The sequence below is a fragment of the Danio rerio genome, chromosome 23 (genome assembly GCF_049306965.1).
Source record: "Danio rerio strain Tuebingen ecotype United States chromosome 23, GRCz12tu, whole genome shotgun sequence".
In the NCBI taxonomy this organism is placed as follows: Eukaryota; Metazoa; Chordata; class Actinopteri; order Cypriniformes; family Danionidae; genus Danio; species Danio rerio.
The window spans coordinates 32,644,137-32,716,225 of NC_133198.1; the positions used below are offsets into that span (position 1 = coordinate 32,644,137).

Here is a 72,089-nt window from a genome sequence, read left to right on the forward strand (position 1 = left end):
TTGAAGAAAAGAAGTTGTGCAGCAGATGGTCAGACTAATGCGCTCTTTGTGATCGAGCACAAATGAATGCAGGAGTCTCAGGTTGAGTGAGAGGAGATGCACCCAGGATTAATCAGTATTCTGGCTTCTCGTTTAAACTAGAGAGCAGTTTGAGGACAGTAGAGTGAAAAAAACAGTGCTTCTACACCCACATATGACTCATTAATATCAGCCAAATCCGTAAAGTATATGGCTAAAAAACAATGAAGAGGCGTGCAGGAAGAGGATAGAGCGATGTTTAACTCATCAAAGGACGTTTCATATGTGATTTACAGCTGTAAGCGGATATTGCTTGAATATCATCAGTGGTTATTAAAGTGTTAGCATACGAGCTGAGGTCTGGGCTTGTCAGCCTTTTTAGATCGTATGAAAGCTTCTTTGAATTAAGTGGGGCAATTATTGCCAGAAGGAGCTATTTCAGATTACTTGTCGAGTCCTGCTCTCCTGCAAAATTATTAAATAACCTCGACCAAAGGGCAGATATTCACCTCTAGTAACATACTGACTTTCAACCGTAACCTAGAGCTTAAGTCTTCCTCATAAAACTTTTCAAAAGGTATTTAGACAGACTTATGTTTAGTTAGGAATTTCGTTGGATTTAGAGGTAATGGAGAAATTTGCCTTTTGATGAAGTTACGGAAGGACATTTGCAGGTTATTAACAATGGCTGAGGATATTTTGTTTAACCTCGGTAGGCTATAGTGTTTTAAATTTCGCAATTTGTTATTTTACAACACAAGTTCTTAAATTCTGCTGTTTTACCACATAATATTAGGCTACAGAAAGTTAAACAATTTCTTGTTCATAAATGAAGAAAAGCGTCAATAGCAAAGACTGTAAAAGATAACGACAAAGTATCCGTGACGTCACCTATAGGTTTCTGAAGAATCAAAAACAAGCTACCGATAGGCATGGCCAATCATCGCCATTTTGTTTGTGCATCATCACACTGCCCTGGGATCACCAAACAAGGGCAAAGTTTGAATTCTGACCACCTGTGCTAGGTTGTGTACTATTGTGACCACGGGGAGTAACACTAACAACTGAGGCAAGATCCAATATGCAGGTTTAATCGTAGTCAGGCAAGCAATGGTGTAAACAGGTATATAGAGACACTCCAGAATCGTAGTCATATAACAGATGGGAGGTCGTAAGGCAGGCGGCAGACTAAGACAAAACAAGGCTAACAAGATAAGGAGAATGCGTTGTAGTGTTACTAGTGACAGATAACAAAACTCGGCCAACTGAAAGGGTGAATGTGTGGCTTATGTAGTGAATGCAATCAGTCTCTGATAGTCCTCAGGTGTAGCAAGTGTAATCAGTCTAGATGAGTGAGCATGGGTGTCTGGGCGAAGTGTTTGGACTTAAAAAAAAAACTGTTGTAATACATTAAGCTACTAAACATTGTTCTTATGACATTTTTCTACAGGAGTAAAATGCAAATTACTTTCAAATATTTCAAATATAGTCTGTGTTAGTAAATACAAGGGTATTGATGAAATCCAGACATAACACTGTATGAAGTTTTAGATGACCGTTCAAGAGCCTATACAGCTAATCAACCTGTCAGATTCTAGAGTGCATCACAAGTCTAAAGAAAAATATAAATGATAAATTATCTTAAATAAAACAAATACATTTAATACAACTAAGTGCACACAGAATGCTATATTATCTAATAATAGTAAGAAATAATTCCAAAAAGCAACTGACTGTGTAAAGCCACTTAAAACAAAACAAAAGTACGATGTATATGCTGAGTTCAGCTGGTAATCAGCCGGAATCCGCTGAGGTGATGAGACAGCAAGCAGTGTGACCTAGCTGTCACTCAAGTGGCCACCCCCTTAATTATGCAAACTTAATATAAACAAAACTGGATGAGTTATGAAAAAATGTTGTATTCAAGTAAATTTCTCAGATATTTGTTCTTCTACAACTTCATTACGTGATATGGCACAACAATAACTGACATTTACCTGACATTGCAGAAGTCATGCAGTTCCTTGTTATTCAGAAGCACTCAAAAATGATTACTGCTGCTTGTTCAAACTACCTGTTTAAAATGAGCAGAAACAACACAATCCATGTAATTTATTTGGTCAATTTATTTGTTTTATGTTCAGTCTACTTAAATTTGTAAAGCATTAAGTTAGTTTAAGTGTTTTGTGTTGGAACAACATGAAGGAATTGTGTTGGTCCAACTGCTTGTTTAAGTGATTTGAAGTTAAGAGGGGATTGAATTAAAAGAAGGAAATGTTGGCAATAAAAGTAATCCTAGGTGTTTAAAATTATTAGTAAGACTTGTTAGAGTTAAATCTTCATTTTAGTATGAAGATTTAGAAGATTTTCTTGTAAGGCTTTTGAGTTTTAAGATTCTCACCTTGCAGAAGCACCCATGCTCAGTAAACAATAACTGTTCTCAAATTAGTTCTGAGATCAATCAACTGTATATGAAGATTTTAGATGCAAAAATCTCTAAACGCCAATTAATATTTTCATCCAAAATTAGCATTTTTCTCCAACTCCTGTGTGTGGACTTACTTTTATAGTGGTATTCTTTTCATTGCCTTTAAAATTAAATATCTGAACATAAACATAGGAGCCTGAGAAAAATGCTCCTTTTAGGAGGACATTTTAGATGGCATTTAGAGGTTTTTGCATCTGAACTCTTCATATTAAACTCTTAAAATATGCTCAAATTTACGATAACTTCAAATAAAACTAAGAGATTTCAAAATGTATGACACATAATAGACATAATATTATCAGATCTTTGAGTTTAAGTAAAAAAAAAAATACAAATTTACACATTTATTTGATGAAATCATGTTGGACCAACTCAATTGTATTTAATTGTGTAAATGTTTTTTATTGGTGATAAAACAAATATTTGGATGGAAATCCAATTAAATGAAGTTCATCAAATGAGTTTTATTTATTTATTTATTTTGAGTGAGTGAGTGACAAAATTGAGATATCAAGATAAGCAAATCATTTAGACTTTTGGATTCGTTCTTTTTTAAACTGTTTGAATCAGCTCACAAAACACATGGATGATTCAATCATTTGTAAATTCAACTTACCCAGTTGGTTAAATGACCCAGTCGGAAGGTGAAGTTCAGAAGGAACAAAACTTAGAAATGTAAAATACCAGTTTATAGGAGCACCGAGGTACAGCAGTTTATGAGAACAACAACACATTTTTACTAAACTCTGAACTATGATTAATCCAATATTTAAATAACAATACTGCGATTGTTACCAAAAATTAAATGCAGAATTGTAATTACTGGGTAAACATGTAAACAATGTCAAGTTATACTTTTAATTATTGGTGCTGTATTTTATAACATACAATATAATTTAATAAAATTAAAATAAGACCTCAATAAGGATGGGTTATAATGATAATAATACAAAACAAAAGCTGCAGTCCATACCACAATGAGATTTTTACAACATCTGAGCCACTTTGGAAATGACTCTTTCAGCTTATGTTTATTTTGTCAGCACAAATGGTTAGTCTTAATGAGGAAAAATGAATCTGTGTAGGTTAAACCGAAAAAAGAGAGTTTGGTTTGGTAATCTTTAAAAACAACCTAACCATTTGCTCCCTCTCTAAAATGTCAGTCCTTTTCTGATGTCAGTTTGTCAGCTTGGGCGGAATATGCTTAAGCATTCAAACCAGAGTGAAAGAGTTGTCTATGAGCCTTAATTTAGTACTAAAAAACAGTGAACTGTAGATTCGTGCTTTCCCTAATGTTTTCATATTGCATTATGGGACCTTGTCTCCCCTTGGTCAACTTTTGTGGTTTTAAATTAAACTCTGCAGCCATTTTGTTCAACCTTTCAACATCAGACAAGTTGTTTGGAGCAGAGATTCACATAATGAAATTGAAAATAAATAGAAAACCCTGTGCATGTTTTTTTTATATACTGTGTACAGCAACATTTCATTAAAGTGCCTGTCTACACTTTAAGTACATGATTTGTCATCCAGCAGTACTTGTGTCTCATTTTGTAATTTTTACCAAAAAAAAAAAAAAAAAGAAGCTCCTTTTAAGTATTCAAAGACAGTACTCTATTGTGTTGCTGTAACACACTCCGGCTTCATTGTGCACTTACATCTCCCCAGCCAAAAGACTGGGCACACATACAGAATGCCTTCAAAACATAAGCCCACTTCCAAAACAGACATCATAAATGTTTAAGTTATATTTTGAGGGGGAAGAAGCTTCATATTTAACACATCGTAATAAAACATACAGTTTCAGGCAGGGACAGGACTGAGGGCTAAAGCACTTTGCGTGTAATTGATCAGGGATTGCAGCACATTCATCTAGTCAGGTGACAGAGCTGTATATCAGTGTCAAGCTCTGAAAACAGTGATCCAGTTGAGGATGATGCATATACCCATTTCAATTGCACAGCAGCTGGCATTTCATTCCCACCGCCAGCCTCCTCTAAATCACAGGATTTTGACCATCTGTGGAAGATGGCGGGAGAAACACTGAACAGATGTTGGTTATTATATGGGGAATTCATGTAATCAGAATGGAGAAACAGATCAGAGTCTGCTGTTAGTCGCAGACATGTATACTGTACTCTCACCTACGGCTGTTCAGCACAATACTAACTATGAAGTTACAAAACTAGTTTCATTTTTTTATGTTTTTAAAATTTACCATATCTTCAAATAAATTTATGAAGCTTATTTAATTGAAACCTATTAGAAATTTCACAACTAAGGACTACAATAAAGAGTATTACTTTCATTTTATTCACACCAAAATGAAAACAATAATTTTGTAATGAAGTGTAAATGAAAATGATGCTTTAACTGTTTAATATTATTCATTTACCAGTTTAACTCCATAGCACTTTGCTAGCTGGCCTTCGTTAAACTCACCCCCTAAATCTCACTTTCATCCCGGACGAGCCCCCATGGAAACCCACAGGTCCTACTGCAGCCAACTGGCTCTGAGCTGGGATTAAATCGGTGATTCTTTGCATGGGAGTTGGCTGCTCCAACAAGGAGGCTAAAGATCACCTTTTGAGGTCATAGGAGTGAGGTTTGCCTTCATAACACTTTGCTAGCTGGCCTCCGTTACATAAATAATATATTTAAAATTTTATATCATTTGAAAGGTATTGCACTTGGGAGTAAAATCTTGACAGAAAATACTACTATTTTAATTACTATTTAATAAACTAATATATAAAATAGGGGAGAGCGGGGACGGAAGTAACGTCCTAAAAAACTAACAAATCGATTTTCTTGAACATTTGCTTTCAAGGTTATAACAGCACATTTAGGCCCCGTTTACACTAATGCGTTTTAGTTTGAAAACGCATAAGTTTTGCTACGGTTACGCCATCCGTCCACACTGCGCCGGAGTTCTCGAGCGCCGAAAACGGAGCGTTTCGAAAACGCTGGAGAGGCCGTTTTCATTCTGAAACGCAGCTGCTCCGTCTCAGTGTGGATGATGGAAAACGGAGACATTTGAAAACGGAGGCGGGGCTGCAGACATTCGCCTCTCTGATTGGGGCTTTTCCTGAATATTAAGTAGCCTAACACACAGTTCAGTCCTGCATCTTCTCCGTGTAAGTTAAAACTTCGCAAGTTTGATCATGGCTGCAGTCTCTTCTTCTCAGTTTGATATGGAAAACAGACTATACCGAGGACACGGGGAAATCTTCAAAGGGAACAGTGTACTTTATAACTTCATTCACATCACCCTGGCTACGTTGTTTTACTTTCTCAACAATAAAATGTAAACATGATATAAGGAACTGCCTATTTTCATTTTAATATTAACAACTAAACAGACAGCAAAAATGTTGAGGCGCCGTGCTGCAAATATGAGCGTCATCTTCACTGTGTGCATATTTATAACAAAACGGAGCCTACAACAACTGCCTCCTTTCAATTTCAGTGAAAATACGAAACACACCCTCTCTTTGCTGAATATCAGTTTTAATCGATAATGGCCATTATAAAAGTATAACATACAATAAGTTTATACATTATAGGAAATAAAGGCAAGCGATCAGTCAATATACAGAATGTACGTGCTTACATTAATCATTAACTTATCTTTGCGCTTAGCCAAAACACGTTACCTGAGAACAAGTAATAGATTCCAATGTCCAATGAATATGTCGTTAAATAAAGACAACAAGATGAAAGAAATATTCCGTTTAATAAATATAGTGAGGTTAGATCCAGCGGGAGATGCTTGATGAGAAGTCCGACTAGCAGAGCTCTCATCTGGGTAGATTGGCTACAGCGCTTGCCTGAGAGTGTGTGTGTGGTCACGTGATGTGCGTTTTCAGCGTTTTGGTGTGGACGGAGAGCAGTTCAGAAACGCTGGGTGAAACGCGAGTGTGGACGCGGATCGTTTTCATTCTAAAACGCCGTTTTAAAAATAAAACGCACTAGTGTAAACGGGGCCTTAGTATGCAACCCTTGATGAAGCTGCCAATTATCATGTGATTTCTGTTACCTCTAAATTTCAGCTTTTAAGTGCAGAAAGTAAATTATTGCAGCGGTTCTTAATCTTTATTTTATTACAAGTTATGTTTCTCTTTTCATGAATCACAGTAATGATCAATGCACAGTTCATTTAGTGCAATAACGCATCCTTAATTCTGTAGTGTCTGAGTTTTTCAGTTTAAAAATAAAACAGAATAATGGTAAAAGTCCCTCTGTGGATGAAAGTAACACTGTTATTTATGTCCCACAGTTAATAGCCATGCCTTATTTTTCGCATCCACATTAGAGTTTGCAGTATTTGGATTTAGATGTTTTATAAAATTACTGCATATTGCCAATAATAATACAAAAATAATAAAAAATTGTAGAAAATATTAACACTTTGCATTGTTGGACTGCTTTTAAAACAATTGATGCAACTGAATTTTAAAATAAATAAATGCAGTTTAATATTTTTTGACAAAAATAAAAGACAAAATATGTTTGCTGTGAACATTAACAAGGTCATTATCAAATATATTTGAAATAAAGAAGATTAGGCAAGTAAATCTAGCAAATATTGTTGTGTTTCTTTTGTCCTTACTAACAGGGTCAAAAGTAGCCATGTGCAACTTTTGTTTAAACTGAAGTTACATTGGAGTTGTTCTACATTATCACAAAATAACACCCAACTCACTCTTGTGAGTTAATACTCAAAGCAAAAACATATTTCTGCTAAAAACATTCTTTTAAAATTAAGTTTTTTGAAAAATGGTACTTTTGTCTCTGCTCTCCCATACTTAAGTTTATCAAGTTAACACTAATTTAGTTTGGGGCGGGAGGGTGGCTCACCTCACAACAAGAAAGTCATTAGCTTGAGACCATTTTTACTATAAAACAGGGCTTCCCCCATTAACTCAAATGATTTTGAGTTACACATTTGTTTTTACAGCAACTAAACTGGTTTGTAAATATATATTTATATTAAACAACAAAAATGAATATAACTAATAGGTACAGTCAGAATTATGGGCACTTGTTTGATGATTTCAAATATAGCAAATGATAAAATTGGTAAAACCAATATATAATCATAATAATAATAATAATTATAAAAAATAATAACAACAATACCCATAAATCAGCAGGTCAACTTTGAAAAAAATAAACATTTTTCTAAAACCCAAACATGGCCAAACAACAAGACTCACCAAATTGCATATTTTACAGCACATGTATTTACATTTTAAGCATTTTTACTCATGTATAATCTACGATGTCCTAGATTTTGTTTTTCTTGTGCTGGTATCTTATCAGATTCCAGAGTCTTCCATGAAAAGGAGCAAAATATTCCCCCTATTATGAGCTTAAATCTTATCTCACTTACAGAGAGCTCAAAACACAGCACACTCCTATTATTAAGATTCCACAATAAAAGCCACTCGAAACACAAACGTCCAATACAAAGAGGCAGTTTTCAACTCCTTTAATGGTTCAGTTGGTATAGATTTTGGACGCATTTAAGTCAAGGGACGACGTTGACGGCTGTACGTCATAAAACAACTATTCAATTGAATTTTAAAACAATAAAAAAAAGCAATTCACATTAAATAGTTTAACAGCTCAAGCGAGTAGGGACGACATGCAGTGAAGTCGATGAATTAAACAAGAGCGACATTCGTATGAATGCGAAGCTGAAAGGCCACAAACTCAACTTGAAATGAGTGCATGTAAGACACGATTGTATGCGAAATAAAAACAATGCATAGACAAAAAGATTTACAGTTAACGTTCCTGTAAGTGGTGAGATAATCCGACGGTCACATGGACAAGAAACCTTGACGGCTGACGCCATTCAGTCAAATACTTATTGCTGATATTAGCCAGAACTATAAAAGCCGTTTTCATAAAAGGACAGATTTAAAAGTGTAGACTGACGTTTAATGCAGCAAGGCTCTTGTGACCATAACTTGAACATATACCGTAGACCACAATGCAGGCATGCGTCATTTCAAAACACTAAGATACAATAATTATGTTACGCAAGTCAACAAAACATGAATACGCATTAAATACTGAACATGAAATCGTGATACTAAAAAGGTCAGAGGCCAAAACACAAATTCAACTGTTGATAGTTAAAATAAAAACGTTTGGTTTTCGATGATTAAGTTAATCGCAGGACATTTAGAATCCAAGGGTTATATTCATATTTAACTTTAGTTAGAATAGCTAAAAATGAGTTTGGCTAGCACCACTGAATCAGATATACAGTGACAAACACTCGTATCGGAGTATGGCACATCTTGCAAAAATGTCGAAAGACGTCTGTATTAAAACATGCTGTTACGAATCAGAAGTTCAAAAGGGGGTTGTGTTGGTCTACATTGTAAGACGTTGAAAAAAATAAATAAGGACCTAAGACATTCATTAGATACCTTTAGAAATATTTTACATAAAAACACAGTTGGCACAACTCGTTCACTTTTCTACTTGTTTTTCATCTCATGTTCTGTACAAAAGGATGCCATGAAATTTCACATTAATCCAAACAACCAAAAAAAAAGAGAGAGAGAGAGATCATGAAATATTGGTATACGTCATTCTGAGTGTGTGTGCTTGTGTAAGGGCCTTATCTTCTTGGAAAACGTCGATATCCTCCACGACAACATTTTGATGAAATTACAAAGCAAGTGACTACTACAACAAAAAGAAAACCCTGAAAATCATAACAAACAAAAGAAAAGACTACCTGCAGGATCCTGTGGACGATAAAAACAAGAAGCTACATACATAAAAAAGAAAACGGTTTGTAATTATAACACAACCAATAAGGCGATTTATATTCTTTCGTAGTTTGACCAGACAAATGAAGCTCTTGGTCCATTAAGTCTCTCATTGGGAACAAATATAAAACGCCACAAGATGAACGAGGAAAATTTGAAACTTAAAACACCTAATTCAAATAATTACCCTCCAGGCCTCTTTCTGATTGGTTTGCTGTACGTCACCAGGTAGTGCGGCCGCTGGGCCAGATAGTGTAACAGTTAGTGTGAGGATGAAGAGGGGAATGGGGAAGAGAAGGGAAGTGGAGCAGCTGGCGTGTAGCAGAGCTCCGCCCCTCTCCTGTCTCAGGCTCCGCCCTCTCCATCAGTCAACAGTGTTGTGTTGCGTTGAGCTGTAGTGACTCGGCCTGGCGAGAGGTCACTGTCTCCTGTCCTCCGTCTCTGATCTTGAGAAGGCCATCACCACGTCCTCAGCTCCTGGAAAAGGAAAGAACAACGGATTCTGAGAATGGATGAAAACAGTGACCACTTATTAATTTATAAATTATATATTTGTTTTTAACATGATGTACAAAGTGTGGAATCTGAAATTTGTAATCATCTATTATGGTTTGTAGGGTTGTCACGATACTATTAATTAATCTTATGATGCTATACCAGCTGAAGTATCACAACACCAAGTAGTGTATAATACCGTAATTCATAACTCAAATACTAAAGAAAATTTTCAGAAAGAATATATTTTGTTATAATTGGCCTACTTGAATTTAACTCCCTTGAGGCCTAAAAGTATTATTTTTACCTCACTTCACCAAAAATGCATTCATTTTCTTTGTTTATTTTTTAGATAACTGACTAACAAAAATACATTAAAATAAAAATACAAACTATACCGAATGAAATTTGTCATAAAAAGAGCATTTTTCCAACAAAATTAGGCCATATGAAGTGGTCAAAAATTATTTCAATGTTTCCTGTTGCTATTTTGGGTTATTTATCAGTTTTTTTTTCAGTCTTAATAGGGTAACAATCCAAAGTAGGTTAAAATTTCACTTTGTGAGTCGTTTTTTTTTTTAAGAGATTGTCACTTTTGTTGTAGCTACTAAATCATATTGACAGGAACAGCAATGATTGATTCAGATGTGCGTTCAAACTGAAGTGTTAGAAAGCGTGCAATAGGCTACCAAAAAAGATGTGAATTCTACACGTTTGCAACCTTAAAGGGCTACACAGACTAATCAAATAAAAAGGTCTATTGTTGCACAAGCGTGTGAGCATTTTAGTGACTTTTCCATATGTAACATTATCTCTTGTAGATAAACCATTAATGACGATACTATCGTTTACAAACAACAATGGCACCGCCAGTATTTCAGAGCCATAGTATCACCATACTACCATAGAACCCGTAAACCGTGCAACCCTAATGGCTTGTTTTTTGCATTAATAATTTCAGTTATGGTTATATTATCATTTATAAATCTTAGTTATTCATTTGGTCATCCATTTATTCAATTCATTTTTTTTCATTTATGTTTACCATTTATTATTTTAACCATTTATTGATTCCATTTTTTTATTTTATATGTTTCTTATTACTTGTTCTGCTGTTTGGAAGTGATGTTAGTGAGGCAAACAGGAGGTGCTCAACCTGTGGTCCGTTTAAGTCCCAATGCCCAGTAAAGTGAAGGGGACACCATACTGTCAGTGAGTGCCGTCTTTCTGATGAGATGTTAAACCGAGGTCCTGGCTCTCTGTGGTCATTAAAAATCCTGTTGCACTTCTAATAAAGAGTAGGGGTATAACCCCAGTTTCCTGGCCAAATTATCTCCATAAGCCTTTAACGATCATGGCCTCCCAATTGTCCGCATCCACCAAATTGGCTCTATCACTGCCTCCACTCAAACTATAGCTGGGGTCACACAAGTGGATCCTGCACACTGGTGGTTGTGTGGAGAGATACCCTCTCATGATTGTGAAGAGCTTTGGGTGTATGGCCATACATGACAAATGCACTATATAAATATTACTTACTTGAGTGCTTTTTCCATTGTTTAGTCTTATTTTGATGGTGTTTCATGAAATGTTCCTCTCCACTGATATGAGTTATGAGGGTATGTCTCTAATTCAAGGTCTTGTGGCCTGATGTATAATAACATTAGTTATGTTTGTGCTGTTCAGGCGAAGTATGAGCGTGCACTGAAACACATGCAACTAAGATTACTCAATAATCCCAGCTCTTTTATTATCATCACTTCGTCTTCTGCTTCTGCTCTTCTCTGGCTTCCTTCCACAGTCAACTGCTATATTGACAGCAGACTGCTAATTCAGTTGAATACTGGTTAACAGGTTTGGGTATTGAAATCTCTGCTGACTTCTTGTCCAAATACCTAGAGAAACTGACATTTACCGACAAGATCTGATGTGAGGGGCAGGATCTTATTTATCTGGCGTGTAGACAATGATCTAACAAAAGTCTCAAGTGTCCCCAGATTGCATCTGTGAAGGTTTCACTCAAAACCTTTTGACAAGAAAAATAATTTGCATGCATTTTAAGGTCTGATGACCCCTAATAGCACCCCTTTAAAATTATTACATTTTATAGATAAAAATGAAGTAAGCAATGCGCTGAGAAGATTATTAATGTTAACACAAAGTAACACATAATTGGAAAATAAATTTAGCCACTCTCCAGGCTACCACAGCTTTAATAGATAGGGAAAATGTAATCTTCACAACAGAACAAATAATGTGGGCTTTGCAATGGCGGTGAGCATGATTATAAAGGCCAAGCATACAGGCAGTGGTGTTGTTTAATTAAAATTAGACAATGCCTTACAAACTCTTCAGTGTTATCTAGGTCTATGCTCCAAATAGAAGAATGTGCATTTGTAAAACATGCAGAAAACATCTTTTGTGTTTTGTATTAAGCACCTCTAACGACTGCATTAAGCACCTCTATTATGATATTTGAAATCTTTCCTAATTTAGTTTTAGACCACTCCTACAATTGGTTTACAGTACTTCAAATTTAATATACAGTTGTCCCTTGTTGTTCACTTTTTCAAGGCCTCAAAGTTGAATTTTGACAAGCATTTTTTTCTACAGAGCATTCTGCATCCTGATTAGTGCATTGTGTTCTGCGCCCTGACTGGAACACTGTCAATCAATCTCCCCCATGCCGTGTCCCCTGTACAGTACAAAATGCGTTCAGCTTGCCAAATTTAAATAAATCTTTGATCGCTAGCTTCTTGACTCTGAAGTGCTGTACTGCGTGTTTGCAAGCTTTCTCCCTACAATGTGTATGAAAAGTTTGCACTATTAAAGACACCTGCAGTAGCACCCAAATGGCAGAGGAAGATCCCAACAATCCTACAAAAAGTTTAACTTTTAGACAGACTAAAGGAAGGAAGTTACGCGGCTGTAGGGCGCAATTATTATGGAATAAATAAATGAAGATCAAATGGTTTTGATTTTTGGTTTCATTCTATAATACTGCACTTATTTTTATAAGAAGGTTTGAACTTTGAGAGTGTTTAAACAAGAAAAAAGGGTGAAAATGTTAATGCCTGTTTGAGAAAAGTGTAAAGTGTGTAGTGAGGGGTTTAACAGCTTTAAAACATCTATAATAATTGTACAAAATAAAGCTGACTACTTCACGGATTTCACCTATTTTAGGTTATTTTTAGAACATAACTCGTGCAAATAACGAGGGATCACTGTACGCTACAACATCAGCTCTTTTCTCATGTTATCTGAGCCTAAAACACTCCTTTAAGAGAGTCTGCCATTGTCCGATTGGTCAGATGGCCCAGTCTTTGTGATTGGTCTACCACTTATAGCATTGTCCCCTATAGTTCACTGACAGGTTTTGTACAGTGAATATGCTCGCATATTACAAGCGAGAGATTAGCATTACTTGATTTTAAAATAATTGAAGGAAACGCAATCTACTATTTATGATTATTTGTTGAACATCAAGGTTGAACAATTAAAATTAAAACACACTTTGCTTAAAACAACATTATTATTTTTTCTATAAAGTGAAAATGAATAACTTGCAAAATAAATCATTTTTAGCGTTTTCATATTAAAAGTAGAAAATAAGCAGCATTTCGTCTAAATAAAATAACTCTTGCATATCCTTTAAATAATATTTTTAACAGTGCATTTCTTGCATCTTCTATAAACAGATGTTTTCATTTTAATAATAATTTTGATGTAATGGAAAATATTCCATCTTAAGGAATCTCTGGCACAGATTCGTCAATCATCAATTTAGTGTAGAGTAACACAAAAGTAACAAACAGAGAGGGGTTACGTGACTCCACACATGGTAGGGAAAGTAACTGGGAGGGGGGGAAAATAATAATAAAAATCGACCAGGAAAAATTAGATCAATTATTGGTTCTGAATGTTGATTCCGATTAATCGCCCTGCCCTATGATGAACCCATTAAGAAACCTGAACTTTTACTTCAGAGGCCTCCTCAGAACTAAAGGCTTTCAAACAGTATCAATGGTGTTGGTCTTACTCTATAAATTTGCATCAGTTCAGAATAGTTTCTTTTATTGGCAAACAATAACTCCATTCATCATGAGCTTTATCCTTTAAAACTCAACAGACCTTTTGCATTCGCAAACAGCTACACTACATTCCCTAGAAGAAAATTAAAAATGCTCTAAACTAATTTTGCCAAATGAAACACCAAAAAAGTTGCCCATAACCCAATAAGACTGCCACTTTTTCATATCTTCACAATAGCGCGCAATATGCACGCCTTTATTGATGTTTTATTTCAATATTATTCAAATACTGGGTTTTGCGAATATTGCTTAGATCACCTTTAAGTCTGTAGAAACAGTGCATATCCCCAGTGTGCTCTGCAGCTCAGTGTACTGAATCATCTTGGAATCACAAGATGATTCTGCTATACTGAATTTATTCAGTATAGCAGAAAGTTATTATTTTAAAAAATGATTAAGGTAGATATAATCTTTGATAAAGATGAGTATTGTTTAAGCAAACCTGACCCCCACTGACCTTAAATCAATTTCACACATTCATACTGCAGCTACCCTGATCTCAGACCTGAAGAACTGCAGAGATTGATATTTATAGTCTATTTTAAACTAGATCACACTCATAGAAAATACAGAACAAGACACCTAAAAACATTGACATCAGAGGAAAACCAGCATCTGCTTTTGTAGCATGTGGCATGAGACACACGACACCCGCAGTATCAACCACTGCTTGGGATTCTCTGCACCAGACTGATAAGAAAAGCGACTGAAAGCCTCTATAAACTAAATCTACTACTGTCTGCATCTGAAATACAGACTCAGGAGCAAAAACACCCGCGTGAGCCAAAACAAACACTGTGAGAGATGTCCTCTAAAGACATGAAAATGTCACCGGCGGATTGCGGGAAGTCTGTTTAAAGAGGGAATGAGCGTATTTGTGATTTCAGTCAGGTTCAGGGTTGATTCTCAGTGAAGGCGCTAATCAATTCCAATCCTGCATTAACGATCCCGCCAGGGGATGAAAAACAAAACCCTGGAAACCAGGTAAACAGGATTTGTAGGTCCAGCTGTCTCTCAATGAACATGGATTAATAACAATATCGCATTTGTAAGCGGTATATAAAGAGCAAAATCAACAGCTCTGGTCAGGTTGTTTTAGGTAAGGTGGATGTCTGAAGGTCAAATAGGTTTTGCAGCAAAGGAAGAACTGAAGTGTCCCAATATTAAATTTTGGGTAATTTAGAGAATGTCATTATTTACTTTAAACTGGTTTAAAGAAAGTACTGTTTGACTGTCCTACATGAGGCTTAATAGTCAGAAAGCAGAACGTCGGCATGTTAATTTCCTTTGACTTTCATGTGCTCTAGTCTTTAAAATCAAACACAGCACTTCCTTGGCAAAATAATGACTAGTTTCGCTCTCCAGGAGCTACGGATTCTCTGTCTAACCGTCAAAACATTGAAGAGATGCATTTAACATCAAAGACTCCCTTTGCACATCACTTAAGGATGGTGTATTTTGGTTTTCCCCTTCTGACTTTCATGTACACTAAAAAACACTGCCGATTTTCAATTGATTTAAAAAAAAAATTAAGCTAAGTTTTTACATTATAAAGTTCGATGACTAGTAAAAAAAACTTTTTACATTAATATACTGTTATGTTTGCACCAATCTTTTGGTCACTGGAGAAAGGGAAGAAAATTTACATTTGATTTTTCTCTGGTTTCTTTATTGTTCTCTTGTTGTAGAAGGGTGCTGAACTGCAAAATGCACTGTGCACCTTCTATTTTTTAGCATTTGTTTTCTCGGCTTGAGGAAATGATGGTGCTCTGTAGAATTGAGCAAGAAGGGATGATTAAAGACTGATTAAAACACAACAGATCCATTAGCATACAGAGACAGCGAATTTCAACCAGACAGAGAGTTCACACCTCACTGAAAGCACTGACAGTTCACACCCTGTTCACGAGCTGTACGCAGCCTGATTCTACTAAAAACAAGTCTAATTACAGTCTTTCTCCTGCTTTAGTTTAGATTAGAATACAATAAATAGATGTGAACACAAAAAAGCCAAGTTTTGATAACAAACCAGTGCTTATTTTTATTCCAGATAAATATCTCTGTTTAATAGTAAAAGTAGATAATTGGTAAATATTCTGTTTTTTAGACCACAATCGTAATGCAAAAAGACAAAAATAAGACTGATGTAGAGGATTGCGGATACTAAACAATCACCATCATGTCTTTGATACTGTATCATCTTAGGGTTGCGTAATCGTTGCGTAATGGCCTGATCAATTTAGAGACGACACAAAACACAAGTCTTCATCCACTGACAGGCTGCTCTCAAACTGAGCGGATGGAGAGTCTGTGGATGGAGAAGTTCCCTCTGCTTCTGTTCTGATGGAGCAGCTCGCTGTGGCACAAGAGCACCAGCCAACATGGGCCGACGTCAGAGCCCTCATGCCCCGTTGCCTAGCAACAGCCCAGAATCTGATTGCATCACAATGGGGCGGGCAACAACCACCTATGAACAAACAGCAGCTGCTCGCCTTTCTGTACTGATTCTCTCCAGCATTGCCCTGTTCAACCTCTAGACATGGTCCTGGAGGAATACGCTCACCATGAAACATATCACACACACCTGTGGGCTATGATACTGCAGTGAAATCTGTAGGTTTAGGAAGATTTCTGTTTTAGTTTTTTGAACAGTACCCATTAAAATAAAAAGTCTGAATTATTCTTTGTTAAAAATTATTTTTTTAACAATATATCAATTATAAATTACTTTTAACCATTATTGTGCATTAGGATTGCGAAACACCTATACAATTTTCACAATATGAATTTGAATATAACCTAAACTCCTAACTATAACTTAAACTATAGCTATCGTATTTGATATATGGATATAATATGAACTTATAGGGCGACGCGGTGCCACACTAGGTAGTGCTGCGTAAAAAAAAGGGCATTCGCTGCGTAAAAACATGCTGGATAAGTTGGTGATTTATATAAGATTTATTAATACACCTAAACACAAGCCAAAAATACCCATTAACATTCATTTAGATCAAGAAGAAAACTGCTTTCATGTTAAAACGATACATAGATAGGCATATTGAATATAAACAACAATCCAAAATGTATTATGAGAGAACTATTTAACTGTGTCCATAATTATTTCCGATTTAATTCACTTAACTTTTGTCAAATACATTTCTTGTATGACAAACTCTTTCACGTAGATAAACTTAAAAAAAAAAAAAAAAGACAATTGCAACATTTATGCCATTTTAACTCACCAAAGTGTTGCAAACACACAAAAATAAAATTTACTTTTTGCAAAAACAAAAACATTTATAAAATAAATGAATGCCTGTGTCCATGTAAAATAGAGCGATACTTTAAACTATAAGGAAAAACTAAAATTAAATTAATTTTAACAATTACTCAAGAAAAAAAAGCGCAAATTACAAAATTACAAGAAAAATGTATACAAAACCTGCTTCTACACTGGCATTAAAATACTGACAAAAACTTGAAAGTCCATGAAAGTCTCTTAAGGTATAATTTTATTCTGAGGTTATTCCCAAAATCCCCCATTTTATAGGCTATAGTAACTCTGCCACCTATAAGAGCGGTAATAAAACAGTAACGGCTGACTTCAGAAGCACAGATAATGAAGTAGAGATAACAGATACAGTGTTATTTCAGGAAGTGATGTGTTTAAATATGGGCAGCAGTGAAGGATCATAAGCAGTGAGAGTGTGGGATTACCACACCACCACACATACACCTCCAACGCCTTTGTGTGCATCACTTTCACATGTACAACACCAAAATATGACTCACAACTCCAGATATTTCTATAAAGTTTCAGTTCAATTTCAGTGGAGATGCAGAGATCTAAATGAGGGCATATCTAGCTATCAGACTAATCAGCTTTAGTAACCAAAACATATATGGGTCAAAGACGAACAGGGATTATCAGGCAGTGCCATACAGCTTTACTGTATTCCACTCTACATTAAAATGTGAATCTTTTTTTTATTTGTTTTTTAAATTCTGAGCAGATATATTAACCATTATTTTATACATCCATATGTCATTCAGAGTAACAATAGTAATACTCCCAAAAAATCTTGTCAGGCATAAATCACCTTATGACATGTCGAAAGTTTTTAATAATACATGGATACATATAGCAGACAAAATAAGTATTGAACACGTCATGTTTTATCCTGGGAATAATATTTAAAGGAGCTGCTGACATGGAATTAAACCAGAAATGGGTAAAAACCCAAACAATACAAACATAAAAAAATAAAATGAAATAAAAATAAAAATCGGAAAAATTTGTTAAGTGTAATAACAACACAAGGAGAAAGTACTGAACAACTGAAACACATTTAATATTTTATATAAAATACTTTAATGATGGCAGCCTAAAGATGCCTCTCATGAATGAAGTCACATGAATTGCTCAGGTGTGATTTATTTTCACAGACTTCAACAGAATCTTGATGGTTCTGTGGGTCTCGTCCATCAAGTCTGATCTTTAATTTTAATTTAGTTTCAAGTTAGGTGGCTTTGCAATAATACAGCTTCATTTTCTTTCTCTGAAATCATTTGAGAGTTTTCTTGGCTGTGTTTTTGATTATTGTCTCGCTGAAATGTCCAGATGTTTGAAGCTGCTTATATTTACAATGAGAAAGGGCAGCTGGTTGCTGACGAACTAGAGAGATTTCAGCGGCTGCTGAGCTTTTATTGCATTTCTACACCTTACTTTCTTCATGTGTTCAATAATTTTTCCCTGCGTCATTTCATTTTATTAACATAACTTCAAACTAATTCAATTTGTTTTCTTTACATATGCGGATTTCTTTGGTTGCTATCAACATCCAGTGAAAATTTCAAATCAACAGCACCTTTAGAAGTATGTTTTTGAGAAAAACAATGTGTTCAATACTTGTTTTCCCCACTGTATATATAATAATATTTAAAGAATACAAAGTAGTCTAAAATCAGCCAATGATTTTTTAATCTTTACATTTTGCCAATATCATTCAGATCACTGTAGTTTTTTTCCAATTAATTAATAAAGTTTTTATTTATCCAAATATTTCGTTTTTCTTTTACACAATGAATTCAGTCCAATTTTTACGTTTTTGATTAAATGTTATCTGAAATATTGAAATTGACACTTAATATGCTTTCAAATACACACACACAGACACACACACACACACAGACACACACACTTGAAGTCAGAATTATTAGCCCTCAGAATTATATATATATATATATATATATATATATATATATATATATATATATATATATATATATATATATATATATATTACTTTTGTAAAAATAAAATCAATATTAACTTTAAAATCTTGTCTTTGATAACTTTTTAAATGTAATACTTTTTAAAATAAATACACAATTAACTTTTTACTATATATATGTTTAGTCATTTATTTACTAAATGACTAAACACGTAATGAACATTATCTTTACATTTTGTTAGTATCCCTCAAACCACTGTTGTTTTGCAAATTAATCATTAAAGTTTAAATTATTAAAATACTTGGTTTTTCTTTTACTTTGAATGAATTCACCACTATTTTACACAGAGTTTTTCAAACGTTTTCTGTAACATTAAAGTAGACACTTAATATGCTTTGTTTAAAATATGCTTAATATGGAATGTATGTACTTGTACTTGTAAAACAAATTCTGTGAATTTTAAAATCCTGTCCATGAAATCTTTTTTATAAATGCTTTAATATTTTGAAAATAAACATACAATCTACTTTTTTTCCATATAGGAAATGCCTGAACTATTAGTTACAATCTTTACCAGTGAAAACATGTATAAAAAACCCATTTAATAATATATTATTAGGATTGCCATCATTTTAAACAGTTAACCAATTACATAGTATTGTTCAATTAATTATTATATTAAAATACAACGATCACAAATTTATACACACAATAATGCATTAGTATTTTTAAAAGACTAATGGTAACTTTACAATAAGTTTGTATTAGTTAATGTTAGTTAATGCATTTACTAACATGATCAAACAATGAACAATACATTTATTACAGCATTTATTCATGTTTAATAAAATTTGTTATTGGAAATGGAGTTGTTCATGTTAACTTAGCGCATTAACTAATGTTAACAAGCATGAATTTAGTTTTTAATAATGCATTAGTAAATGATAAACTATAATCAATAACTGTTGTTCATTATTAGTTTATGTTGGTAAATAGATTAACTAACAAGAATTAATACAACCTTGTTGTAAATTGTGACCAGACTAATAATATATAGTTTGTTGGTTCTTTTATGGCTATTTTCATGGTGAGAACATGTACATGTATACTACAGTTTTGCAAATTAAGCATTGTAACAGAAGGTTTTTACCCATTTTATTTGGCTGAAAACTCTAAAACTACACTTGTTTTCACAGTGTAAAAATCTCTTCCAAAGAATTGATTAATAATATTAAACATTTTATGATTACAGTAAATGGCAGACACTTAAGTGTTACCTTCACCCTTCTTCATGCTAGTGAAATATCTTTTAAAGCAGGCTCTCTGGCTCATTAATTTGCTTAACGGGGGAAATAGACATTCAGACCATTACTACTGCAATTAGAAACGGGTCACAATCTGCTACAGCACAAGAGGATAAAGATGTGAACAGCAGGATGGCTACAGCACTGTTTAATAATATCTACTGCATTATTATGCTGTTACTGGACCACCTATAAACAGCCTGTTTCCAGCTGGCAAACAAAACGACTGCAGTTACAATCAATGCAAAAAAGGGACAGATTTAGGCTAGGCTTAAAATACCAGAGCCTGAGAGGAAATTAATCATCGTAAAACTTTATATGTGCTTTAATTTTGTCCACACAGCAAAAGTAATTCCTTCAAGCTATTGTAAAGTCAATGTATTAAAACATGGCTTGCATTAACTATGTTTTAAATATGAAGTGGTTTTACATCAGTCTGGGATTATACTGTCTGAGGATTATTATACCAGCAGACACAAGACAAAAGAGTGTTGACTCGGCTGTTTCGGTGTAAAAGATAATGCTCAAGCAACTAATGCAGAGCTCTGAATTTTCTTTAAAAGGTCAGGCACTTACACAACAGAGAGAAAAACACACATGTAAAAGAGCAGCATCCTCATTCAAATGCGGTGTCACACAGACAATGAGTGTGATGTCCTTCTCTCAGCATTCGTCTGTAATTAACAATTGGGCTTGGCTGAAGGTCTCCTAATGAGGCCTGTTCCTTTCCGCATTCACAGCACCAGGAGGCCCCTGTCCACCCAATCTCATTACCATGGAAACTGAGTACTGTACTCTGTACTACTGTGCTCTGTTGTTCAGTTCTCAAGGCCTCCAGAAAAAAGCAAGCAGGTTCTCTCACAGCTGCACTGGCAAATTCTTTTTTTTTATTATGAATAATTATTCAAATATAGTCTCACATTCTCGTCATTTGCTAAAACTAAAATATTCAAATCGGCGACGCAGTGGTACAGTAGGTACTTTGAGAGTGAATAAGTGTGCATGGATGTTTCCCAGAGATAGGTTGCAGCTGGAAGGACGTCTGTTGCTTAAAACATGTGCATGATAAGTTGGCGATTTATTCCGCTGTGGCGCCACCAGATTAATTTAAGGGACTAAACCGAAAAAAATATGAATGAATGAAAATATTCAAATCTATAATTTTTCTATTTTTATCTTTTCACCTGACATGCATTTTGTATCACATCACTACTAATTATTGTTTGAATAATATGACATGGGGCTCTATTTTAAACAATCTAATCACGAAGTGTGAAGCGCAGGGTGCAAAAGCATAAGGGGTGTGTCCGAATCCACTTTTGCTGTTTTAAGAATGCTTATTCTTTTAATAAGTTATGGGTGTGTTTTGAGCATAACATGCTTTAAACCAATCAGAGTCTCATCTCACATTTTCTTTAGGAGTCAGTTGTGTCATGCCATGGTGCATTTGTTAATTACATGGTGGACTTTGTAAGTGAAAAAACGAATGACTTCACTAGCAAGTAAACAATTAAACAGACTATCTGCAGCACGAGAATAAAGAATGATCCTCCTGCATTCAGTTACTTTACTTTTACTCTTTAATTTACTCTTTAATATGTGGGAACCCGTGGAAACTCATTATATGCATATAATAAATAATACAACTACTAAAAAAACATTGTTCAAATGCAAATTTTTATGAATGAACTGAAAAAGCCCCCTGTGGTGAAGAAGGCATGTGGGTTGTTATATTTACGTAGATATTAAAATGTTTTGTAACATTTTAATTCTTTATTTTTTCATATGTGAAGTTTTTTCCTCACCACTGTCGCCACTGGCTTGCATAGTTCGGGATCTGTAGAGCCGTGCATCGATGGATTTGCTCTTCAGTGTTTGGACTCTCAGTAGTTATTATTAAACCACACTGAACTGAGCTAAACTGAACTGAACTTAAACTCTGAAAACTGAACTGACACTTTCAATTTACTATGATCTGTCATGTGAAGCTGCTTTGACACAATCTACATTGTAAAAGCGCTATACAGATAAAGGTGAATTGAATTGAATATGTAAAGATATCGATGTGTTGCTAAACATCCTGTGTGTAATAAGCAAAGTGTAAGATTTTTTTTTTACCTGCATAGGTGCGCATAACTAACGGGCTCTGAGCTGGAATTTTGACCAGCTTTCAAATGGATTTGCTTTTTGAACAATGTGGTGCAAAAAGTAAAAATTAGAGTTGCGCTGATCGGAAAATAGCACCAAAGATGTCTTGCGCCTTATTGCGCCGGAGGTATGATGGGCCCATTATGATTAAACGATTTTTTTGTAATATACCCTTTTTGTTTAAATAAAATAAATACTTGATATTTGAAAAGGAGTAAAAATAATCAAATACACACACTATTTATTTAATACAGTACATGTTCCATTTATGAACTGATATAAAGTGGAGTAAATTGCAATAAAAAAAATGTAATGCACAGATTTGCCTATTTATATTAAGAATAAAAGTTTGTTTCATCTTAGCAGCGGCTCTTTCTTAAGTCCCGTTAATGAGTGTGCTTGGCACGGGATGTTGCTTTGAGCTGCCTGAACTCTGAAAGTTCTCCTACGCCCACTGTTCTCCCCCAGACACCACCATCCAGCTCCATCCACTAAGCTTCAAGGCCTTACATTTGATTAAAATTGCATTACAAAATTTAGAATATGCGTCTATGGTAATTAGCCAATTAGACGATCCCAAATGCAAATTTGTTTAATACATAGACCAGTAAACAGGGAAAGTGGCAGGTTTGGAGCATCTGACAGAGTAAACATGCCACATTTGTGGAAGAAAACGAAGTGGTGGCTGTTATGGTGAGCCAAATTACCCACCCACACGTGTTTGATTAAGGTTGCCCTATAAAAATAAAAGTGAAAACAAAGTAAGAGGAATGTTTGACTGTTTGCTTTATTTTAATTGGTCATGATAAGAATATTACACTTTTTTTTTTTTACACAACATTTGTATCACATTCGTAGTTGTGGCCAAATTTATTTAGATTTTATTCCTCTAGATAATTCTCTATGCATTTTACTACAGTAAAGTAATATATAGTTTTTCCATTATATTGCAGCATATAATATTTTGGGGTTATTCATGGTCTTTTTTAAGTTATTTGTTGCTTTTTGCACTGTGAGGAAAATGACATCTCACTTCTGTCCAGTGAGTTTTATAAATTACTTCACTGATCATTTTTGAAAATGAAGTTTTCTCTTAATATAACATACAGTGCCATACAAAAATACAAAATGCATACAAATTCTGCATAGTTTATAAAATTGTTATGAAATATTGAAAAATTAATTAGGAAAACAGTAACAATTGCATAAATTACTACATAATTGACTGAATACATAAACAAATTTGAGTTCCTCAAAAACAAGGTGTTGAGACAACAAAGAAATTTTGTAAGGTTATTAAGATTTACACATTTAATAGGATTTAACAAAGCAACCAAGTTGTCCATTTAAAATTGTATTGTTGCAGCTTGCAGCTCATTTTAAATAAGTAGTTTGAACAAACAGCAAATGTCATTTTTTGAGTGCAAGTGAAATGCCATGTAACATTTTTTAAAGTAGAACGTTTATTTATTAAAACATCAAAAATTGCATTTTATACGCTTTCGATGAAAATCACTTTTCATAATTTCATAAACTCAAAGTTAAAATTACCAAAACAATTTTATATTGAAAGTATATAAAATGCAAATGTCTACTTTAGTGTTTAAGATAACCTTTGATAAAATTTCTTATAAAAATTCCTGTTGACAAAAAATAATTTAATTTATATTGATTTTACCTTCAACTACAGATGTCATCAAATCTGTCCAGCTTGAGCGAAATAATGGCCACATTTACAACAGCATAATAATGCCTTGTCAAATAAAGAGAAAAACTCTGATTTGTTCTTTTAGATAGTTTTCTCAATGAAATGCATGCATCATATAATATTTAGTAATATTAAGTTGTCATTTCTTTTCAACACAAACTGTGAAAAGGATATCTCACCTCTCACAACATGAAGAAATTGAGTTTAAGTGGATTTAACATAAAAAATGAAGTTGTCCCAAAAATATCAAGAATTGGTTTGTTGTAGCTCATTTTAAATAAGTAGTTTGAACAAGCAGCAAACATCATTTTTTGAGTGCATGTAAAAAAAAATAACATTTTAAAAAGTAGATTTTTTATTTTCAAAATATTTAAACATTATAAATTGCACTTTTTATGCTTTCGATGTAAAAAGAGCTTTAAGGATTTTAACTTTGGATAACTTGTGGATACAAAAATCTATTCACAAAATTAAAATTACCAAAGCAATTTTACATTGAAAGCTTTTAAATGCAAGTGTCTTTAGTGCTTACTTTTGACAAAAAAGTTAATTATAAAAAAATTCCGGTTCACAATTTTTTAATATATACACATTGTATATTTCACCTTCAACTTCAGACATCATCAAATCTGTCCAGCTTGAGCTAAATAATGATCTCAAAACTGCCCACATTCATAGCAGAATAATCATGCCTTCTTAAATAAAAGAAAAAGACATTTATTTCCTCTAGATAGTTTGCTCAATGCATGTTACTACAGTGCAGTAATATTTACCATATACATAATATTGCAGCATATCATATTTTGGGGATGTTCGTGATCTATTTTAAGTAATTAGTTTATTTTGTTCACAAACTATGGGGAAAATTATATATTTTACAATATGAAGGAATAAGGAAACTTAATCGTTTTGAGAAGTTTAAGTGATTACAAAAATGAATCCACAAATTAAAATTCTGAAAGCGATTTTACAGTGAAAGCATATAAAATGCAAGTGCTTACCTTTGATCAAATTTCTTTTAAATGATTAGAAAATCCTGTTGACCATAAAGAAATTGATATATACTGATTTCACCTTCAACTTCAGACATCAAATCTGTCCAGCTTGAGCCAAATAATGATCTCGAAACCACCCACATTCACAACAGCATGATCATGCCTTCTCAAGTAATGAGAAAAACAGCCGAACACACAAGTGTTCATTCACATGTGAGAATAATAGGCACTGAAAAAGTGAAACGGTCAGCCTCAATGCTCTGAGTCCATGCACCGAGGCTATTCAGCGCACAAATGTCTTACTGTGCCCATTACAAACGAACTCTCAATCTTACATGGCTCTTATTAACAGTACAGACAGAAGCTTTTTAATTGACCCACAGAAATCTGAAAGGCCTACGAGCCATTCAAGCTTTTGAATGTACAAAGCCATTTAGAGTCTTTCCATTATTGCTAGCATTATGTAAAGCAAATATAGCCATATCTGCGAAGATGTACAAGGGTGACTCATTTTTCCAAGGTGTTGGATGCAAACACAGGCAGTCCTATGAGACGGCTATGCTTGAGACGTAAATAATTCATCCAACTGCAGTGCTTTCCCTTGAGATGCGGCACTATTTTGCCTTATGCGAGAGAGAAAGCATTAGCATGTTTACGGCTAAAATGACATCCATTTGCACTAATATTACATTAGCTAAAACCTCAGATAGTGTCATGATCCTACTTTATCGGTTTAATTTGAACATAAAAGCTAGTGCTAGTAAAAATATTCCAGTTCACCTTAGCAGACCTCTAGTGTTTTTTAGCACGCTTTATTTTTTCACCTAGAATGAGACGTAAGAGTTTCTCTTCAAAGGAATCGACTGATTCTATTCTCCAATTTATTGCTGATGGGCCTCATCTGTGTGTTAAACAAAGGTTATTGTACTTCATTGTGAGCTGTTTATTAAGTGTGTGATTCCTTTCATCTCAGCCTCATTAGACTGTATTATTGATAGACTGAAAATACTTTCATCAAAGGGCTGTCTTTTTTTTCTTAATCACATCATAAGATGAAGAACTCGTTAAAATGTTGGTGCATCGACAACGTAAGACTTCCTAATGCTGGAGCTAAGATCTGCACTAAAAAAATATTTTGAGCTCAAAAAATCCCAGAAGTGCACCACACATCGACATCTACATCCATCTTTCTTGTGCTGCTGCATTATTTATCAAGATCTTTCCAAAAAGAGCACAGTGCTGGTATCCTTGCTTAACAACCAGGCTCATTATGCATAATTAATGAAAGCAAAATATGGGCTCCAAAATTCTATACACCTAGTGTTATTCACAACAGCTTATCTGTCACGAAAAAAGACACAAAATGACAATGAATGTGACATCTATTAAATGCTAATGCTCAGTTAATGCATCAAGAACATAATACAAAAATGTTTTGTTAAAAAAATTGATCCTCAGTATTAGATATTAAGCTACTAAGTGAAGTAAATTCACTCTATAACTCATTTGATCAGAAGATCTTGAGATTTAAAGCGAGGATATAAACAGTTTATGTTGCATTCAAACTGTCTAGTTGAAATATTTGTGTAGTACTAGCGCCCCTTAGTGGAAGATACAGCTATTGCACAATGTTGTCATAAGCAGAATTCTTTTGTAAATAAAAATTGACTATATATTATTTTATTACGATATTATTGTTATTATTAACCTTAATTTAATACAGTTTATTTTTAATATTATCTAGGTCTGTAAATTAAATATGACTTAATAATAATAAATCTATAAAAAGCTTCTTTCAGATTTAAGATTTAAATTTACATTAGTTTTAATTAGCTCTAATTTAGTTAGATAGTTAGATAGCCAGAAAGTATTTTATTTTATAATACATAAAAAAACAAGTGGGACAGTGGTTAGCACTGTCGCCTTAGAGCAAAAAGGTTGCTGGTTCGAGACCCGGCTGGACCAGTTGGCATTTCTGTGTGGAGTTAGCATGTTCTCCCCATGTTGGCGTGGGTTTCCTCCGGGTGCTCTGATTTCCCCCACAAGACATGCACTATGGGTGAATTGGATGAACTGAACTGATAAAAGTGTATGAATTGTACGTGTGTGTCTGAGAATGAGTGTGTATGCGTGTTTCCCAGTGCTGGGTTACAGCTGGAAGGGCATTCGCTGTATAAAACATGCCGGAATAGTTGGTGGTTCATTCCGCTGTGGTGACCCCTGATATACAAGGGACTAAGCCGAAGAAAAATGAATCGATGAATGAATAAAACGAACAAGTGGTGTGATCAGAACAACATTACCTCAGCATTGTAAATACGAGTGTTAGTGGTAAAGGGTGGGGGTGTGAAGTCATAGGTCTGGCCTGCTGTGCTCAGTCTGTAAATGTTGACTTACCCTGGTCAATAGGGTGCTGTGGCAGCTGACTCATCTGACTGTGCACCACGCCTGCATAATTCCGTAGAAATGCCTCCTCGTTTGGTGTCAGCTGCAAACAAATGTATATATTACATTCACAGATGACTATGAAAACCCATGCCAATGCCTGCTCAACAATCACTTAGAAGTTTTAAAGTGCCAATAAACTGCTAAGTTATGAACAATGATATGTTCAAAATATATATTGAAAAAGGCGGCAACACCAAAGCTACAAAAATACTAAATTAATCAATTAAAAAGGCTGATACAAGACCTGGTATTAGCCTTTTTAATTTAATAAATTAGCATTTTGGACTTGTTTTGCTGTTTGGCTGAGCACCCAGTTAAAGTGATGTGCGAGCTTTTGTACATTTTTATAATGAAAACTTCACCAAGTTAAAGAAATACACACCAGGGGCCTCATGTACGAAGACTTGCGTGGAAATCTTACTAAAACATTGCGTACGCACAAAGCTGTAAATGTGCGTACGCAGAAAAAAATTCAGATGTATGAAACACTGCGTACGCCGAATCTCACGCATATTCTTTTGTACATCTGAATGAACGTGAAACTGAGCGCAACATGCACGAGCACAAAACCCCTCCCTGCCTCCTCCCCCGTATGAATATGCTAATGACTATGCTAATGTAAAAACCCAACGAAAAAGCAATGGCAAAAGCAAGCAAAAAGAGAAACTTTGAACAGAATGTGAAATTGAGGTGCTGCTTTCGGAGGTAGACCGGAGAAAAGCGGTGTTATTTGCAAGTTTGTTCGGCGGAATTAACAACAAAAGAAAAAAATAGAGTGGGAGAGTTTAGCTGATACGGTTAACACAGTTGGGTCTGAACATCGCACTGAGTGGATTTAAAAAAGAATTAGTGTGGTTTATATCTGTAAAATGTTGCAGTACCCTCGCAGTCTCAGTGGCGCACCTCATAAGAAGCATATGATCGTGTACTGACACGTTCGAGCATAACTCGGCTCGAATCCAGCGTCTGATGAACTCATTCTTCTTTTTTTTCCCCGCTACATATCAGATTTTGCCCACTATTTATCACGAGAAAGACAAGTAGGAATCATCAATAAGTTTGTGCATCATATTTTATTTGCACATTTATTGAATGGAAATGTTTCTGATTCACGCATGCAAATTTATCTTCACATAGTGTCTTTATAGCAATGTGCGTGCAGTAGATAGCTCAGATTACATTGGGAAAACAGGCGACCGCTGCAAATTGTGCTTTAATGTTTAGCTGGTCAACTGTATGGTATGGAAATCTTACATACCTACTATATGAACCCGTCTCATACAGACGCCATTGCAAGGATCAGACACTTTGTAGAGAAGAATTTAACACAACTGCCTCTAGGAGTCGCCAATGGAAATAAAACAGACACGCACAAAAAATGTGCGTACGCCTGCCAGAAACCTGCCGTGAACCTGCGCAAATTCCCACGTTCAGTTCATTGTTAGTAAATCCAAACGTGAGCGATTCTGAGCATGAAACCTGGCGTACGCAAAGTTTTTGTGCGTACGCAGCGTTGATACATGAGGCCCCTGCTTTCTGAATTTTAACATAAAAATCTTAAATGTGCTTTCCAAGTTCTCTAGGTTTATTTATGCATTACTAATAGCATTATACACACAAAAATAAATGCTGCATAGTCAATCTTATCACCTAAAAGTTTATAGAGCTGTGGACAAAAACAAAACTACAACATTTCAGAGTAATTACCTAATGCAATATTAAAGCAAGACAGTGTAGGTGGATAGATTATAAAAGACTAATATTTATGACCACAATCATCCAGTCCATTGATTACAAAAATCAATTTAGAAAAATGACAACAGAATTATAATATGATTGATTTTACAAGTTTTTTTTTTTTATTTTAAGTTTTTCTAAAATTTCATTTAAATATTCTAGTTATACCATATTTAGCTAATTTATTTCTATTTCTAAAATATAAATCTAATCTTTATATAGATTATATAGGGGGAATTTTGTGAATATTTTTATTTCTATTTATTTTCCATAATAGAGAAAATATCAACTTTTATATTTTTGTAGAATAAAATGTAGCATATAATCAGACTATGTAGGAAATTAAGTAGCAATAAATCTTTCTGTAAAAAGACTAGAAGACACTAATAAAACTGTGCAGTGGGATGTGTGTTAATGCTGTTTATGTGGAGATTTATGGCTCAGTGCAGGAGAAAAACTAATCATTTTGAGAAAAAGGCTTTAAAATGTGTATTGTAAATAATTAAAGGCTACAGAAACAAACTGATAAAAGAAAGACTTAAGTATATTTTGGATGTTCTTTCCATTACAATGAAGAAGCTATTTAAGGAAAGCCAAATAACCCTAATTTCCAAAACTGACAGTGCATGAATAATCCAAACATATTTTTGCCTGCAGTGTTTTAGCTTAACAGATTAACAATGTCCTGCTCAGAGTACATATCTCACAGAACATTGTTCAACTCAGAGGTGAATACCATTCCACTGCATTATAAAAGCACATCAGAAGATGTCTTACTGTCTGCAGTCTGACACTTACATTTGATCCCATCTTCTTGAGCATGAGCAGCACCCGCACCTTCTGCTGGATGTACATCTCCTCAGGAGACTTGCCAGGGGCTTCCTCTCGGTTCATCCCCCCTGCTCCTGACGCACCGCTGAACATATAGAAAAAAACACTCAGTTTATATATAAAAAGACTATTCATGACAGTTTAAATATATTGATGACAAGAAATAATAATATATGGAGAACAACAACAACAATCTAGCAAAATACTGACTTGAAAGTCAAACGAACCATAACCTTTTGCAGAAAGCAGAATGCTTCTAATTAAGCAGAATGACAGTGTGTGAAGTCTGAACACACTTCAGATCATGGAGCAGGTTGACAGCATCATAAATGGCCCTCATGCATATTTAATGGGAGATCTAACCGGGCTCCCAGCTTTCCCTCGTCTTCCTCACTTCCTAATGACCTATTTTCCAACTTACACTCAGTGTGAAACATTTTTAAGGACCCAGAGGAGCAAAAATAAAAATATAAAAAAAGAGCATAATCACAGAAGAAACCCACATGTTTATGCACAAGAGAGTGAATTTGCGAAAATAACCAAATGCCTCAAAATTATTTAGCAGAAAATCTATTTTGCATGACACAATGAAATCTGCTTTTTTCAATTGAATTTTTCTGGATAACATTTAATTAACAACTCGTTATTTAATGCATTTTGGTTCGTATGTGTTGGATCGCTTGTGTTGGTTTACAAATAAACGTAACTATATGTTTGTTTCTTTTATACATACCCGTGTTCATTTGTCTTAATTAAATGTTTGTGTTTTAAAGATTTTACCTTTATTCGATAAGACAGTAAACTGATAGGAAGTGAAGTGGGAGTAGGAGAGGGGGGTCAAGATCAGGAAAACTCCCAGTGTTTCTGCAGGTTTCACTAAGTCAAATTTAACACATTTAGGTCGTACTCGCACTATGTACAGTTGCCTTGAACCGGGCCAAAGCACCCTCTTCTGTCTACCCCGACGGCATGCACTCGAATTCCATTCGCGCCTGGGGACGCTTACGTTATCGATGATGTGCTGGTCACAAAGCGATTTCACTCAACATACGGTCTAATATTTCACCAAACAGATCAGCCACTTTTGACGCTCATGAACAATTAAAAAGTCCTCCTGCTGCAGGAATTAGGAGGTTTGCTGAAGGTGCAGCTGTTGTGAAGTGAGGGGTTTGGTTCTTTAATAAACTACAACAGTTTGTGTTCATTGAACAGTAATTAATAAATCCATATGTAAAAGTCACGTCTCGCTTTCAGTTTCGGGCTCAGGCATGTTTTGCACTCACACAAGCATATTGTGCCAAAGCCCAAGTGAACCGCACTCTGACACATCTTTTCCAACTGGGCCAGTGGCGGCCATATGAACGTGCCGGAGCCAGATTCAGAGCACTCCCACTTCTCAAACGGGAAATGGGCCTGGGCACAGTTCGAATAGCATAGTGTGAGTGCGCTCTTAAAAGACATTTTAAAGCCCATGCTGAATAAATTTCAGACTTTGGTCCTGTTTACACTAATACATTTCTGTTTTAAAACGCATATCTTTTGCTACAGTTACGCCATCCGGCCACACTTCCCTGGAGTTTAGGCGGGGCTGCAGATATTCGCTAATTAATAATAACTATTCGTTAATTGGGGCTTTTTCTCAATATCAAGTACACAAAGTTAAGTCTTAAATCCTTTCCTTTTAAGTTCTGACTCCGCAAGTTTAATATGGAAAGCAAACTCCCGAGGACACGTCAGAAAAATCTTTAAAGGGAACGGTGTACTTTATTACATCATTGACATAACCCTGGCTATTTTGTTTCACGATCGAGATGAATTAAACATCACGTTTAACAACTGAGATGAGATTCAGCAGTAGACCCGTGATAAACTGTCCAACGTGCACGGCTCTCACCTGGGCTGGTGGGTTCAAAGTACCCGCTGGCTGCCTGGAGCTCAGACGTGCGCATTCGCAGCAGCACATGCCAGAGTGTGCGTGCGGTCACGTGATGTGCCTTTTCAGAGGTGTAGTGTGGACAGAAAAAACTTTTTTAGAAACACTAAATGAAATGCCAGTGTCGTAGATAGTCTTTTGAAAACGCAGTAGTGTAAACAGGGCTTTACAGAGGGCTAACCATTAAGGATTTTTTTGGTTGGGCCAGTGGAAAAGATTTTTTCTTGCCACATCAAAACAACTCTAATTATGTATTTTATAGTCACAATTTTTTAAACAATGTGTAAAAGTAAGAAAAGTCTGTTGTCTACATACACAAAACAAAAAAAGTTTTGAAAAGCTTTAAAAACTAAATGTACTGTAGTCGGCGTCAGTAGCCTAGTGGTACTGCGCACTGACAAATAGCACCAATATGCTCACGGCGACCCGAGTTTGATTCCTGGCTCGAGGTCCTTTGCCTATCCTTCTCCTCTCTATTCTCCCAATGCTTTCCTGTCTGAATCCTCTACTATCCTGTCATAATAAAGGTAAAAACCCCTAAAAAAAATTTATAAAAAACTAAATGTATGCACAACCATCTGCCCAGGTCAGTGTTCTCAACATATAGCCTTAGTTCCATATATGGAAAACCTTTAAACAAATGTTATTGTAAGGTAGATAATTAAACCATATTCCTAAATAGAGTTATAGATATAGTTCTGTAAAATCTTTTATTAAGATGTATCATTGGACATTGGATGGGAAAGGAAAACTGAAAACATGGACATAGGATAAGTGAGACCTGTTTAAAATTATTTAAGACCTACAAGACATTATTTCGGTGAATTTAAGACCTAAAATATAGATTTTGAAATCCAAGACATTTTAAGATCCCGTGGACACCCCGGGTCCATGAGCCGGGGTTTAAACTCAGGACACCCAATGTTGCGCAATATGCTCTAACCACTGGGCTATCACACCGACTGTCTTAATTAAATGCTGATAATATTTATCTATCAGCTATGTATTTTAATAACTAAACGATTACACTTCTTAAACATTTTGAATATTTATTTTCTCCAAACATTTCTGTAGACCCCTAGCACAGTTGTAGCCCCTTAGATTAAAAACCCCTGGTCTATTTAACCGAAATGATGAAACATTTTATAATTAGCTACAATTTTACAAATCTTATACAACTGTCTATGATTACACAGTACTTTCAGGTTATTAATCAATTTGTCAAAATTCTTAAAGTGGTGTTAATATGCAGAAAATTTCATTTTTATGAGAGCATTTCATAATTTTAGTAATTCAAAGAGCCCCTAAAGATGGAGTCTACAGTAATAACATCTAATGCATAACAATGCATCTAACACAATTTCATATGTCAGAAAAAAAATATATTAAAAAAAATTCAAAGACTTGCGCTGACAATTGAGCAAAATGACATCAAATGTATTGTGGGGGTTTTGTGCATCTGTCAGGCTGAATGCTCCGGCGACATCCAGCCTGTGATGTCTGACGCCCTCTTATCTGCACAAAGAGCCTCTAATACACGTCGACAGCTTGTTTGATGTGGGGTTAGCCTATATTTAATTGAAAAGCTCTATTGCATGACTGTTACATTCGTCTGGCCTTGTCTACCCCCCTATGGCCAATCCGACATGTTAACAGCTTCAATTTCTAAAGGCAGTGCACTTAATGTTATCCAGGAAAGCATTTAAGACAGAAATCTGCATGGAAACTGAAGATGCGGGCAAAATAACTAACCCAGATTTCCGCTACAGTCACCAACTCATCAGTCACCAAAGGGCCGTGGCATCAAAAGGGCTTCATATTCAATAAAGCATGCACTTTATTCTGCTGCATCTCGCTGGAAGCCGCGGGGGGATGAGGAGCGCTCGCAGATGAAAGACACGAGAGGGACCCGAGCGTCAGTTCGGCAGCTCTGTGACACCAGGCACACCTTCAGGCGGGGGAGAGACAGTTCACTCTCCCTCTCGCGCTTTTGATCATCACTGTCCTTCCTGCTGGAGACGAGACAGGCCAGACAGCAGGCAGACTCGCTGCGGCTGCAAACACGCCAGAAAAGCCTGTGCATAACACCACTATTACTTCATCCTTCCGACACTGAGGGGATGAATCTCTGAAAAATGCCCCATAATCTTTCAGGGCTTTAGATTTGCAGCACACCCTGGCTCAGAAGCAGGTGTTTTGTTTCAGCAAGTCTGCAAATTTGCAGAAAATATGTGGATCATAGACTGTTGAGATTAAACAAATCGTTAAGGAAATCATTTATAATTGTGTTGTTTTCATAGTCGAAAATCTCAAATGCACTGTAGTAGATTTATTTTGGTTTAATTATTCAATCACAATACGTTATTTTTATTGGAGATAGGCCAGTCATGCCACAACAAAAGAGAACTTTAAATAATGGCTGGGCAATATTGCAAAACAAATTATCACGATATCATGTTTCAGATTATTCCATAGCAATAATTATTGAATATTTTTTTAACAACACATTTACGAATATCAGGATTTTTTTATTGTTTAACAACTTTATTTTAATTTACCAACATTACTAAGTCAAATAGTTTTAATAGTTAAAAACTGAAATGTTTAAAGATGGGGTGCTAGTGGCTGGGATGCAAAAGAAAAGAAACAAAAAAGCCACTCTGGCGACATGTTTACATGCTTTTTTTTATTATTTACAATCTTTTCACTGCTGTTATACGGCACTCATTTTCAGAAGATATATTATTATGACCTGGAGTGACAATGATGCAACCCAAAACACACATGAAAAGTGCGAGCATGTGGCTTCCTTAAGAATTTTTATGGAATCTCATAACTGGGCGACCATCAACCATTTTCTCAGAGGATGTAAAACGGACCAATCGTTGCTGCAGCTCCGATGCAAGTTAAGAAAGTGAAGACACCTGATTCAGATCATCAGCTCATTAGCAGAAACTGAGGGTGCTTACACACTTGGTTCATTTGCCTGGACCGTACCAAAGTTCGATTGTCTCCTCCTGCCACCTCCTCGGTTGGTTTGTGTTCACACTGTCTTTTTTCCTTCTGAACCCCGGTAAGCTTGCGTCATCGAGCTGCTGTTTTGTTTACGGCCGTTGCTAGGTGATGGTCACAAAAGCAAGCGCCGAAATGGAAAGACGTCCGCACATTGCGGTCATTCTGCTTTAACTGAAGCTTTTGCTTTGGACATACAGAAAGCGACTTGCGTCTATCTGCCGCAAAAATGTTATAAACATTCAGAACATCACACAGTGTCTGCAGGACCTGTTTTTGGAGGAGACAAGCAGACATCACTGTGTATCACTGCGTTTGCTCTGGCTCAGTCACGCGCATGTCACCAAGGTACGAAACGTGACACACACACACACAAACATGAACGAAGGTTATGAAAACGATAGTTTGTTGTACAGTTGGCGGTTCACTTCCGTGATTTGGTACGATTGCATTCACATCAGAAGTGTCCCGTACCACAGACCACCTCTTTCAGGCGGACTCGGGTATGGTTCACGGGTGCGCACTCGAGTTCAGAAGACACGTTTACACTAGCTAAACATACCGTACTATGACGTTAAACGAACCCGGGTGCGGACCAAAAGTGCTAATGTGAAAGCACCCTGAAAGACCTGCAATGTGTGTGACAGACAAAGGAGACATCCAAAAAACGCAGTGTATTGGTCCTCCAGGAATGAGAAACACTGCTATAGATAACTGCCTAATACATAAAAATACCTACTTGCAGATTATAATTATTTTATGTTATGGCAGATAATATGGACGTATAATGTATTATAAAATCAAGAAAGGTCACAAGAAAATTATAGTTTAAAATTAATTTACATAATTTAGCCAGAGGTTCTCACACCTGGGCACATTAACAATCGGCAGTTTTATGTAATGCATATACAAAGCATTTTAGATCACCACATTTTTACATGTTAATTTTTTTAAACCATCAGTAACTTTTGAAACCTAGTTAATGAAAAAAATAATCAATTATAAAAGACTATTTAAAATAGTAATGATTACAATAAAGAATTTAAATATGCATTATCTCTCCATATTCCATCTTCTTCACAAAATGTGCTATACAAAGTAAATAACTCCATTTTGTTGATCACAAAGGATCTGGATATGGCTGGTTTTACTGCCACCAGATGTCATTTCAGACTTTCAGCCTGATTTCACAGTGGAAAATGTCAAATCATGTGACGATGGGTCATTTGGGCAGACGGATAAATATAGAACACCTACAGTATCGTCTGGTTCAGTCGTGACTCTGGGGCTCAAGTTAGTGTCATTTGGGTTCCTTCTATTTATTTTGAACTTAACACAATTGGCACCATTAAGCAGCTGTTTAAAAAAAGCCATTAAAGCTAGACTGCTTTAGTCTTTTTTGTGTGGTCGCCGAGTGTCATCTCATGTGAACTCAATAACATTGAACCAAAGCAACGATACTGCGAAAGATCAGTTCATCAGAGACTCCTGCCACTATCCATGTATGGAAGGTGCAGAAGCTCTGGAAGGAGATCTACAATCCAGATAGCAGATCTATTTATAGACTCATCAAGTCATTTGAATCCTCACAAACAGCTTGAAGAGAAAGATTCTTCAATTGTTTAAACGTGATACAAATCATCATGCTCCAGATACATCTTTGCCATTAGTTTAGTAAGCTATATCTGATTATGAGCTCCTTGCAACTGTTTAGTATGTAAAAAGCAGTAGTTCAAACATCATTGATGCTCCCGTCAGAATGGAAGCAAATCCCTGCCATCATGTTTCAACATCTAGTGACAAGCCTTCCAGGAAGAGTGGAAGATACTGTAATAGGGAGTAGACCTGTCACAGTAATTACTGTCAAGAGTGAGCGATACTGACAAATAATCACCTTGAAATTCATTTGAATGTTCTTATCAATATCTAGATTTTTTAAAATAAGCAAATTTACTAAGAAAAACAAACAAAATTTTCTTTCCAGAGTGTTTCTTTTCTGGTACCTTGGATAAATAAATCGCTGAAAACATCAGTAAGCAGCGCCAACACACTGTACTGATAAGTGATTCAGTGAGTCATTTGTTCAAACGATTTGTTAAAAACATATCAACAATGAATCAACAGATGGTATTAGAATAAACAATGTCAGCTCTCGTGCCATTAAAACAAAAAAAAATGATGCATGGTGTGATTAGTAGTATATCTCCTCCGAAGGCCAGAGGGCGCTCTCATGAAAACCCGCTAAAGTACCCATTAAGAAACCCTGGAAAATCAACATAGCGGTGGCTGATTAAACAGAGGATTTAGCTGCTTTCAGTAGCTATGTTTCCATCTACCTATTTTTATGCGCATTTTGGATGTGAAAACGCCAAGATGTGCATATATTTTGAAAATGTGTATACAACACATATGCACATAAGTGAGTCAATCAACTTTATTCAATATAAAATGTGCATAAACTACGATGGGAAAACTTTTGTCCAACACAAATTCCAGCACAAGCATTAAAAAAAGTAAAGTGGTCATGTGTATTAACGAACAAACCAAGCGGCTGACCACACTGTAAACATCTGAAATGTTGTTTTAATTCTAAAACGAGTGTTATTATATTACCTCCAGAATAGTCAAAAGCATTGGTGCTCTGCGTCTCATGCCTACAAATGCCACCAGGCGTTCATTGCATGTCACCATTTGTCTTCTAAGGCACAAGTAATTTTAGGGTTCTTACACCTTTTCTAACTTCTAATTCCAGCACTTTTCAAGCACTTTCAAGGTGCATTTTTGTACTTTTCCAGCATCTAACAACCACAGTAAATTCCGTTTATATATGCTGTATATACCTTTTAACATTTGAATCCATTGTGCCATAAAAAAAAGACAATATGACATTTCAACTTAAATTGTTGAAAACTTTGTAGCATAGATCTATTGGGATAGCTCACCCAAAAATGGTAAAAAAAATAAATAAATAATTCTGATCAGATGTGCCATTATTTGTAACTTTAGGTGGTTTCTAAAATCAAACCTGTTAGTGTTGTTTTCATTCCATTTTTCATTGCTGTGGTAACAGAGCAAAAATTTTATGCACTTGCACAAATGCTCCCAAATCTATTTTTTCAGCTTGCATAAATAACATTTTGGGCGCAAATGCAACCAAAACAGTCACAATTTTTATTTAAACCAGGTTCAAGCACTTCAAATTCAAAATCAAAATCCAAGCACTTTCATAACCTTGTAAACACTCTATTAAAAATCAAGTATTTTCCAGGATTTCCAACACCAGTACACCCTGTAATTTATTAAATTAAAAAGGTTGATGCAGCTTCTCCTACCGCAACAAATTCTCTTTTTACTTTTGATATATGGTGCCAGTTAATCAGGAAGTGACCATTTTTTCTCTTTATATTGTTAGATGGAAATGTCTTTTATGCGACATACCAGTTTTATGCATACATTTAATTTGCATTTTTGGATGGAAACATAGTTATTGATTCAGCGTGACTGAAAACACACCAAGGTATCATCAATTTACATAAGGATTTATTTTAAACACTTGACTAAATTTGAGGTGAGTTTGGAGTAAAAGCAGGTATTACATGTGGTAAATGATGCTCCATCTGAACAAACATGATAAAAGTTTACTATAACTGGCTCCACTGACATACATTTAAAGAAGGGTTGCATGATATAGGAAAAATCTGATATTGCGATATTTTACTTTTCCGCGACAAATATTGCAATACAAATCCAGTTTTACAAGAAAGTTTGAATAGCTCTTGACGGTTTTCTAGGGAATTAACGAATAATTAGGTACAGAAATTAAATAATCAGAATGCAAAAAAAAAATGCTTTTCTTACTTTGTTTTGTCTGGTTTCTAGTAAAAATATTGTTTAGTTTTCACCGTCAAAAGAAATAAGTGAAAATTAAGAGTTTTTACTTGAAACAAGCAAAATTATCTAACAGTGGGGTAAGAGAAATAATATTGTTTTCACTTTGAAATGTATATATTTTGACTAGAAACAAGAAAAAAAATTTAAGTCTTCTAAAATATTTTTTGCATATATCATAAAAATTCCATTTAAATACAGTGATTAAATACAAATCTGCAGCTCCTGATCAACTATAAATCAGGCTCAACATTGCATATCTTTGCGATGTGTCTATTGCGGATACAAACAATTGAAATATCTACGCTGAAACAATATTGCGCAGCCGTAATTTAAAGTATAAAAAAAGCAATCAAAAACCTTTTGTTCTCCAGAATCAGTTCATAAAAAATAATGCCGTTTCTCCAGCCAGGTAATAAGAGTTATTCAAACATCGGTTTAAACAACAGTGTTAAAAACTAGCACCAATGATTTTCGACAGTTTACTGAATTCCCAGGTCTAAGTGAATTTTGTAAATCATAAGCTGTCACATAAATTCTGTCTGTGAGTGTAAAATGACTGAATATTTCCCTAACTAAACTCAAAACTATACTGCCACTTATAAAATGTTTAAGATTTTCACAGCAATGCCATAAAAGAACCGTTTTGCACCCCCAAAGCACCTTTCTATGACCAGTTTTTAATAAAAGTCTTTTAAAGTTAGTTATTCTTACTGTAAAGAACATTTTTAAATATCTAAAAAACATTTTGAGAAATAAAAAAGTTCTGTCGACGTGAAAAGTTCTACAAAATTGAAAGGTATACATGAAACCATAGATGCTAATGAAAAGCCTTTACTTTCGAAAGTGCAAAATAATTCTGTCGGCAAGCATGACATCCATACCAGCATTTGAATTAAAGTCAATGAGTAATAAACTAACACCAAAGAGGATTATTTTTTCCAGAATGATGAAGCAGCAGAGGGCACTTCCCTAGTTTTTTAGCTCACAACCACCAACCCAAGACCAAAAACTAGTTGAACCAATCAGCATGTTAGATTTATAATTACAACCAGAAACAACCTACAACAGGCTGGTTTAACTGTTCTGACCCCGTTGCCAGTTTCCCCGCCTCAACTTTCCTGTATACGTCAAATAAAACAATAAAAGACAGACAGAGGTCATTTTAGTGTAAAATAATGATGCATTTATAACATTAAACCATTTTAAAAGCTAAACAACAGATATATGCTTGAATAACTTGCCAGGAGATTTATTCGTAAATTTGCCATTTACAGTGTGGAAACAATAGCTACTGTATTAGACACAATAGAGATGAGGCAGCCAGAGCCGGTATGACTGATAACTGGGTCATGACTTGTTAGTAATGCATGAAGCATGACCCAGCAATGAAGTCCCTGCATTATAACAAATATTCAATAGAAAAAAAAATTTTGTTAATGTGTCAAAGAAACATAAAAAGGTCTAAAAAGCTTAAAAGTCACCTAGGATATTTAGGGAATTTCACCTTAGTACACGACACGTGCAACTTAAAGTAAAAAATGAATGTTAATTTAATTTGCCATACAGTACGTTTAAACACTAACTCTATATGACAAAGTGTAAAGTTGCTCTAAAGCTTCCTAAGGCTTATTTTGTCAGTGCATCATCCTGGTACTCAAATCTGTCTAGCATAAGAGTTTCACAAGATGGTTGTCATGCACCACAGTGCTTGTCATGAATCACAATACAAAACCCACTGCAGAGGGAAGCTCCCTTCGGGATCAGTGCTGCACCGGCTGTCGGAGATATACAGCTACTCCAAATGATGACAAGGCAATCTTCTACATAATACGATTTAAGACACAGACAGGATCAAACTCTATATTTAAAGCATAAGTCAGCCTGCCTTCATAAGGTGGGACTAATTTGTTTGAAGCCAAAAGGGTAAAGCCAAGGAAATGGCTAAAAAAAAGAGACGAATATTCAACTATGAACGTGAAAGTATAAAATGTTGACTGAATGATTGAAATGATTCATTGCTGAATTTTTTATCATGGTATTTTTTAATGCAAAATTAACAAGGCAGTTATAATCCAATTCAAAGTTAAGTTTAATTTGTTAAAAAAATAATTTTGTACATTTTCATTTTACAAATACTGTAATATGCATTTCCTATATTTATTTATAGGACATTGCAACTTCTGAAATGTATAGTATAATTAGGAAATTATACATTATTATAAATTAATAACATATTCATATATACATATACTAGGGCTGCCTGATATTGGAAAAAAATAACATTGCAATATGTCTTTCAGCTATATACTTTGTGATATGAAATACATCTCACAATATGAATTGAATAACTCTTTTTGTGAAGTATTCACTATCTCAGAATGTTTGGTTGTGGTTTTATTGGGGGGGGGTGGGGGGGGGGGTGGGGGGGTCGTCATAAATGTATTTTACACAATAAAATGCTTCTTGTGCCTGACAACTCACTTGAAATGTTCAACAGAAAAAAACACAATTTCAATAAACTTTATATCCACAATCATTAAACATTTGCCATTAATCTCAAGCTCCTGGTCAACAATAAGCAATATTTGACATTGCAGATCCAGTGATGTAACTACTGCAAATATATAACTCATTACTTCAACTCAAGTGGATTAAGTTCACAATACTCATTAGTCATTAGGATTATTTTTTTTAACTTAAATGGTTTGTTGCAATTGGTATCCTCAAATGGATTGAGTTGCCTTGACTTACTGAGTCTTACAGTGTATATACACACATACTGTACACACATGCACACGCACATGCACACACGCACACACACACACACACACGAGCACACATGCACACACGCACACACATACATACATACATACATAGAAATTTTTTAATTGCTTTAATTGAATTAATAGTTAAAAATGCTTTTTATTTTTATACTTTTTAAAATTTTAATAAATGTTTTAGCAATTAGGCTGTGTTTAGGTTTTTTCTGTTTTGTAAAATGTGTGTATAAAGGTAATTAGTTTTATTTTACTTTCATTGTGCTACTTTTAAGTTTAAATGACAGGAAATGAAATATTTTCAAGGCAACAAGCTGATTTTGATTCCTTTATTTACAGTTAACATTTGGTTAATGCTTTTAGTTTTAGATGCCTATAGAAACACTGGCATCCTAATTATTAGATTTAATTTATTAATACACCTTTTCATATTTATTTATTTATTTTTATTCAAAATAACTGAATGCATTATAGTGCAAGTGTGAAGACTTTTGCCTTTAATCTCAAAAAGAGATGACCGCATGAAAATTAATGTAATCTATAGGATTCAGCCATCTGCCACATTTCTAGACAGCAAGGCAGATTTAAGAGTGGATGTGAGCCTTGATCATGTAGGAGCAGGCCTGTAAGACATAAATGAAGCCCGTGTTGTGTCTGACGGCCGGGAGAAGAGGGTGTGAGGGGGATGCCAAGCGACACCAGGGGGTCTGGGGTCCCCAACTACAACAGCAACAAAAACTGTGCTGAGGCTTGGCAGGAGGTCTGAGTCCATGCCTAAGCTTGTAGCTCAAAGGCAGCTGATCATCTCCTTCGGGACGCAGAGGTTGAGCGCTCCATGAGCCACACCTGCCCCCCTCTGCAAGAGAGGAGGGGATTCAAAGAGCCAGAATGCCTCAGGAGAATCCCAAGACTGAGGAAAATACAGCTTCACTTCCAAGTTCACAAGTAACCGGCCCTGGCACGTCCTGTCAGCTCTGGGTTCAAGTGCCCACTGAAGGCAGACTGCCAGATTCATACCCCAATGTGAGCCACACTGTAGCTGACAGATGTATTCTGTGTTCACAATGAGTTTAGGGTGTGGAGAGGCTAAAAATAGACCCTCGTTGGCATTAAGATGTTAGCACACGGAGATTCTGTTTTATTCTGTAAAATACTGATGACATTTCATTTAAACTAAAAATGAAAATGCTGTCATTTACAACCTTTTATGCAAAAATAGGCGCTACGTTTTCAGACACGTTTATATTGTTTTGTAGAAAAAAATACCAACTATTCAACTTCAAAAGCATTAAAAAATACAATGCTTGGTTGATTTTCAATCATTAGATATAAAAACATTTGTAATTCTGAACAACAGTCATTTACTGGAAGTTAATTGATGTCAGCGATGATTTGCTTATTTGAATCTTTGAAGTAATGTTATTATGGGGAAATGTAATTATAGCTGCATTTACGTGTGTGGGTGTGTATGTAATATCATATTATAGTTATTGTAATATTGCATATTATTATATGCATACACAGTAAAACCAGGTGAAATTAGTGCGTTAACTCAAAACTCACTGAAAGTTAATTCAACTTATTTGAAAAGAGTTTTAAACTCAATGTTGAATGTAATGAGTTAATTTAATACCTCATTACTTCACATAAATGGAGTAAGTTCACAGTACTCATTAGGATTAGTTTTTGAACTTAAATGTTTTGTTGCAATCGGTTTCCTCAAACGTTTTGAGTTATCTTAGATTTTGGGGTTTTACAGTGAACATGTTTTTAATTATTTGGTTTAATTATTTTCAGAAATAGGAGACAAATATGTATCAGTGTCTTTATGCTGGAGAAAACAATTCTACAAAACTGGAAGTCTGAATACATGCCTGTTTTTGAATTCTGCTTCAGAAGCCTATAAAGTTATGTGTTGCCCTTGGAAGAATTGAGATTTGGGTTGGCAAAAAGAAAAAATATTTAGAAACACCTGGAAAGCAATAAGGCTTTTTATTAGTAATGCTGGATTATTATGTCTTATGGGTTGGATTGGTTTGGTGAGCGCTGAGATGTGGAGCATACACACTTCTCTTTAAATGATTTAATCTATTTCTTCTTTTGCTTTCTTAGAGAATTTTTATTATGATTTGTCATTATTTTTGAATAGGCATGGGACGATAACTGGTTTACCACGGTTTGGAAAAGTCAAGGTTTTAAAACTGCTAGAATTTTCTGTTACACAGTTCTTAAGGTATACGTAAGTTTTTTTTTAATGTTTTTTTTTCGGTAAAGAAATCCGTGTTTTTAAAACTGATGAAAAAAGCCGAGGTCAATTATTTATTATAATTATATACTAATTATTTAGCCTGACATATTTACTGTTAAAAAAAATTGTTCCCTAAAACAAACCGTGTTCAATGAAAGACAAAAGGTTGTTTTTTTACCCAGACATTTTAAAATAACTTATCTTAGAGCAATAATCACAATACATTGATACCGTGAAACTGATTTTTTTTAATCCAAGGTTATCATACCGTACTTACACCAGCCCATGCCTAATTGTGAAATGGCTCCCTTTGTACTCTTTCTGTTCTAGTTAATGTTATTGTTTATTCTCTTATGCTATAATGATTAAAATATATCTATATTTTAAAAATTGTTTATTATAAATGCAAATATTAGTGACAATGTAACCAATAGTTAAAGTAAACTTTTAAAAAATTATTTAATTTGTAATGCACAATTCTGTTTGTAAAACTATAAAATAGAAAGCACTGAATAATTTATATGATAATTATTAAATAATTTAAATCGTTTATATGTTGTACTTTACATTTATTATCCTTCATATATTTTAAAATGGATATTTTATTTTTGTTTTGTTTTATTTTATTATTTTCCTTGCAAGTTTCATGAAACTTTTCTATCCAACTAGGTAAAAAATATTTATCACTGCACGTTTTTTCAGTTAACATTTATTTTAAGTCACAGAAAATATTTATATTTTACGCTTTTAGTTACATTTACGGTGGCCCAGTAGTGCAAAACACAACAACATTAAGATGAAAATGCTGCAACACTAAGATGAAAAATGCTGCAACACTAAGATGAAAAATGCTGCAACACTAAGATGAAAAAGCTGCAACACTAAGATGAAAAATGCTGCAACACTAAGATGAAAAAGCTGCAACACTAAGATGAAAAATGCTGCAACACTAAGATGAAAAATGCTGCAACACTAAGATGAAAAATGCTGCAACACTAAGATGAAAAAGCTGCAACACTAAGATGAAAAATGCTGCAACACTAAGATGAAAAATGCTGCAACACTAAGATGAAAAATGCTGCAACACTAAGATGAAAAATGCTGCAACACTAAGATGAAAAATGCTGCAACACTAAGATGAAAAAGCTGCAACACTAAGATGAAAAATGCTGCAACACTAAGATGAAAAATGCTGCAACACTAAGATGAAAAATGCTGCAACACTAAGATGAAAAATGCTGCAACACTAAGATGAAAAAGCTGCAACACTAAGATGAAAAATGCTGCAACACTAAGATGAAAAATGCTGCAACACTAAGATGAAAACGCTGCAACACTAAGATGAAAAATGCTGCAACACTAAGATGAAAAATGCTGCAACACTAAGATGAAAAATGCTGCAACACTAAGATGAAAAATGCTGCAACACTAAGATGAAAACGCTGCAACACTAAGATGAAAAATGCTGCAACACTAAGATGAAAAATGCTGCAACACTAAGATGAAAAAGCTGCAACACTAAGATGAAAAATGCTGCAACACTAAGATGAAAAATGCTGCAACACTAAGATGAAAAATGCTGCAACACTAAGATGAAAAAGCTGCAACACTAAGATGAAAAATGCTGCAACACTAAGATGAAAAATGCTGCAACACTAAGATGAAAAAGCTGCAACACTAAGATGAAAAATGCTGCAACACTAAGATGAAAAAGCTGCAACACTAAGATGAAAAATGCTGCAACACTAAGATGAAAAATGCTGCAACACTAAGATGAAAAATGCTGCAACACTAAGATGAAAAATGCTGCAACACTAAGATGAAAACGCTGCAACACTAAGATGAAAAATTCTGCAACACTAAAAACGTAACACAACGGAAATGCTCCCAACCACTAGGTGGCAGTGGAACACCGATTACTTCTTCTGATTAAACAGATATTATTAATACAGACCAAAACAATGATTATTACCTCGAGAAATTCCACAAGAAGTTCTAAATGTAAGTTAGTAACATTAAATTTAAATCAAGTTGTGAATGAGGATTTTTATTACTTTAAGATTTGATATTCTGGGAAATTTTTATGTTTTTATAAAATTAAACATCAATAGTACTTCATGAAGCAATCCACAGAACTTGTTTCTGTTTTTCCTGCTTCAGAAACATTGTCATAAAAATCTATTGCATGTCACATTAATCAGCTAACGAAAATCTGCATTAAATATTAAAAAGAATAAAACATTCTTTAGAAATCAAACAGCATGTCCAATTAACATAAATCCTCGGGATCGTGCTTTGACGAGGTGTAACGTTACAACGCTATTTTAATATATTCATCAAAAAATAAGAAAATTCCGTGACAAACCGCGTTATTCGATTTCATGACAGATACGATTTATGAAATTCATTGGACCCTACAAACAATACAGCATTGTAACTTACCTCCACTGGTGCTGGGCTCATTTCCATCAGGAACTTTGCCTTTCAGAAACGTTATGTTTTTTCCACATTTGCTGCAGAATGACGGGCAACTGTCAAGTGAAGCCCCGCAAAATGGGCAATACATGATTGCTACCAAGAGCAACGTCCGAAATGAAACGAAACTTTTGAACTAAAACTCTTAAGATGGGCACACGACTGCCCGTTATCTGCCACCTAGTGGTCAGGAGCATTTCCGTTGTGTTGTGATTTTAAAGTTGCAGCGCTTTTCATCTTAGTGTTGCAGCATGATTCATCTTAGTGTTGCAGCGTTTTTAACTTAATGTTGTTGTGTTTTCATCTTAATGTTGCTGCATTTTTATCTTAATGTTGTTGTGTTTTTATCTTAATGTTGCAGCATTTTTATCTTAATGTCGTTGTGTTTTCATCTTAATGTTGCAGCATTTTTATCTTAATGTTGTTGTATTTTCATCTTAATGTTGCTGCATTTTTATCTTGATGTTGTGTTTTCATCTTAATGTTGCAGCATTTTTATCTTAATGTTGTTGTGTTTTCATCTTAATGTTGTTGTGTTTTCATCCTAATGTTGTTGTGTTTTCATCCTAATGTTGTTGTGTTTTCATCTTAATGTTGTTGTGTTTTCATCTTAATGTTGTTGTGTTTTCATCTTAATGTTGTTGTGTTTTCATCTTAATGTTGTTGTGTTCATGTTGCAGCATTTTTATCTTAATGTTGTTGTGTTTTCATCTTAATGTTGTTGTGTTCATGTTGCAGCGTTTTCATCTTAATGTTGTTGTTTTGCACTATTGGGCCACCGTATACATTTAATAACTTTTAAACTATTAAATAGATACAAGCAAACCCCAAAAAGCTAAACAAATTGAAATAAATATAAACCAACAATCACAATGAGGATTCAAGCACATCTCTGCATTCACAACAGCAGAAAGAGAGCAAAGACCTATTCAGGTAAACAGTACAACGTGTATTAATCATAAAAACGTTATTAATATGTTAATGAGATAATAATTAGATTTTAAAAGTGCACATTCTATTCTTAACAGTGAAGTAAAGCGGTCGGTTTGGCAAACCTGAATCTCTCCAGTCATCTGCTCGTTCCAGAGCAAAAACGCACGCAAATATTTCTCGTGTTATGTAAAAATGAAGATTGTCAGTAAAACTGATTGTCTTTTATCCACGCCTATTGCTTTTTAAAGAGAAAAGTTAGTGTGCGGTAGATAAAGAGAGTGCTTTAATGGGCAAACCGGACAGTGGGGTTGTAACAAAGCCCTGAATGAAGTTCCCACAATTCCCATTCACATACACACACATTAGCTCGCTAGCAAACGAAAAAGCCAAACCGCTTCAATTCGCGCCTCATTTTTGGGGCGTATTTTCCATTTGATGCCCCGGTAAAGTCCGCTTGGGTGACTTACCTCTCCTGGTCCAGGATTCTGTCGTTTTTGTTGTATTTGAGAGCTGTGTTGTGTGTAAGGAGGCGTCCTGTTCCGGGGTCACATCCCGACAGTCGGCAGCGCTGGAGTGACTCAAGAGCGTAAACGCGCCGCTGCTGCTGAATCAGTTCCTGCCGAAGCGATGCGCGGCCGCCGACACTAGAGAGCGCTGTGACGCTGGAGGAACTTTAACTATACAGAGATCAGTGAAGCCCTGAAAAGAAATAGATTTGAAAATAAGATTAAATGTTTTGCTTAGCTTACATTTATTTTATTACATATTATATTATATTGTATTATATTGTATTATATTATATTATATTATATTATATTATATTATATTATATTATATTATATTATATTATATTCATCATCACATCATAATATATATATATATATATATATATATATATATATATATATATATATATATATATATATATATATATATATATATATATATATATATATATATATATATTTATATATATATATATATATATATATATATATATATATATATATATATATATATATATATATATATATTTATTTATTTATTTATTTATTAAGTATATGTGATACACACACATACATAAAAAGCAAAACTATGCAGAACAGATGCATGCATGTGTGTATTTATATATACCTAATAAATATACACTACATATGCATATATTGTCAAAACAAACTTTTATTTTATATGCAATTAATTGCTTAAAAATATAGTTAATTATATTATATTATATTAACAATTTTCTATAGTTACTAATCTAATTCTTAGATACTTCCAGAGTTATATTGCTTTTTTTGTAATAAATAATTTCTTCAAATCAATGTTGCCATCTCAGGAGGTTATTTTATTAATATTTTTAGGGTTGTTTTCTTACACATTGTTCTTTTATTATACAGTAGAATGTAGTAGGGATTTACAATTTCATCATAAATTCCTATAAATGATATATACTCATCGGTAACTTTATAAGGTACACCTTACCAGTACTGGGTTGGACCCACTTTTGCCTTCAGAGCTGCCTTATTCTCGGTGGCACAGATTCAACAATGTACTGGAGATATTTCTCAGAGATTTTGGTCCATCTTGACCTGATAGCATCAAACAGTTGCTGCAGATTTGTCGGCTGCACATCCATGATGAGAATCTCCTGTTCCACCACATCCCAAAGGTGCTCTCTTGGATTGGATCTGGTGACTGTGGAGTCCATGTGAGTACAGTGAACTCATTGTCATGTTCAAGAAAACAGTCTGAGATGATTCACGCTTTATGACATTGCGCGTTATCATGCTGGAAGAAGCCATCAGAAGATGGGTACACTGTGTTCATAAAGGGATGGACATGGTCAGCAACAATACTCAGGTAGGCTGTGGAACTGACACGATGCTCAGTTGGTACTAATGAGCCTAAAGTGTGCTAAAAATATCCCCCACACCATTACAAGGCAGGATAAATCCATGCTTTCATTTTGTTGACGCCAAATTCTGACCCATCTTAATGTTGCAGCTGAAATCGAGACTCGTCAGACGAGACAACGTTTTTCCATTGTCTATTGTCCAATATTGGTGAGCTTGTGGGAATTGTAGTCTCGGTTTTCTGTTCTTAGCTGACAGGAGTGGTACCCGGTGTGGTCTTCTGCTGCTGTAGCCCATCCACCTCAAGGTTTTATGCGTTGTGCGTTTAAAGATGCTCTTCTGCAGACCTCGATTTGAACGAGTGGTTAGTTGAGTTACTGTTGTGTTTCTATCAGCTCGAACCAGTCTGGCCATTCTCCTCTGACCTCTGGCATCAGCAAGCCATTTGCACCCACAGAACTGTTGCTTACTGGAAATTTTCTCTTTAACAGACCATTCTCTGTAATCCCTAGAGATGATTGTGCATGAAAATCCAAGTAGATCAGCAGTTTCTGAAATACTCAGACCAGCCTCGCACCAACAGCCATGATACGTTCAAAGTCATGTGAATCACCTTTCTTCCCCATTCTTATGCTCGGTCTGAACCACAGCAGATCATCTTGACCATGTCTACATGCCTGAATGCATTGAGTTGCTGCAATATGATTGGCTGATTATAAATTTGCATTATCAAGCAGTTGGCTGGTGAGTGTAAACCTTCACAGTACATCCCTCCTTGATGGCATAACAATAGCCTATACTGCCATTCAATAAGTCTGCAGTTGTTTAGACAGCCTGAATATGACAGGCACTAATGAACCTGTTTTCTAATCTGCCGAATACAGAAACACTATTAAACTTTTATTAACATGTAAAAGTTTAAAATTAGCCATTAAAGTGCTTAAGAGAGGTTCATGTTTCTCAGGATTAACAACTGATACTGCTGAATCACAGAAAATCATTTAACTAAACTGCTACGAACTGATTTCAGTGACCTATAGTGTGTGTTTCTGGGAGATTCCCAGCAGTCTCGTTTACTGTACATTTCACCCTGGGAAAGCCTTGTTTATAATTCATTACACAATCAAGACTGAAGATGCAAACAACTTCCAGTTCCGCTTTTATCTCTGTTCCATTTGAACTGTGTATGTTTCTCTAACTCACATTAATAACATTCAAACGCTGATCAGGCGTATTTAACATCCTGTCCCAAACTATTCTGAGTTCTGCAAATTCAGGGGAAATTCAGGCGGACAGTCAGAAAAATAAACATTTTCCATCCTCACAGATCACAGTGAGAAGCTAAACTCCATTCCCAAGCAGGTCAAGATTTGAGAAGTGAAATTGAAATTGACCACTTAAGAGGTCGTAGAACTATAAAAACACATAATGTAGAACATCAGCAAAACGAGACCTTTCTCACTGGTACATCTAAGCAAGAAGATTCATTCATTCATTTTCTGTTCGGCTTTGTCCCTTTATTTATCAGGGGTCATCACAGCGAAATGAACCACCAACTTATCTGTTTTACGCATCTGATGCCCCTCCAGCTGCAACCCAACACTGGGAAACACCCATACACTCTTGCATTCACACACATACACTACGACCAATTTTGCTTATTTGATTCACCTATAGCGCATGTCTTTGGGTTGTAGAGGACCCACCCAGCCGGGCCTCAAACCAGCGACCTTCTTGCTGTGAGGCAATCATGCTACCCACTGTGCCATCCTGATGCCTGCAAGAAGATTCAAATTTACAAAAATTATCTAAAAATATATAGGCCTACAGCTAAAGTCAAAACAGAAGGATTTTTTCACAGTATTTCATAGAAATTTTTTTTCTTCTGGAGAGAGTCTTCTTTTATTTCAGCTAGCATAAAAACAGTTTTAAAAAAAATGTAAGGCCATTTTAAGGTCAATATATATTTTTTCATTTGTCCTCATAACAAATTGCTGTTATACCTAGTTGCCTAGTGAACCTAATGGGCTATTTGCACAGTTAGAGTTTTTCAGCCAGTGATAAACTTCCGGTAAAAGATAAATGTGACTATTTCAATTTAGGGTTCCTTTCACAGCATCAATGTTGTAATGCAATTACAATACATTCAGTTAAATAGACTTAAGCATTCATTAAGTTGTTCAAATGTAAAACGAGAAAAAAGACTGTGCTAGCGTCATCAGGATCATCAGACTAGTGCAGAAACTCCATTGAAAATTGTTGTAAAATATTACAGTCATATTTTACAGACATGGCGGTGGGAAATGTCATTTAATGCAGTGCTTCTTTTCCGGTCGGAGACCCACTTTATATCGTATATCTATTAGGCAGTATAAATAAAAATAATTTCAGACCTTTAACTTGGCAGTTTTATAATGGAAAAACAGGAAGCGCTGAGGCTGGCTGGTTGAAATTAAAAAGTCAGTGTGCATATAGCACATTAACGTAATTAAATCTTTAAATCTTACTTCAAGCTGATTATTATCTTGAAAAATATCTAGTAAAAAAGTATGTACTCTCGTCCTGACAAAGATAAAATAAGTCTAATTATTCAGAAAGGCTTATAATTCTGACTTCAAATGTAGTCAAGAAAAATATATATACTTTGCTTTGCAACATCAGAGAGTTTTTGTAAAACTGAGGTGTTTCCATTTCATTTTATGTAATTTGCAGGGTAATGGCATACCTTAATGATAGCATGGTAATCGTACCTTACATCAGTGGTTCTCAAAATGGGGGTCGCGGTACACTAATGACAAGGGGTCGCGTGATTTCCAAAACTCAAATAAATTTTATTAAACTATTTTAATTACCATATTTTGTTCATAACTCACAAAAAATAATTAATAGTTGCGTTAAAGAAACAACAACAACAACAACATGCAAATAAAAAATCAGCCATCAATAAATGACAAAAATATATATGGTTAATAGGCTGTTGCATTTTTGTGTTGTCAATATGTTCATGTTAGTTGTGTCTGCAACGTTTATATATTTACAGTATAACCACCTTGAAAAATGGGGATCGCGAGTTACTGACATTTTTATTTTGGGGAGCGCGGGCTGAAAAGTGTGGGAACCTCTGCCTTACATAACCTGTAAAGGTAAAATATTTTGTGCGCCCTCTGGTGGTTGGATATGACATATATTAAACCCCGCACTAACCATTTAAATGAATTGTCAAACTAAAAGAATCGGAATATATTTCTTGAACCAATATTTTACATCACAGGTACGGCATCAGTGTGGCGCAAAGGGACACACATACGCCCCACAGCAAAAAGGTTGCTGGTTCGAGCTCCGGCTGGATCAGTTGGCATTTCTGTGTGAAGTTTGCATGTTCTCCCTGTGTTCTTGTGAATTTCTTTGGATGCTCCAGTTTTCCCCACAGTCCAAAGACATGCGCTATGGGTGAATTGAATAAGCTAATTTGGCTGTAGTGTGTGTGTGTGTGTGTGTGAATGCAAAAGTGTATAGGTGTTTCCCAATACTGGGTTGCAGCTGGAAGAGCATCCGCTGCGTAAAACATATGCTGGATAAGTTGGCGGTTCATTCCGCTGTGGCTACCCCTGATTATGGGACTAAGCCAAAAAAAAAATGAATGAATATAATGACTTCTTCAAATAAAAAGCACACAAATCAGTTTCATTATCAATAATTTATGGCAAAATGAAAACGAATAGCACAATTCAATAACTCAAAAGTATAAAAAAATCATACCAAAGCAGTTCGGTTTGAAGAAAATTAATTAGTAACAGAAAAATCCTGGAGATTCATGGTGCATAATCGAGAACAGAAGATGGCTTAGAGAATTTCTCATGGCTTACAGCGATAGTTCTCCCTAAAATTAATATGTACTGACTATTTACTGACCCTCAAGTTGTTCACAAAGCTTCATGAGTTTATTTAATCTGTCGAACACAAAAGAAGATACTTAAAGAAAGCCAAAAACCTGTAACCATCGACTTTCACAGTAGAATAAAAACCACTATGGAAGTCAATGGTTACAGGTTTCCAGCATTCTTCAAAATATCTTCTTTTCTGTTCAACAAGTGTGCTGTTGGAACAAATCAAAAGTAAAGGATGACATTTTAGAAGAACTATCCCTTTATAAGAGGTACTCACTTCAAATTAATTCACAAAAATACATCCACTAGGTGAAAGTTTTTCTGCAGTGCACTAATCTCCTAACATTGCTAAAATTGATGGGTGTTTACAGCACTTTCATATATAAAGATTAGATTGATTTGCTTTTAAATCTCTTCTTTTAAAAATTCACATTCTAGAGGACATTTCAAGATTCAAAATAAACAACATTATCTTCATGAGTCGGATAGAGAATACTGAGGTGATACATTCTGGAAGTGATTAAGGTTTAACCGGAAGAGCAAACACAAGCGCGAGTGACTCTATATTCAATATAGGCACACATTTACACAGGCGCAGATTTCTACAGAGCAATAACACTTCATTTCGCCCTGATTTATAATACAGCAGTCTTAGGCAAACATCCCTTTTTTGTTGTTGATTTTCACTGAACGATAAGCAAACTCTTTGGACACGTCTTCAAGATGGCTTGTGTCTCATCCCAAAGGCACAGAATACCCCACAGATACAAAATATTTAAGGCTCGTTTCTACACGGACATACAAAAATGTCTTCTCATGTACACCACTACACTATACAAAGGCTTTCCTGATGAACAACGCTCCTATTATACAAGGCATCCAGATGAGAAAAAAAATACAGCTTTAAGGAATGCAAATATACGTATGATACACTAAATATGTACAAATTCATGTAAACAAAAGAAAATCCAGAAATGAAAATGTAAACCTTGTGAAAGCCCTCAAAGTGCTTTCTCCTGACCCGAAGTGATTTATACGCTGTACAGAAATGATAAATACATTAACTATGTTGCTCTGCTTTTTTTCTCGGTTCGAGTGACCAGAGATGCTTAAATTAGTATCACCCCGATAGTTTGTTTGTTAAATAAGTAGCTTCCATTTTCAGTGCATCGTGTTGCAAAATGTTCTCCTTAAAAGACTAAAACAAAAGATTTATTTAGTAGTACGTACGTCACCGATGTAAACATTCGCTATATTTATTTACTGCCCTGCAAAGGCAAACCATAGGATTTTCAATATAATCTGGTCATATTTTGCTTTTGCATGGCAGGACAGATGCCAGACAGCATTGCAACATCTCCAAAAGCTGCATTGGTTGAAAACAAAACTCTGCATCAAGAGGGTTTCGCTGGGTCTTCTTTAGCAGTCTGTGATCGAGCGTTGTTTATCTGTTATCTTTGGCAAATGTGTGCATCATCCAGTTCACCTTGGTCTTCCAACTCTCTCGTAGAGCTTCATTAAACTTGACCTTAAAGTTCTTCAGTGCTTCCTCCTCCGATTTCCCCAGTGCCAAAGAGTCCTGTGACAAAAAAAAGTCCAACTTACAAGATTTTCTGAATCATGACTAAATATCTTTAAAAGAAATTTGACAATTGAAGCTTTAGCAAGAACAGCCAATGACACTGCTGTATTTGTGACTCAATTTGCATATGCAATGTGTTCCTATACATTAACAAGCTTTTTTTTATGTCATGCTTATTCATGAAAGGTATTGTGATGGTATACTAGTATTGTACATATACAAATATGTCATTTTACTTTCCAAAAAAGTATCGTCTCACCACACAAATTGTGCAGGTCTGTGCTTACTAAAACACAACCCAAGCTCATTCTGAAAACGTAGTCCCGCGGACGTTTCTGGAGACAGCGGAATACGTCCCGGGAGGTACGTACGTCCGCGTTTATTTTTTTCAAGCGAACGCTGCGGGGCGGTGTGACGCTGTTCACAGCCGGCCGACCGCTTACCTCCTTGTGGAGGGCTTCTCCACTGCAACCTGTTTGTCCACTCTGCTAACCGTGTACGTCGGCAGGCTCGAAATGCAGAGAGGAGTCGACTACAGCGATCGGTTTCGAGTCCGGGAAAGAGCGGATTCAGCAATCAGGTAAGACAAAAACAAAATCCCAAAAATTAAGTGAACGAGTTTCATAACAGGGTGAGGACGCGGTGAAATCCGAAAACACGGTAGAAAAAAAAAATCAGGGCTTTTCTTTTTTTGGACGGCTTTGTAAACTGTTGCTTGGGTTTAGGAAAGCAAGTGGGCGGGCGGGACAATCAGTAACATTGGTTGGGTTCAGAGAAGGAGGAGGGGGGATCGGCCGATTGGCTGGTCACACAGTCAATCATCCGGTCAGTCGGACAGCGGCCTTTGGGGGGTTCACGCAAGAACACTCGCGGATTCGCAAAAACAAAAACTGCAGCCGTACGTTCCCGCCGGTACGTATTCCGTGGTCTCCAGAAACGTCCGCGGGACTACGTTTCCACAATGAGCCCGGGTTGCTAAAACACATTTAAAATGGATAGGCCCTATTGGCCCTCCATACTGACAAAAATATGTTTTATAATAAGTAATTTATAGCAAAATCAAAATGAATAGCACAATTTCATAATAAAAAAACCCATTGATTGTAGTAGATAAATTAAATATTATGGATGTCACGATTACCAGCGATCGTATTCCATTAGATCGCTGGTTCTCACTCACCATACTTATGGACTACAATTTCGCCATTCCTGGACTACATATTCATACATGCACTTCCCCCAGACACAAATGTTTACTCATCTAGACTGATTACATTCACACCACCTGAGGATTGTCAAAGACTGATTGCACACACTATTTAAGCCACACACTCACCCATTCAGTTTGCCGAGTCTTGTTTATCAGTAGATGACATTACAGTGCGTTATTCCTTGTCTTGTTTCCCCGTGTTTTACCTAGCCTTGTATACTCTTGTTCTCCCTGCCTGCCGCCTGCCTTTTGACCTCTCGCCTGTTTACTGATTACGATTCTGGACTGCCTACACATACCCGTTTGCACCTGTATTGACCATTGCTTGCTTGAAGAAGAATAAACCTGCATTTGGATCTTACCCCAGTTGTTTGTGTCATCCCCCTTCGTTACAATGGAAGTCAATATTTACAGGATTCAGCTTTCTTTAAAATTTATTCTTTAGGTTTTAGTGATACTCATCAAGGTTTTGAATCACTTGAGGGTTAATTAATTCTGTGTAATTGGAATTTTTTGAGTGAACTACCCTTCAGCACGGTGGTCGAGAGAACTTAATGTTCTGCAATTTCAAAAAACACATGCAATTTCAAAAAATGCCAGCAAATTAGAAAAAGATCTTTATCCATATCACAGCACACATGCTGCAAATCCTCACAACGCACACACATTAAAAAAACGTAACAATGCAACCAAAATAATAAAAACAATACAATATAATCCCCCAAGGGTCAGTACTTGGTCCACTTCTAATTAGTATTTATATGTTGCCTCTTGGTCAAATCCTGCAAAAATTTGGGATTAGATATCATTGTTATGCCGATGACACACAGATCTATATTAACACTTCTCCCAATTCATCGGCATCAATGTCATCACTTAACGCTTGCTTAACTGAAATTAAAGCTTGGATGCAACATAATTATCTTAACTGAATAGTTCAAAAACTGAGAGTTTATTGGTTGGCACTCCCTCTAACGTCAAGAGGTGTAGTGAATTTGAGTTAACGGTTGATGGGTCTGTCTTATCACCATCTCCCCAGGTGCGTAATCTCGGTGTTCTCCTGGATTTCCAGCTTAGCCTCATTTTAAACATGTAACTAAAACAGCCCTATATCATCTTCGTAATATAGCCCGCTTACATCCTTTCCTCTCGAGGCCTGATGCTCAAAGACTCGTCCATGCTTTCATCACGTCTCGCTTGGATTTTTGCAATTGCTTATTGAGAGGGTTACCAGCAAATTCTCTCAAGATTTTGCAATACATACAAAATTCTGCGGCACGTGTTGACGCATACATCGTCTCGGTCGCACTTCACTCCTATACTCCAACAGCTTCACTGGCTGCCCGTCAAGTCTCGTATTGATTTTAAGACATTGATTTTAACATATAAAGCAGTTCATGGTTCTGCTACGGTTACATTTGTGACCTGATATCCATTTTTCTCTGCCTCTCGCTGTCTACACTCTGCCTCGGGTCTTACACTGTTTCAGCCTTGCTGCAAACTTGGCACCATGGGAGGTAGGGCATTCTCTTTCCGTGCTCCCAAACTGTGGAATGCTCTTCCCACCAACATTAGGAATGCTGGTTCATTAGACACTTTTAAAAAGCTACTTAAAACTCATCTTTTTAGGTCTGTTTTTAATTTGTTTTCTTTTATTTTTGCTGTGTTTTTTATCGTATTTTTTTGAGTTTACTGTGCTTTGTTGTTTTTACCCACTTGTAAGCGATTTGGGTTTTAGAAAAGCGTGTTATAAATAAAATAAATTATTATTATTATACATATATAATATAACATAATATAATATAATATAATATAATATAATATAATATAATATAATATAATATAATATAATATAATATAATATAATATAATGGTTCTCAAACTTTTTCACCAATAATAGTATAATAATCATATAATAATAACAATAATAATAATAATAATAATTATTATAATAATAATAATAATAATAATTATTATTATTATTATCATAAAAAAATAATAATGATAATAATAATGACTTGAAACATTTCCATTCTGTTCTGTGCTTTTTGAAAGTGCTGTGAAAAATTGCATGCGTTTTAAAAATTTGTTTGCACTGTGAGAAAACGCAGTGTGTTTTTTAAAAATGTGTTTGCATTGTGAGAATTTGCAGCACGTTTGCTGTCAAACGGATGAAGATCTTTTTTCAATTTGCTGGTGTTTTTTGCAATTGCATGTGTTTTCTTAAATTGCACTACGTTAAGCCACCGTACTTTAGACTTGTGTAAACAAAGTTTCATGGGTAATAAATAATCAGCTGGACGTGAAACGACGTGGTTATTACCTTTAGATACTGGATGTCTTTGGAAGAATTGAGCTCCGGAAGACCTGCAGCTTTCATCAAGGCAAAAAGATTCACAAAAAGAGTCCCGTTCCGGCAAAGAATCTTATAGGCTTGTTCACAACAGACGCGAAACCTGGCAAACATAAGCACACATGCAATCTTACTATTTCTAAAAGTTTCTATAAATTACAGACATAAAAACATAAAAAAAATTGCATAGTTGTTTCTTTTTGATTAGATTTTCTTATGTAGACCATTTTCGTGGCTGCTGCATGGTGGGCGACATAGTGACCAGCATCTTTCAGTAGAATGGTTTAGAACAGGGGTCACCAACCTTTATGAAACTGAGAGCTACTTCTTGGGTACCGATTAATGTGGAGGACTACCAGTTTGATAAACACTTCTCAAATAACAAATTTGCTCAATTTACTTTTAATTATACTTTAGGTTATAATTAATGATATTCATCCATGTGAAGACACTGACCATGTTAATGATTCTCACAAAAGTTAGCAACAATGATTAAACAGGGTGGGAAATACCCTGTATTTAATGTATCAATGTGCAACACTTTATTTTTATATATCTCTGCAAATATTTACATTTTTAAATGATTACTTCTATATTAGATGAAGCTTACTGGTAAGTGGTGCTATGGTGAGCTATTTTTTTAGAATAGGCCTGCGGGCAACACATGTGATCCTCGCGGGGACCATGTTGGTGACTTCTGGTTTAGAACTTCCATTTACAGTGTTTACAATAGGTAATTTGCACTCCGGAAATGGGTTTCAATAGCGTTTTTAATGGATTACAGAGTGTTTTTGTGACACACAACTTAGAAAGGCCATTATAATCTGTCAGATGTGGTTCAAGCGCGAGAGAAAAACGTTCCTAGTTCACATGTCTGACGTTCCAAACTACACACGTACACGCGCACACGCACGCACACACAATACTTCACTGCATTATAGAGCAGACCAAATTACTGGTATGAAACTTTACAGGTATGAAAGTCATGCAATTTACGAAAATGACCAATAAAAGTCTGTTACTGATACTCTGCTGGCTGATTTGCTGTTCATTCCAATCGCGAGCCGTTTATGTTTGATTTAGTGTGTAGTATGTACCACGGTTTGTGTTTTTCTGTCATTTCAAAATGACACCATATTTTTTACTTTGTCACAGTTATTAAATCAGTGTGTTAGTGGGACAGTACAGTCGGCTACGTGTGTGTGTCAAACATTTTGGAGAATAACTTTTGTTGGGGCTGGTTATATGTTTGAAAGAGAGAGAAACTGTGGACTTCAGCGATGACGATGCTTCATTTAAACAGCAGAACATAACGTCTGACAACAAGGGGAAAACGCCTCAGAGCAATTGCTTTCTATCCCATTTAGATCGCATTTTTTTAAATGATCAGTCCAGGAGGTTGTGCTGATCAACAGCAGTATTAGTTCAAAGATGATAAAGCAGGCAAAATAGATTAAAACTATCATTTCAAAGCTGTCCAAATGTGACTTTTTACATGCATCGGCTGCCGACCGGAAGTTCTTAGCATTCTCCTTGCACATACACCCAAAGCATAATGGGTATTTTCGCGTTCTAAGAAAAAGGTCTATAGAAATTTAATCTAAGAAAATATATGCAACTTACATCTATGACAAAGTTCATAACTAGATTTCACATACATATGTCATATATGGTACATTTATTTCAAAATTTTGCAAAAATAGCCTTTTTCATATACATTTAACGGTTGGAATTACAAATACGTAGATATACTGTATGTTCAAACATATTCGTTGATTGGTACATATATTGTATGGCCACATATAAACAAATAACAGCTAATATATTAGCTATAATTCCAATGGTTGAATAATATATGTATACATAAATGCCACATATGAGATATATTGTATGTATGTGAAATCCAGATATGACCTTGTGGGTCATAAATTTAATCTGCATATATTGCCATATATCATATTTCTATGAGTTGCTTAAATTGCTAAATGCAATTGACAGATTTGAAATAAACTGCAGAAATATATAAAAAGTTTACAACAAAATACACAAAAAACTAATTAAACTTCAAATAGTGCCATCAAATTGTTTAACTTGCAGGATATTTTGAGTTGCTTTAGTTATTTACATATCAAATGTGCACTGACCTTTCGAATTTCTCACTGTTGTTGGTTCGTCCCTCCTGAATTACATGAACAAAATCATATGTCAGAATGAAAGGCACACGTTCCCTGTTGATCCCGAATTTGCTCTTGAAGTTCCCCAAAAAGTGCCCGAAATCTATATGGAACAACTGCAAACAAAATTGTAACATTTTTTTAGAAAACAGCAGAAATCCCAGAGTATACAGTTGAAGTGAAAATTAGTAGCCCCCTTGTGTTTTTGTTTCTTTGTCAAATATTTCCCAAATGATGTTTAACAGAGTAAGGAATTTTTCACAGAATTTCCTATAATATTTTTTCTTCTGGAGAAAGTTGTACACGTTTTATTTTGGCTAGAATAAAAGCAGTTTTGAATTTTTAAAAACCTTTTAGGGTCAATATTTTAAGCCCCTTTAAACAATATCTATTTTTTTCAATAGTCTACAGAACAAACCAGTTATACAACGACTTGCCTAATTACCCTAACATCCCAAAATAACTTATTTAAATCTTCAAATTGTACTTTGAACATAATACTATTATCTTGAAAAATATATAGTAAAATTATTTTACTGTCATCATGGCAAAGATAAAAGAAATCAATTCTTAGAAATGAGTTATTAAAAGTATTATGTTTAGAAATGTGTTGAGAACAATCTCTCCTTTAAACTGTATATCCAAAAGGTGCCCACTCTATGGCAGACCTTATGGATGGCTGGTGCCATCTTGTGATGCAGTTTATGATTACACAATACTGATGAGGTGCTGAATGAATCTCACCTGCCCAGATTCCCTAATCATGATATTGTCACTGTGCCGATCACCTATTCCCAGAACATATGTAGCTACACAGTAGCCTGCACACGAAAGGGTGAATTCCTCAATGGCTTGATCCAGTTTATCCCTAGAAAATACAGCAAGAATAATGTGTTCATTCATAATTGTCGCCATTATTGTACCACATACTTCCTGTGTGCAAACCTATTAAAACACACACAAATATATTTTTAAAAATTTTCACACATTAAAATGTCTATCGGAGACAACACGTAGGCTCAGTGGTTAGCACTGTCACCTCACAGCAAGAAGGTTGCTAGTTCTAATACTGGCTGGTTCAGTTTGCATGTTCTCCCGGTGTTCACGTGGATTTCCTCCGGGTGCTCTGGTTTCCCCCACAGTCCAAAGACATGCGGTATAGTTTAATTAAATAAGCTAAATTGCCCATTGTGTATTTGTGTGAATGTGAGAGAGGGTGTTTTTTGAGTGCTGGGTTGCGGCTAGAAGGGCATCTGAAACGTAAAACATATGCTGGAAGTTGGCAGTTTATTCCACTGTGGCGACCCCTGATAAATAAAGGGACTAAGCCAAAGGAAAATGAATATGATGACATTAAAACAGTGTTTCTCAACCATGTTCCTGTAGAACCACCAGCACTGCACATTTTCCATGTTCCCTTAACCAAACACATCTGACTCAAATCATCAGCAGAGACTGGAAAACATGTATTGGGTGTGACAGACAAAGGAGTCATGCAAAACATGCAATGTTGGTTGTCCTCCAGGAACGTGGTTGAGAAACATTGCATCAAAAGACACTATAAGAATTACTGCAAAGCCTCAAATTATAAAATAATTAGTAAATATTTAAATCTTTATACTGTGCACATCACTATCCTTGTTTAAATAATATTAAATATAATACAGTTTATTTTAATTAGCTTGCTCGCTTATATGTTAATAAGTGGACAATTCCACCCATCCAATCATGCTTTCAGTTGGTCTAAAATTAATTTAGTAAATTTAATTTGATGCAAACACCAAAACACCGTATTTTTGCATGTATTAATACAAATTATTGCAGTATATTTTACTTTCATCTCCTGAAAATGGAGTTCAAACCATTTAAACTATATCTAAATACATTTATCTAAAATGCATATGCTGTGTCACTGAAGGTTGCCAAAGTGTTGTCTTGTTTTTATCAGATAACAGAAACTGTCAGATAATTTTCTCACTCAGATAAATAAGTCACTCTATGAGTCACCCAAGACATTCACTGTTAACATGTCGAGTGAATGTGTAATGTTTCAGTCTGTTCAGCTCAGATCCCATAATAAAGACTTAAATTGTGCCAAACCATTCTGATTTGGTACATTTTTTTTTATCACTTTTACTTACAAGTGTACAAGAAACTGCTACAAATAGAATGCAAATAAAACAATGCAATGTGAAGAATTTATATGAATATTATTATGCCAGGCTAGACTAAAAGCTACAACTGTACCTGTAATACAGATGCGCATAGTACATTTTATTCCTTATCTATTCCATCATTGTTTCAGGAAGAGTAATGCTTATAACCATTTACCAAGGATTAAGATTAAATCTTATAACAATGATCATTTTGATTTCTAAGATCTGAATGTATCATAAAGAGTCGCAGGTTTTAAATTTGTTTACCATGTTTTTCTGACTTTCAAAGTGCTTGTAGCCTAATCCTGGAAAAAACATTTCAATCAGCCAACCAGAATTAAGGGATATGTTTAAAGTTTTAATTAAGTTTAGGCATAAAATTAGGTTTATGTGCTTTTACATGATTGTTATCTAACTATTATTACCTTCTGCTTTTGGGAATAATTTACAGTCATGGTTGGGTTTAGGGGTAGGGAATAGGTTTTTCAGGATCAACACACACTACCTGACAAAAGTGTTGTTGTCTATCAAAGTTTTGGAAAAAAGAAATATATATATATATTACCTGACTTCTAGTTGATCAATTGGTAGCAGAAGTGGCTTATAAAAAAGGCAAAGGCCTCTAGATTCTGCTTATTTTACCAAAATAAAATATAATCATGTCTCGATTTTTAATTATTTACTTAGAACAGTAAGGTCTGACTCTGCTTAGACAAAAGTCTTGTCACTTAACAGAAATAATGTACAGTATAGAATGTAAAGTCATGGTCCAGTGGAAAAAGAATTCATATTGTGTACGACTCCCGTAAGCTTGGAGGACCGCATCCATACATCTCTGCAATGACTTATCAATAGTCATCTGGACAAAGAAAGCATTCTTGCAGGACTCCCAGAGTTTATCAGGAATTTTTATTTTCATCTTCAATGCCTCCTCCTTCATCTTACCCCAGACGTGCTCAATAGTGTTTAGCTCTGGTGACTGGGCTGGCCAATCCTGGAGCACCTTAACTTTCTTTGCTTTCAGGAACTTTGATGTGGAGGCTGAAGTATGAGAAGGAGCGCTATCCAGCTGAAGAATTTGCCCTCTCCTGTGGTTTGTAATGTAATGGGCAGCACAAATGTCTTGATACCTCAGGCTGTTGATGTTTCCATCCACTCCGCAGATCTCTCACACACCCCCAAACCATGATTTATCCTTCACCAAACTTGACTGATTTCTGTGAGAATCTTGGGTATATGCGGGTTCCAATAGGTCTTCTACAGTATTTGTGATGATTGGGATGCAGTTCAACAAATGATTCATCTGTAAAATCTACCCTCTGCCACTTTTCCGAATGATTAACTAGAAGTCAAGTTATTACTTGTTGCTCTTACAACTGGGATCGACGACAAGACTTTTGTCAGCCAGAGTACGATGCGATCCTGGATTAACATCTACAGAGTAAAATCATGACGTGGAGCAAGTTTATGAATCATAAAACCATTCAATCCTTAAAGAAAATCATTACTGTTCTATTTACTGAATAAAAAATCTACATATTAGATGAGCTGAGGATTGAACAGCAAATATTCATTATTGGATGAATGATAACTTCAAGAGGTATGAAGCATTAGACAACTAATCTGTGAGCCTAACATGAGTGTCCAATACTGTGATGCAAATGATTCCTTATGATATAGTGTAGCATTTACAGTAAGTGAAAAGAGGCGAGCTGAACCGGATACGTCCACAGGGGGCATATCTCCATTTCAGACCAGCCGTCAATGTCTTTCTTTATTGCGCTCTAGTTTCAGGAGTTCAGCAAGTTCAAGAGGAGGTCATGAATAAACAGGATACACTAGAAGAAAAATCATGCATGCATCATAGTGAGTTGCTGTTTTTGGTTAGCCACAAAAATTAGCCAGCATTTTTAGTCGTCGAAGTGCTAAAAACAAACAAAAACTATGTAAAGGAAAGTAATGTCACTGTGTCAATGAGAAGTGCTGATGCTGAAGGTTTATTTGATGCCTAAAAAACCCCAGATACTCTGACTTCCACAAATCAGCATATTCCAGAAAAATATCTCTCTTTTTTGCACATTCTTACAAAACTTTCAAAATAAAAAAACTGTTACACAACGTAACACACTTTGTGGTTTCATCTTAGTGTGCAGCTTGTCTCCTTAGCTGTTTTTATCACCAAAACAATATGCACATCAAGCCTCTTTGGTGGAAAACACCTGGCAAGAACATACGAGGTTGGAAACGCAGGGTAAAATTTACTCCACCGCTGCACCTTCTGCAAGCTAAGTGCATTTGATGTTACTCTACAGTTTCATAGAAACCAAAAGGTCAAAGGAGCCAAGAAAGGTTTAACTCTGAGAGTACACAGCTTATGCAAGCTTCTCGAATGATGTTAAACCGGAGGCCTGATTGTTTTGATATATACAGTAGGCTTGTTTGCAGTGCAGTGCTGTGGTGCGGTGTTCTAGAGGTTATAGAGTCTGCTGCTCACCCTGGGTTTTTGGACTTGAGCCAGTTGAGAAGAGCGTCCTTGTTGAAGGCAGCAGTGGCTGCACTGTTGCTGTTGTTTCTCTGGATGTTGGCGATAGTGTCTGAGTTTTTGACCACCTCGATGAGACCTGTTTTATTGCCGGTTGAAAGGCATCCATAGGGCTGCATTCTGAGATCAAACAACATGAATATGAACTGTAATTGTTTCTTTTAAACTAATAAATAATTAAATGAATATATATACATAGCCAAAATCAAACAACATGTGCTCAGGAGTAGCTTAAATAATGTGTCTGTGTTCTTTGGGTGAGGGATTCATCAGAATAAACAGCAAAAATCAGTCCAAGGCACCTAAAAAGGTATTTATAATAGTCTTTCCACATTTTTCAAGTGCCCTGGACTGATTTTTGCTGAATATATAAAAATATTTTATATAAATACAGTTAAAGTCAGAATTATTAGCCCCCTTTGAATTTTATTTTCTTTTTTAAATATTTCCCAAATGATGTTTAACAGAGCAAGGACATGTTCACAGTATGTCTGATAATATTTTTTCTTCTGGAGAAAGTCTTAATTTGTTTTATTTGGCTAGAATAAAAGCAGTTTTTATTTTTTTACGAACCATTTTAAGGATAAAATTATTAGCCCCTTTAAGCTTTATTTTTTTGATAGTCTACAGAACAAACCATCGTTATACAAAAACTTGCCTAATTACCCCAACCTGCCTAGTTAACCTAATTAACCTAGTTAAGCCTTTTAATGTCACTTTAGGCTGTATAGAGGTGTCTTGAAAAATATATAGTCAAATATCATTTACTGTAATCATGGCAAAGATAAAATAAATCAGTTATAAAAGTATGAGTTAATTATTATGTTTAGAAATGTGTTGGGAAAAAATTATCTCCGTTAAACAGAAATTGAGGAAAAAAATAAACAGGGGGGCTAATAATTCTGACTTCAACTGTATGTTTAGAGCAGGGGTGCCAAACTCAATTCCTGGATGGCTGTAGCTCTACACGGTTTAGTTCCAACTCTAATTAAACACACCTGATTGTACTAACTGAGTACTTCAGGCTTGTTTGAAATCTACAGGTAATGCCGTGTTCACACATCACTTTTCTACCCATAGACTTCCATTCATACTCATGTGAGTGCAGCAGACCAGAAACGAAAGCTCGTGCGACAGGTTTCGCAGTTTAATGCGTTGGAAAGATCAAGCTTGGTGAAGTGAGACCAAATCTTAACTTGGTTATTTTGTTAATTCATAAAGTCATTGTACATTAATGGTTTGTTCTGTAGCCTATCAAAAAAAATATTGCTTAAGGGGGCTAATAATATTGACCTTACAATGGTTGTTAAAAAATAAAAACTGCTTTCATTCTAGCCAAAATAAAATAAATAAGACTTTCTCCAGAAGAAAAATGTGATAGGAAATACTGTGAAAATTCCCTTGCTCTATTAAACATCCATTGGGAAATATTTGAAAAATAATTAGAAAGATTTCACATTATAGAGATAATATGTTTATCTTCAACTATATATTGTCTTTTAGTTATGAGATCACTTAAATGTATTAACAAAAAAAGGTTATATACAATATCTATATAATGTATTTTGTTTGATCTATATTGCATCATAATAAGAATTTATATCAAGATTTCTACAGGTTTCACCAAGTTAATCTTAAGCTTCTTTGGCCCCGTTAACACTGTCAGGTCTTGATGCCCAATTTTAATTTGTTGCCAATATCTGATTTTTTTGCCTGCCAGTTTACAAGTTCTTTTAATTGTAACCCGTATCCGATTCATGTGTTTACACTTGCCATACCATTTAGGATGTTGCGCATGCATAAAGGCAGGTTCTAGCATCTGTGCCACACTAGCCACGATGGAAGAAATTGCCTTGTTTTTAGCCCTGTGAAATATGTGAAGTGTAGTATAAGCAGTGAATGGTTCAGTCCCACAGTTTATGTAATGGTATAGCCTTGATGTGTGTGTATAGTTGAAGATGTAGCCTTTGCCTGTGTGTGCACAGGTGTTGGAGAGAATGAAGTTGTTCTATGAGTAGCCTGCAGTGCGTGTATGATAACAAAAAGCAAAAGTTAAGAAAATCACGAAGTTTGCCAAACTTTAAAATGATTTTGAGGCGGAGGAGGTGGGAAAGGGCCGTCATCGCATCATCACCATTCAGAGGAATTTGTTGGTACGAGAGAGATCTCAGGTCTGGTGGGAGCAAAATTGTGGCTACTGACTTCTTTCCTCCTCCATGTATCCTCCATGTATTGTTGTTGTTTACCACACTGGCATCACCACACACGCTCTTTCTTCTATGTCATTAAACCGCGGAGAAGCACCACATTGTCGCAAGTTTAATGACATACAAAACAGAATGCCTCAATAAATTTGATCTGACTGTTTACATGACAGTCATATTGTCACATATTTGATTTATATCTGATTTATTTCCACATAAGAAGGCCAAAAAAAAAAAAAAAAAAAAATCGGAATTAGGTCACATTTAACTGCCAGTGTCAACGGGGCCTTTGAGACATTAAGACCATTATAAATGAAATTTTAGACTTACACAGGGCTAAATGTTAAGGATTTTATTAGAATATCCCAGTTGTAAAAGATTTTCACTTGCCTTATCTAAACATTATTACAATTGAATACATTTAATAATACAATAATATTAATAATAATAATAATAATAATAATAATAATAATAATAATAATAATAATAATAATAATAAATATAGGTCAGGTCAGTATCTTCAGCATTAAGTAAATGTAGAACTTTTAAACGTTTTATTGAGATTGGGATTGTTGGTGATTGTATGGGTGTTAATGGCCAGATTGTGTAGCTATACATGAACAAAGGAAAATTAAGACCAGTAAAAAAGATTTAATACCTACAATACAACATACAGTAGATTTGAGACTTTTTAAGCCCTAAAATTAAAGCCTTTTGATATTTGAGACATTTAAAAACTTTTTAAGAACCTACGGATAGCCTGTTATACGGATGTTTGCTGTTCATTTTTTATGCTAATGATAGTTTTATGCTAAATAATTATTATAAAACTAGTAACTAATAATTAATTACACAAACCTGAGGTCAAGACCTTCTGTTTTCCATAGAATATCCATTATCTGAATCATCTGAAGGGTTAACATGTCCTGCCTCAGATCTAAAATAAAAACAAAGAAAAAGGTCAACATTTTTTTTTCAGTCACTAATTATGTGCCTGCCAAGATGTGAGGTAGCGTGACACTGTGTCCATACCATCTCCGTTTTTGAAAATAATGCCCACGGAATCATATTTGCTCTTGTACATTAGCCATAGAGGTTTCATCTTTGAGTCCATGAACTTGCATTTGTCTGCACTGAAACGAGAAGATTACAATCAAGTAAAAGCACAAACACACACACACACACACACACACACACACACACATACACACACACACACACAAGTCAGAGTTGCAAAACCGCTCTTTGCTTTCTAGTAGCTGTTTGTATGCAGCTTGCATGCCGTGCAAACAAATCTTTAATAGCATTGCTGAATTACTGTATCAGGCGCACTACATAATGCAGTGGATTGAGGTACAACTTAAAGATTGAAAGAATCTATCCATGTGAGATTACTTGAAACAATTATTTACCCAATAATTTGGGTGATTACTGTAATGGTTACTGTAAATCATGATAATTATTCAAATATAATGAATTTGAATTCTGTTGTGTAAAAATCACATTAAGAAATCGCATTGATAACTGAGAAAACAGCACACTTGATCGTCGTATATATTATTTAAAAATATGTTATTATATAAAAAAAATAAAGAAATAATTATTTTCTACTTTATTTTATTATTATTATTATTTTTGCTTTCATTTTTGCTTTTAATTATGATATCCCAGATGATAAATATTGCATATTCCTACATGCAACACATCAGAGGCTCTATTTTGACGATCCATGCGCAAATTGCAAAGTGAAGGGCGCAAAAGCATTAAGGGAGTGTCAGAATCCCCTTTTGCTATTTTAAGGATGGAAAAATCCGCTTTGTGCCGCGGCGCATGGTCTAATAGTGTTGAGCTTATTCTCTTAATGAGTTATAGGTGTGTTTTGAGAATAAACCAATCAGAGTATCATCTCCCATTCCCTTTTAAGAGTCAGTTGCGTCGTGCTATAGCGCATTTGCTATTTGCATGGCGGACTTTGTAAGTGAAAAACATCTGCAGTGCGAGAACAAAAGATGAGCCTCCTCATTCTTTACTTGCACTTTCACTCTTGTGGATAGGAAAACATGTTGTACACACAGACATCCGTTAGCCTATAAATAATTAATTTTGTTAGTTAAGCGCAAATATTTGTTTCAAAACTATTTCTAAATTCAGTTCTAATTTCCAGCAAATGAATAAATGAACAATAATAACGAACTGTGGTCAAAAAATATCCAAATACACATGCTGTGCCCCATATGGTCTAAAACCTGACAGGTGGGCAAGTCTAAGCTTGTTTTTAATAAAATTACTTTAAATATGCATATAATAAATACTACTACTAATAATAATAACAACATTATACAAAAGCAAATTGTCATGAATTAACTAAAAAAGCCTCCCGAGATGAAGCAGGCATGAAAGTATGGTTTTTATATTTATGTAGGCTAGAAAGTAATAATTTTTGTAATATTTTAATCCTTTAATTCTTTTTCATTTGTAAAGAAATTTGCATATTGCTGTACACCCTGTGTGTATTAAGCAATGTGTAAGCGAGGTTAACAAATGACACGATCTGCACATATCCCTATATGCAACACATAATTTTTTTATTTCATTTTATTTAATTCTGTTATTATTATTATTATTAATTATTATTATTTTGCTTTCAAATTAAACAGTTAAACCAGTAATTATAATATTGCATAACCCTACATGCAACGCATTATTTATTATTATTATAATTATTATTGCTTTCAAACTAACCTGCTAAAGCTGTAATTAAGGCATCCCAGATGATAGACTTTCCATACATCCCTACATGCAATGCATTATTAATTTTTAATTTTATTATTATCATTGTTATTATTTTTATTATTATTATTTTGCTTTTAAATGTAACAATTAATTATAATATTGCATAAGCCAACATGCAACACATTATTTATTTTTTATTTTTTATTTTTTTTGCTTTCAAACTAAACTGTTAAAGCAGTAATTATAAAATTGAATGTCCCTACATTTTCTTTTTATTTTATTATTATTATTATTATTGGTTTAAAACTAAAAACAGTAATTTTGCAGTAAAATTAAAGCAATAATTATTAGATGATAAATGATAACAAATACTGCATCTTACATGCAACACATTATTAATTTATATTTTATTATTATTATTATTAATTTTGCTTTCAAACTAAACTGTTAAAACTGTAAATATGACATCCCAGATGACAAACATTGCATATCCCTACAAGGGGCACATTCATAGAGAATAATAAGTCAATGGTACCAGAGTTCACACAGAATGATGCTTGGGCTAAGAGGGGAAACAACATCGGAGAGAGCTTCCATGTATGTCTCCTGTTTTATGCACACTTTCATATCCTCGGTAGTCTGTATCCTGGTTGCCTTCTGACTGGCCGACTTTACAAAGTCATTTAGAGCCTTCATCTTATTTAGAGCCTCGTTCTGAAAAAAAGACACAACAAACATAAGGGTGATTCTAGAACTGCAGGTACATTTCGCATCTCCAAGATAAAAAAGGTCATTAAAGTCTGCATGAACTGAAAGCTGCAACCATTTTTTGTATTGTGCTGCAATTCCTAGAGAAACTGAATATAAATGAGAAAACAGTGGGTATGACTTGTTTTTTCCTACTGCAAACTGATTGGATGTTGTAAAGTCGGCATTTCATACAGAAAGATTAGGAAAAGGATTTTGGAAGAGATTTCTGTTTGTTGTAGAGATGAGTCAATCAGTTTTTTTGCCCTTGAGTCTGAGTTGATTTTGAGTATCTACCGATACCGAAACCCGATCCGATATTTCTATAATACATAAAAAAAGAATAAAGAGTGAAGAAAAGGTCCAGAATGTTCCTTATTCTCTTATTAACTCACCGTATTTTAACATCTAATTTAAATCTAAATACATCTAATACAAATACATCTAACATCTAAATACATCCAACATCTAAATACATCTGAATACAAATACATCTAACATCTAAATACAAATATACCTAACATCTAAATACATCTAAATATAAATATATCTAACATCTAATTTAACTTCTATTCTAAAAAAATCTAATATAAAAACAAATAGCTCCTCAACTTAAAATACCCGGCAGCCATGTAAACAAAAAACAAATAAAAGTGCCACAGTGTTGGCAAAGCCAGTAATGTGCTTTTATGAACTGCACTCCTGACTCTTAGGCCCAATCCCAATTTTACCCCTTAGTCCTTCCCCTTACCAATTCTCTTTAGCTTGAAGGTGTAGGAAGGGCTAGATAACCCTTCAAACTGAGATTTTTCAGTACCACACTTGAAACCAAGGGGTACAAAAAATTCCCTGAATAAATCGTCTACAATAGCGTTATGACTGAACACGGAGGTCAGGAGATGCACAAATTTATCAAGACACTTCTATACAGCCTAAAGTGCCATAACTAGGTTAATTAGGTTAACTAGGCAGGTTGGGGTAATTAGGCAAGTCAGTGTATAATGATGGTTTGTTCTGTAGACTATCAGAAAAAAATTGATTAAAGAGGCTAATAATTTTGACCTTAAAATGTTTTTTGAAAAAT

The 72,089-nt window shown here is 35.0% G+C and overlaps 2 protein-coding genes across 2 annotated transcripts in view; both read right to left on the bottom strand.

The window, feature by feature from the left end:
* Positions 1-7,985: 7,985 nt before the first annotated feature.
* ctnnbip1 (catenin, beta interacting protein 1) lies at positions 7,986-48,128 on the bottom strand. The gene is given in 4 exon segments (NM_131594.1): positions 7,986-9,777; positions 27,677-27,767; positions 30,263-30,380; positions 48,032-48,128. Coding segments are annotated over 3 exon segments (246 nt in total). The 5' UTR covers positions 30,359-30,380; positions 48,032-48,128; the 3' UTR covers positions 7,986-9,718.
* A 4,971-nt stretch (positions 48,129-53,099) lies between these two features.
* Positions 53,100-72,089, bottom strand: part of pik3cd (phosphatidylinositol-4,5-bisphosphate 3-kinase, catalytic subunit delta) — a 55,319-nt gene continuing 36,329 nt past the window's right edge. Inside the window, 8 exon segments of the mRNA NM_201199.1 lie at positions 53,100-54,883; positions 58,420-58,552; positions 60,594-60,739; positions 61,368-61,491; positions 65,274-65,441; positions 68,384-68,462; positions 68,558-68,658; positions 70,794-70,972. Of these exon segments, the coding sequence (NP_957493.1) occupies positions 54,749-54,883; positions 58,420-58,552; positions 60,594-60,739; positions 61,368-61,491; positions 65,274-65,441; positions 68,384-68,462; positions 68,558-68,658; positions 70,794-70,972 (1,065 nt within the window). The 3' untranslated portion in view covers positions 53,100-54,748.